This window comes from Bufo bufo, chromosome 6 (assembly GCF_905171765.1).
Source record: "Bufo bufo chromosome 6, aBufBuf1.1, whole genome shotgun sequence".
NCBI lineage: Eukaryota > Metazoa > Chordata > Amphibia > Anura > Bufonidae > Bufo > Bufo bufo.
Genome location: NC_053394.1, coordinates 61,949,861 through 62,021,949, shown reverse-complemented (window position 1 = coordinate 62,021,949; position 72,089 = coordinate 61,949,861). Strand labels below are relative to the sequence as shown.

Below are 72,089 nucleotides of genomic sequence, written 5' to 3'. Positions count from 1 at the left end.
GCACTGATCCTGAGCCACTGGAGTCTTCAGAACTGGAAGTATTTACAGTCATTCACTGTACTCTACCAGATGTGTGGATTTTTTGTGTGTGTGTTGTGGTGGAGGGCGTGATTGCCTGCTAAGGTGTGGGAAGGCGGGATCCAGGGGGCCCAAGTAAATTTTTGCCCAGGGTCCAATCAATATTAAAGACGGCCCTGCTTACTTCAGGTTTTGAGATCCTCTGCGGGATCTCAAAACTTGACAGCGCCCAAGACCTTCTATGGGGCTGTGTCGCCAAGTTAGCCTGCCCTAGAATAGATTACCTCCAATTTGGAGCCAAGCGGACTGTGAATGTTACTGTATATGTGCCTCCTTAGTTTTATGCAGAGCAGTGTGCACAGGTTTTATATGGCTCCTTAGTACCGAACCATACATCCTAATGCCTCTTGCACACGACAGTGTGCCCCCCGTGGCCATATTGCGGCCCGCTTACGGCGGGTCCGCAATACACAGGGCACCGGCCGTGTGCATTCCGCATCACGGATGCGGGCCCATTCACTTGAATGGGTTCGCAAATCCGGAGATGCGGAACGGAAGCACGGAACGGAACCTTACGGAAGCACGTTTACACCGCCAGATAATTGCTAATGAGCAATTATCTGGCAAATTCTGGGCCTGTGTAAAGGGGCCTTTACAAATGGAGTCTATACAAAATCGGTGGTATGTGAACCAGTATTCTACAGCAAATCACTGCACAATGGGGATCATTTATTAAGGAACTTGTGAGTATTTTAGTCTGCGGCCTATCAGAGGCCGGCTCAGGCGGTACGATGACATCATTATCATCGCGCCGCCTGATCCGGGCAGCACACAGCGGGGGACACAGGCCGGAAGAAGCCTGCATTGCATGGCTGCTGATGAAGGTAAGTATTAGTGTTTTTTTTGGTTTTTTTTTGGGTGGGTGGGCTGGCACTAACGGGGCATCTGGCATTTCTTACAGCCCCATTTTTTTGGGGGTGGCACTCTGGGGGCATTTATTTCTTGCCCATTTTGGGGGGGCACTATGGGGGCAATTTTTACTGGCACATTATGGGGGGCACCATGGGGGAGAGGAGCACTATGGGAGCATTTGGGGTCTCTAAAGGGGCTTTTTTTTATTGGCACATTATGGGGGGCACTATAGGGGAGAGCGGCACTATGGGGCATCTGGTGGCACTATAGGGGCATTATTTGGTGGCACTATGGGGAAGTAGAGGGCTCTAAAGGGCCTTTTATGTTGGCACATTATGGGGGGCATTATGGCATCTGATGGCACTAAGGGGGCATTTTTTACTGGCACATTATGGGAGGCACTATAGGGGAGAGCAGCACTATGGGGCATTATTTTGGGGCACTATGGGGGAGTGGAGCACTATTGGGGCATCTGGTGGCACTAAGAAGGGGCATTTTTTACTGGCACATTATGGGGGAGAGGAACACTATAGGGGCATCTTCTGGGGGCACTAAGAAGGGGCATTTTTTTTACTGGCATATTATGGAGACACTATGGGGAAGGGCGAGAGGAGTACTATGAGGGCATTTACTGGGGCACTATATAGGGGTATTTTATACTGGCATACAATATGGGGACATTAGCTTAACTGCGGGCACTAAGCGGGGGTATTTCATGTACTGTCATATTATAAGGAGAATTATTACTACTAGGGGGTATAATAGGGGGCTTTACTACTCCTGGGGACTATGAGGAACATGATTACTAGTATGGGCACTATAGGGGCATTATTACTACTAAGTGTGCTCTGGCAGAGAATTATTTCTATTGGTGGGATTTTGGGGAGCACTGTTACTTTGGGGGGGCACCCTGGCACAGTATCAGCTTAGCACAATTATTTGTGGCTGACATTATCGTTATACTATTAGTGTCTGGGCGCAGATATTTTTAAGAGCACTGTGTGCCAATAATTGTTGAAGGGGGCACTATCTGTGTGGTAGTAGTATTTCCAGGGGGACTGTTACTGCAGTATAGTATTGGGGGTGGCAGGAAAGGGTGTTCAGAAGATGTGAAGATGATGGAAATGTGGGAAACTAATGTCTGTTTGTTAATCTCTGCAGAGACGGGAGATGGCAGAAAAATCATCATGGTGGTCTGGTCTGAATGGAGAAGATGAGGAAAGAGAACGTCTACAACAAAGGTGACATCACTGGATGTAAGAGGTATGGGGCGCAATGTAGGAGAGGAGATGCTCCGGCTCCTCCCCCTGCCATTTTCAGAAGGAGGATTCAGAGCTGGGTGAGGACGGCAAAGGGGGACAGCAGGCCACGGGCGGGTGGCAGATGGTGGGGGGAACCACAGGCAATGAGCAGGATCTGGGGAGGGAGGAGAGCGGAGGAGCTTCCTGGCTGTAGTCTGCTGTTTATTGTATAATGTGAAGCAGGCAGTGCAGCCAGGACAGGTCCCCCCCTCTCCGTATGATGTGTAGAGACAGGCCGCAACTATAGAATGTCAGCTGTACAGTGTTTGTTGGGAGTGGCCTATTATATGTAGGAGGGGATTTTAATAATGGGCGGGGCTAAAAAAAAATCCTCTCCTACAGGGCTTTCAGAAATGGCAAGGCAAAAGAATCAGCGCTACACGCGCTGCATTTTTAAATATGAAGGGGGCTTTGAAAAATGGGCGGGCAAAAGAATTGGCACAGCGCACTACACGTGCCACATTTTTTGCCTTTCGGACCCCCCCCTAGACAAAATTACTGGGTGCTCCCCTGATTGTGATTGTCCATATTGCCTCCTTTGCTGTCTGGATTCATTTTTCAATCATATTATACACTGCAATCCATCAGTGGTGGTTGTACTTGCACACTATAGGAAAAAGCACTAGCCTATGTTCGCTACCACAGAGAGGCCAGCGCTGTATCCTATAATGTGCAAGCATGACCACCACTGATGGATTGCAGGGTGGTCGAGCGCTGTGTATACAGATCAGGAACCCGCCGTGGCCAGGAGTGTGCAGGAGCTGTCGGGTCTTCCATAGACCTCGATCAGCCCTGCACTGAGGCTGTACAGGGCTGTATTATGCTGTACAGCCTCTCTAGGGGTTGTATTTCCCCTGTAACTATGTCAGCCCCAGTTACAGGAGAAATCAATAGTGTTAAAAAAAAAGTGAAGTTAAATGGCCCCCAGAGGTCTTGTATGACCTTATGGGGGACGCAAAGTGTAAAAAAAAAAAAAAAATAGTGTTTAAAAAATAAATAAAAAAAAGGTTTCATATGTAAAAAAAAAAAATCCCCAATTAAAGGGAGTTTGTCACCACATTTGAGCATATTAGACTGATCAAATAGCGTTATATGTGCCACCCAGAACTTAAAAGTAAGTTACATTTTTTTTACAAATATTAAAAAATAAAATAAAATATACATATTTGGTATTGCCACGTCCGTAACAACCGGCTCTATAAATATATCACTGTCCGATAAACACCATAAAAAATAATAATAAAAACTGTGTCAAAAAAAGCCATTTTTGTCACCTTACATCACAAAAAGTGCAACACCAAGTGATCAAAAAGGTGTATGTCCCACGAAATGGTACCAATAAAACTGTCACCTTATCCCGCAAAAAAATTAGCCCCTACATAAGAAAATCTCTCAAAAATAAAAAAATATAGCTCTCAGAACATGGAGACATTAAAACATCATTTTTTGTTTCAAAAATGCTATTATTGTGTTAAAGTGAAATAAATAAAAAAAGAATACATGTTAGGCATCGCCGCATCTGTAACAACCAGCTCTATAAAAATATAACATGACCTAACACCTCAGGTGAACACCATAAAAAGAAATGAAATCAAAACAGTACCAAAAAAGCAATTTTTTGTCACCTAACATCAAATAAAGTGCAACACCAAGCGATCAAAAAGGCGTATGCCCCCCAATATAGTACCAATTAAATTGTCACCTCATACTGCAACAAATTAGACCATAACTAAGACAATCAGTCAAAAAATAGAAAAGCTATGCCTCACAGACTATTGAGACTATCAAAAATGCTATTATTGTGTAAAACTTGAATAAATAAGAAAAAGTGAACATATTAGGTATTGCCACGTCCGTAAGGATCTTCTCTATATAGATATCACATGACCTAACCCCTCAGGTGAACGCTGTAAAAATGAATAAATAAAAATAGTGCTAAAACAACCAATTTTTTGGTCACCTTGCCCCATAAAGTGTAATAATGAATGATCAAAAAATCATATGTACCCAAAAATGGTACCAATAAAAACGTCAACTCTTCCTGCAAAACAGGAGCCACTGCACAAGACGATCGTCAGAAAAATTTAAAAAAATATGGCGTTCAGAAAATGGAGACACAAAAACATAAATTTTTTTTCAAAAATGCTTTATTATGTAAAACTGAAACAAACAAACAAAGAAAGTAGACATATTTAATATCATTACGTCCGTAACAACCTGCTCTATAAAAATAGCACATGATCTACCCTGTCAGATGAATTTTGTAAAAAATATAAATAAACAGTGCCAAAACAGCCATTTTTTGTTAAAATTCATATGTACCCCAAAATAGTACCAATAAAACTGCCAACTATTCCCCTAGTTTCCAAACTGGGGTCACTTTTTGGGAGTTTCTACTGTAAGGGTGCATCAGGGGGGCTTCAAATGGGACATGGCATCTAAAAAACAGTACAGCGCTCCTTTTCTTTTGCGCCCTGCCGTGTGCCCTTACATCAGTTTAGGTCCACATGTGGGGTGTTTCTGTAAACCACAGAATTAGGGTAATACATTTTGAGTTTTGTTTGGCTGTTAACCCTCAATGTGTTAAATAAAAAAATTGAAAATCTGCCAAAAAAGTGAAATTTTGAAATTTCATCTCCATTTTCCTTTAATTCTTGTGGAACACCTAAAGGGTTAACAAAGTTTGTAAAATCAGTTTTGAGTAACTTGAGGGGTGTAGTTTCTACAATTAGGTCATTTATTGGGGGGGGGTTCCACTATGTAAGCCCCACAAAGTGACTTTAGACCTGAACTGGTCCTTAAAAAGTGGGTTTTGAAAATGTTCTTAAAAATTTTAAGAATTGCTTCTAAAATTCTAAGCCTTGTAACGTCCTAAAAAAATAATATTACATTTAAAAAATAATGGCAATATAAAGTAGACATATGGGGAATATCTAGTAATAAATATTTTATGAGGTATCACTTTCTGTTTTAAAAGCAGAGAAATTGAAATTTTTAACATTTCTAATTTTTTTACATTTTTGGTAAATTTTGTTTTATTTTATAAATAAACGTGAAATATATTGACTCAAATTTACCACTTTTCGCCCGTGTAAAAGGGGCCATATGATCGTGTGCATGCAGCCTTAGACTCAATTTGAAAAACACCTTTGAGCCAAAAAAAAAGCACCTCAAGATGGAAAAAAAAACTCCGCTACAAAGCAACACCTGTTTGTCTTGCGTTTAATATTTAGTACAAAGGTCCATGTAACACCCAGAACTGACATTATTTCCATAAAAAGTGGCGAGAAAAAAGGAAAAGACCAAAACCCCCCAAAAAACACTAGAAAAAAAAAACCTACACGTGACAACAGCCTTAGGGCTAATGTACACGACCTTATATATTCTGCGGTCCGCAAAAGAAAAACGGATGGCATCTATGTGACGTCTGTGTTTTTTTTGTGGATCCATTGTAACAATGCCTGTCCTTGTCCGCAAAACGAACAAGAATAGGACATGTTCTATTTTTTAGCGGAACAGACTTGCGGACAAACGGACAAGGAATGCACAATGCGTCATTTCCGTTTTTTTGCGGCCTTATTGAAATTAATGGTTCCGCACACGGGCTGCAAAAGAAACAGAATAGACACGGACAAAAAAATATGTATGTAGTTTCCGGTCTGCAAAAAATGGATCCGCAAAAAATACGGATAAGGTCCATGTGCATTCCGCATTTTGCGGAGTGGAACAGCTGGCCCCTAATAGAACAGTCCTATCCTTGTCCGTAATGCGGACAATAATAGGACATGTTCTATATTTTAGCGGAATGGAAATACGGACATACAAAAACGGAATGCACACGGAGTACCTTACGTTTTTTGCGGACCCCTTGAAATTAATGGTTCCGCATACGGTCCGCAAAAAAACCTCAACGGAAACGGAAATAAAGTACGTTCGTGTGCATGAGCCCTAGCTTCCGTTTTTTTTTTTTGCGGACCCATCAAAATTAATGGAAACGTGGAAAGGAAATACGTTCGTGTGAATGAGCCCTTAGGCTGAGGGACAGTCAGAGAGCGGCGAGTAGACAGTTTGCACTTCAGCCCCTTATTATTTGCCAACGTTTTATCAAATGAAGCATAAAATAACAACTTTTCAAAAAGATGACAAACACTTCCTAATTTAATAGCGTGCAATGCGCTCAAACATTTAGCAGTGCATTAAAACGGCATGAAGAGAGCGCTCATGAAGTTTCCATTTGTTAAAAGCTTCTAAATACCGACTAGATTTCACGCCCCAGCGGTCAGCCATAATGGACGCTCGTCCGGGAGATCAGTGTGTAACATGCCAAATGTATCAGCAAACAGAAGCAGACAACATAAAAACCCGCTGCAGTTTCCCTATCATCCATCTGCAGTAGGCGCTCATTTATTTCTTTTACAGCTGTGGCTGTTACCTGATAATTGCCCTCCCAGGGAAACGATAGGATCCGTGAAATTTTACGTAAACAGTCTGATTAGAGTCAAGAAGAGGTAATTACTTGTGCTAAGTGTAGTGAGTGTCTCCAATGATGAGGGTGATCATGAGATGGCTTTTATGGCTCGTGACATTATGAGGCTCAATAGACATCTGTTGTGTATTTTATGCAATTTTAGGAAATTTTAGCAAGACACAAAGGGGGGTGATCTTGTAGATTGTAAGCTCTTGTGGGCAGGGTTCCCTACCCTTCTGTACCAGTCTGTTAATGGTTTCTTGTTTATTGTATTTTTATATTTGTGTCGCCTCGTCTTGATGTACAGCGCCATTCATTTCAATTAAATAATAATAATTTACTAAGACGCACGTTTTACGTTGTGCTTTTACTTCCCTTTTGCACTTGTCTTTGCTGCCGAAGATGAGCGTAATTTATTACAGCTCACCTTTAGCGTTCCGTGTGCCTGGTGAAAAAACGACTCCAGCTACTGGCTAGGGTCGTTTTTCGCCAGCATGTATGCCTGTTTCCAAGCATAAGAGCTCATGCACACGAACGTATTTTATTTCCGTGTCCGTTCCGTTTTTTGCGAACCGCATGCGGAACCATTCACTTCAATGGGTCCTCCAAAAAAACGGAAGTTACTGCGTGTGTATTCCGTTTCCGTATGTCCGTATTTACGTTCCGCAAAAAAATAGAACATGTCCTATTATTGTCCGCATTACGGACAAGGATAGGACTGTTCTACATACATACGGTCGTGTGCATGAGCCCTAAATGTTTTTAAATTTGTCAGGACCGATGTCCCCCGGAAGGCCCCCGCCACTCCCTCGATACTCCTAAGTGTCAAACATGGTACAAAAGCTTGTCACAATAAAAGGGGTTGTGCAACATTTTTACACCAAAAATTGGCGTACAATGTTCATAAATGACCCCCAATATTGTTAGTAAGTAGTTATGTGTTTTACTCCGCCTTGATATAAAATGTTTCCTGGGGACTCAGGAAAAAGTTTGAGGACGCTACAGCACTCACTGGAGCTTCGCTGAGCTCCATGGCCTCCTTGCAGCTTACCAAACACAGCACCGTCCATAGCAGAGCAACTGAAGCAATGAGTGGGGAGATCTGTGGATGCATGTGAAGTACAGAAAGAGAAAGAGATTGGCATGTACTATATGATTTTTATTTTTTACATTAATCATAGGATAACATCTTTAAGGTGATATGCACATTAGTGGACCCCCGACAGCAGATTTCTGGGGAAAGAACAATTTGGCTGTTGGATTTCCACATGCCCGATCCTTGTTTCCTCCTGAGAGATAAATAACCAGAGGAGTATGGTGGTGGTTTATTTCTCTCTCCTCTCCCTATTGAGAAAACATGCACACTTGTCAAATGTACAGTACAGACCAAAAGTTTGGACACCTTCTCATTCAAAGAGTTTTCTTTATTTTCATGACTATGAAAATTGTAGATTCGCACTGAAGGCATCAAAACTAAGAATTAACACATGTGGAATTATATACATAACAAACAAGTGTGAAACAACTGAAAATATGTCATATTCTAGGTTCTTCAAAGTAGCCACCTTTTGCTTTGATTACTGCTTTGCACACTCTTGGCATTCTCTTGATGAGCTTCAAGAGGTAGTCCCCTGAAATGGTTTTCACTTCACAGGTGTGCCCTGTCAGGTTTAATAAGTGGGATTTCTTGCCTTATAAATGGGGTTGGGACCATAAGTGGCGTTGAGGAGAAGTCAGGTGGATACACAGCTGATAGTCCTACTGAAAAGACTGTTAGAATTTGTATTATGGCAAGAAAAAAGCAGCTAAGTAAAGAAAAACGAGTGGCCCATCATTACTTTAAGAAATGAAGGTCAGTCAGTCAGCTGAAAAATTGGGAAAACTTTGAAAGTAAGGGCTATTTGACCATGAAGGAGAGTGATTGGGTGCTGCACCAGATGACCTGGCCTCCACAGTCACCGGACCTGAACCCAATCGAGATGGTTTGGGGTGAGCTGGACCGCAGAGTGAAGGCAAAAGGGCCAACAAGTGCTAAGCATCTCTGGGAACTCCTTCAAGACTGTTGGAAGACCATTTCAGGGGACTACCTCTTAAAGCTCATGAAGAGAATGCCAAGAGTGTGCAAAGCAGTAATCAAAGCAAAAGGTGGCTACTTTAAAGAACCTAGAATATGACATATTTTCAGTTGTTTCACACTTGTTTGTTATGTATATAATTCCACATGTGTTAATTCATAGTTTTGATGCCTTCATAGTCATGAAAATAAAGAAAACTCTTTGAATGAGAAGGTGTGTCCAAACTTTTGGTCTGTACTGTATGTATATGGAGGGCTGTAAGGAATAGATGTCGGCAGAACGATTTTACCATCTGTGTATAAGATTAAACTAGGCAAAACATTAAATATCCTTGTAAAGACATTGAGGAAAATCCATTAAGACTGATGTTTCCGTCTAAATTGAGAAATCCGCTGCCTTAGGATGCACCAGAATTATTCATTGTGTAGTGACCCAGTGGTTCACTGCTAACGGGGTTTCATGTCACTGTAATGTATTGTAATTACCAAAGGCTATATACAGCCTAACTGACTAAACACAGCCCCCGGATAAGCATATACTGTATATGTTGATTTTCCAGTCCTAGATGTATTTGCTTGGTGTGGGCTGGCCCTACCCTGCTGATCTGGGGGCTGTGTGTGGTCAGTTAGGGTGCTGACACACAGTGTTGTTCTGACATGCATTCAGTTTTTTATTGTAGCTAGCTGAAATTAATTAAATAATTTCCACTATGCAGAACCAGGGTTTAATGAGGCTGCTAAACTGGCTAAATTGAAAACTGCATCCTGAATGCATGTCAGAACTGCACCGTGTGCCAGCACCCTTAGTTTGTAATACAGGTAGCTGGTTAAAACAGACAGAAGCAAGTGTCAGCCTCTGAGGGATAGAAATATTGAGTATAGTAGAACGTTTAGCATCCATTACAAGGAAGAGTGCTGGAAAATGAAAGCCAGTGAAGGTAACGCATGTATATCGGTTGTGGACTTCACTGAATTGTGGTTGGGGTTACAAGTTTCAGGCACCTTACCACACTATAGAGAAAGATTGGCAATCTACTAAAGGATTACACCCCGCAGCCGGGTATTGTAGAAATACAGACTGAAAAAGAGAGAGAGAGATTGCATCCCTGAGTCTGAATTGGGAAGATTTCAGTTTATCTGGAAAGGGACTCAGAGGGAATCACTATACTGTTTATCCCCTATATGCAGCCGTTGGAAAACTACCCGTTGCAACGTGAAAAGACTGTATCTACTTTTGCAAGTAAGTGTGTTCATCAGCTGCCATTTTTCTTCAGTAAAGTTTGATTCACAGGTTGCACCAAAACCGGCCTCATTATTGCTCTGAATCATCACCTGCACTGCCACAGTATTACTTTGTCTGGTACCCTGGCAAGGGATCCCTGCCTTGCACCTCCAGAACTTATTGACACCAAGGGCACCCCACCTACCACCAGGCAGGAGCCCTCTTATCAGGGTGTGCCCCGGAGGGGAAGAAAGGGTGCACCCCCCACTGTACTGCACGGCCCAGGGAGCATCAGAGTAAAGACCACCACCGTTAGTACTACTACTGCCATCATTGCCACTACCACCTTTAACATCCTCTACTTCTCCCCTCCCAGGCCTGCTGCACTTGAATTGTACACCAGCAAGAAGCTGGAGCAGATGTCAGGTGTAGTGTGTGGAAGACAGTGGGGTAGCGTGGAGACGCTAAAAAGGACCACAGAGAGGCGCCAAAACCCTAGTATTTGGGGTTATAATGTATATAACCGAAGAAAATTTGAGTTATTAAATACACATATATGTGGTGGCGATATTTTCACACTCACCGATTGTTGTGATTCTCACGGTAAAATCGTATATGGTATGCAGTTAAGCAGACATGGTATTAGGTAAATGTAAAATATTATACAAATATAAAATAAAGGTATAAAATCAAATGAAAAAATTTTCAGTGACTCACTTCACCCAGGAGGGTAATGTGGGATAAAGCACATAACACCCACATCACACCTCCTGCGCCTGGATCGCCAGTAGAGTCTCACGGATGAACAATGATCACTCAGGAAATCTTGTTCATTCTTTAAGTTCTTTTATTCCAAAGCCAGGGTAGGGGGGTGAGTAGCTCGACGCGTTTCGGGGCCTCTTAATGGGTCCCCTTCATCAGGAGCAGGTACATGCTCCTGATGAAGGGGACCCATTAAGAGGCCCCGAAACGCGTCGAGCTACTCACCCCCCTACCCTGGCTTTGGAATAAAAGAACTTAAAGAATGAACAAGATTTCCTGAGTGATCATTGTTCATCCGTGAGACTCTACTGGCGATCCAGGCACAGGAGGTGTGATGTGGGTGTTATGTGCTTTATCCCACATTACCCTCCTGGGTGAAGTGAGTCACTGAAAATTTTTTCATTTGATTTTATACCTTTATTTTATATTTGTATAATATTTTACATTTACCTAATACCATGTCTGCTTAACTGCATACCATATACGATTTTACCGTGAGAATCACAACAATCGGTGAGTGTGAAAATATCGCCACCACATATATGTGTATTTAATAACTCAAATTTTCTTCGGTTATATACATTATAACCCCAAATACTAGGGTTTTGGCGCCTCTCTGTGGTCCTTTTTAGCGTCTCCACGCTACCCCACTGTCTTCTTCCCGATCACCCACCTTGAGGGCATCAGGGTGGGTCGAGACCACTGGCAGCCTGCCTTTCTGTGCTCTACCATCATTCCCAATATATATATATTAGTTCCAAAAATTCAGGTATAAACATACCATACATATATATATATATATATATATATATATATATATATATATTATTATTATTATTATTATTATTATTATTATTATTATTATTTTTTTTTTTTTTTTTTTTTTTTTTTGTTTGTTTGTTTGTTTGTTTGTTGCCCTACCTTTGGCGCCCTGCAAAGTTATCCCTGGACCATCGCCTTGAAAGGCCCAGTGACTAACCCTCTTTTTTCTTCCCCTGTCTCTGACTTACTAGGTGTAGTGTGTGCCAGTTTTCTGTCTCACCTGCAACTCGTCCCCTGCCATCCACACCCCACTCACTTTTTGCAAAAGGAAAAGGATAAAAAAAAAGTTGTACATTTTGGTGCATGATCGGAGTATTCCACTTTTGCACACCAGAAAATTTTCGGAGATTTAAAAACTGATGACCTGTCCTATCCTTTTGATAGGTCATCAGTATCTAATTGGTGGTGGTCCAACACCCAGGACCCTCTCTGATCAGCTGTTTGAGAAGACACTGATGCTCTCAGTAGTGTGGCAGCCTTCTTCCAGCTTTTCCTAGGCCATGCGACATCACATTCATCGTCACATGGCCTAGGCGCACCTCAGCCCCATTAAAGTGAATGGGGCTGAGCTCTGATACCAAGAACAACCGCTATACAATGTCCGGCAGTGTGCTTGGTGAGCTGAGAGAAGGTGAGAGTGCCGCTGCCACAAACAGCTGATCGGCGGCGGTCCCGGGTGCCTGACCCCCACAGATCAGACACTGATGACCTATCCAGAGAATAGATCATCAGTTCAAAAATTCTGGAAAGTTTTTCGGTGGAAATCCTCTCTAATAAATGTCTCCTATTGCCTTAATTGGTCTTAATTCCCATTGTCCGCTCCCTCTCCCTCGCTGAAAAATAGCCTGTCTCTTAATATCCTGGATATTACATTAACTGCCATCATCTCTAATGCATTGGAGGTAGATTATACATAATGGAACTCAGAACAGGGAGCCAAATATTTGCAGTGACTATTCGTCCCATGAGCAAATCTATCTTGCCTAATACGTGACACAATCTCCTATTGATAGGGCTGCGCTGTTGTGAGAATGGTGGTTTATTGATTTGGAAGGACACGGGAGGATCAGGTAATTAGCCAACGGAGCTACAGAATTTACATTCAATTAAGCAATCAACAGCTTTGTGCCTGGGCTAGGAGCACCCCGGTGCTGGGCGATATCAGGTCATTAGCAGGCAGCAGTTGTCTGAGAAACCACTTCTCCGCTTCCAGTGCAGCACTAACAAGCCCGCTTTAAAAATGATTTAGTCAATTGCACGGGTGTGATTGGCAAATAAGGAAAGTATGTAGTAATGTACATTCCAGGAGCAGCTAGGGAACAGGGCCTTCTCTGCCAACCGCTTGCAAAAGCTCAATATTTGTAATCCAATTAGATTTATTAGCATGTGTTCAGAAAACCATTTCCACGATTTTTAGTTATCTTTCTGCCTCAACTGCCAATGAGAGATCGCTTGGCTGCACATAAGACAGCATTGTACCTGGGCTTTCCTAGAAAAGATTCAGTTCATTGCCCAGGTCGAGGCCGAGTCGCTGGCTGGTGCCCCGTACTTGGCACACCCGGCACTCTAGTCTCTGTCCATTTTGGGTTTCTGTTTCTTTGGACGATAAGGCTAGGTTCACTTGGCAAAATGTGCAGCAGAAAAACAGGTCAATTTTGGTTGTGGTTTTATAATTTGTTGGCCTTTTCACAAGCGTTTTTGAGTGAGGTTTTTCTGCTTCCCCATGGACTTCTATGGAAAACCACCATCAAATCTGCTTCAAAGAAGTTAACAAGTCACTTCTCAAGCGTTATTAAAATCAGCTGCTGAAAGAAACTCATGGCCAAGCACAAGGTGTGCCCGTGGTCGAGGTTATTCCAGTGAAGTCAATGGAAAACCGTTTCGAAGAAAACTAACCATAATGGCTCATGCACATGACCGTATGCCCTCCGAGACATATCATATAAGTGCGGGGCAATAGTCCCACGGCGGCCCGATGCGCACAGCATCATAGCAACCTCTGATGCTGTGTGCTCCCGTGCGCACTATGTATGCCGCTCCGGGACATATGGCCCACTCACAGACTGTATGTCTCGAAGGGCATACGGTCGTGTGCATGAGCCCTAACAGTCATCATTAAGATCATTAAAAGGGTTGTCTCATCTCAGACGCTAGGATATGCCACCAATGTTAGATAGGTGTGGGTCCCACTTCTGGGACCTGCTCCTATCTCCAGAACGGGACCCCTGAAAGAAAGAAGAGTGCACAACGCAAGCGGTGACACTCTCCATTCACTGATATGGGAGTCCCAGTGCTCAGCTATTACTGGCAGTGCCATAGCGGTGAATAGAGAAGTGGCTGTGCATGTGCGGGTGCTCACCTTCACTTCAGGGGTCCCGTTCTGGAGATGGGAGTGGGTCCCAGAGGTGGGACCTGCACCTATCTGACATTGGTGGCATATCCTAGTGACATGAAACTAATGTATGAGATGGGTATAACACATTAAAGGAGTTACCCCACAAAAATGATTTATTGCCTATCTATAGATAAATATTGGCTTGTGGAGGTTGACTATGACCCTTGGTCCCCTCTATTCACTTCCATGGGAAGGCAGAGCTCTGTCAGTGCCATAGACCACCATGCACAGCACCGCTCCATTTACAGAGAAGACTTGAGGACCTTTCATTCTCGGGGTCGCTATCTGGTTTAGTAACTGATAAATCATTTTCGTCCTTACACTAGATGTAATAATAGCCTAAAATGTATGATTTCAATCACAGCATGCTCCATCAGACTCTGTGTATCAAAATATTTTCCCTTTATGCCTGCATCTAAAGCTCTTAGGCAAACCAATGTGTCTCCATGGTAACAGACTACAAAAAAACACAGAGTAGTCTGATCTTGCAGTCGCACACTCTACTTTCTTTTTTCCTTCTTCTTGCTATAGTATCAAATGTAGGGGAAAGATCGAGGAGCGTTAGTAGCCTTTTACAATTCAGACCCATATATCTACATAGGGGAAAAAAAGCATTTTAATCTCAGACAGCATGGTTGCTTCATTTTTCTGTATTATATGCACTGCATTACGATCAAACATGGTTGCAAAAGTGAACACACCCTGGAGTTTTTAAAAATCCAGGGATTCAAAGAAAATCAAGAGCTGCCTTGAATACTTGAAAACATGTTAATTCCTCCACTTGGTAATGTTTTTGGATTATTTTCTCCCTATGTAATGGTAAGAAAGTTTACACATAACAATTCTTAATATAATCAATGCAATGGGAAAAACACTAGCATAACATCTTGAACTTGGTGTCACTTTGGGGACTGGTGAGATGCTGAGCTACCTCAACCACTGTCCCTACCTATTTGCACCTTCTGTCCTAGTTGACGGCCAACAACTGGTCGACAGTCCCTCCTTAATTAAGTGCTGGGCCCTCTATGGGAAAAGTATAATGGGGACAAAATAAATAAATAGTGACAGATCGGCCAAAGCCTAAACAGACTAGCCGGGGCAGACCAGAAAAGGCAACGTACCAAATCAGGAGACACAAACCAGTAAGGTCCCAAATCGTCAGGCAAAGGGTCAGCGTCTTTTAAAGATGCCTGAGGAAGAGGCCCATGGACTATCTCTGCATATGCAGCATCCATTGCTGCAAACTCCATGCTCTGTGTAAGGCTTCGTACAAAGGATCTGCATAAGCTGTAACACTCAGCTGGTCTTTGATTGAGAGAAACTAAACTACGGTTCTCTGTGATGGTACACACTATAACCACAGAAGTTTCACATTGTGGCAGTTGGCGAAAATTGTCAAATATGAACTTTACAGTTGCAGTACTGAAACTAGAAATGCACAAAAACACTCCTAGGAAGGTTCTTCGTCAGTTTGTTCTAATACTACTCTACGTAGTGCCTCATAGGAGTATCGGGAACGATGGAGTAGAGAACTTCATGACTATCACACCAATGAAAATAAGCCCCAAATCTAATGATTCTAATTCCTAATTTTGTTTCAATATTGCTAGGACTGTTTCCATTGACAACGCAAGTGCCGTACTGCACATTTATTATATAGGGGCTATTTGTTCCAGGTGTTTGTCCTATTGAGGCCAACAGAAGAAAAAGTCACTACAAAATCAGCCCCACCTTACGATAGCCTCTACTCTGAGACTTTCCAACCTGATGCCTGTCGGTGGTTGCTACAGCTGTAGATCCACGTGTTAGAGAAGACAACACTACAGCATTATATGGAAAAAAAGCAAATTAAAGTAATTTATGACTCAGATTAACTAGAAAACTGTGGCACATATAGAAGCAGAAGTGAGGAATAGCTGGGGGTAGGAGCGGAGGGTTAGGGGAGGAGGGTGAGGAATGGCAGTCTGTGAAGGACATATAGGTTAGCAGGAGAGATGATACTGGGGTAGCTTGGAGATATATACAGTATATATATATATATATATATATATATATATACCCCATGGACCAGATTTTCAGGAATTTTTTCATGCCTTTTTCATTCATGTGCTAGGGGTAACAATAAATGTGTGTGGTGATGTCTTTGGAGTTTGGATTCACCTATTAAAAGAGTTGTCTGGTTAAAAAAAAAAAAACTATTTGGGAATGGTCACACGTTCAAGCTTTTTGAAAACAAAATCAGGAATCAATTAAAAAAAGAGGAAAAGTAGAATCTGTCCTTTCATGATCTACACCTAATCCAAAAATGCATCTTAAAACCCGCACATGTGTCCCTTATGGTGCATTGTATGCATTTTTGCTGGGGACTGCCAAGTGCAGGATCTGTTCCCCCGGTATAGATGCACCAATGCATATGGGGTTGAGCACTTCCTGCTTTTCATTACCACGCCAATTTGTAGTTTATATATAGAATTGTTTGGAGGTGTATAAACTCCTAGTCTGAATGTGCCTTTATTTCCATCCACAGGCAGCATTCTGGTGCACATGTGAGGCCCGGGCTATATCAGCCAGTCTTGGTTGGGGCTCAGAGCTCTCTCTCTCCTCCCACTGTATGCATGGTCACATGCTGGAGGTAACTGGGAGTTTGCTGGGAGTCAGACCTTTGCTCCTGTAATTTGCCCACTGGCTCCTGGTATTGCCCATACGGCACAGGTAGGTTTGGCGTTAGGTTCCGCGGTGCTCGGGCTCAGACATGTCCTCCACAGTAGGATATGTTGGCTAATCTCTCAATTTTACATCAGTATGAGGGTTTAGTAAGACTGCAGAGTGCACCTGTCTTTGTTAAAGTTATTGTTATTTTGTTTGATTGTTTATCACATCCACACATTTGCATGATCTGCCCCCCCCGGTATACATGCGCCACTGCATATGGGGTTGAGCACTTCCTGCTTTTTATTACCACGCCAATTTGTAGTTTATGCATTTAGACAAGTGTATTATCATTTAGGCCAGGGATCTCAAACTCATGGCCCCTTCGGCTGTTGCAAAACTATAACTTCCATCATGCTGGGAGTAATAGTTTTGGAACAGCTGGAGGGCTACGAGTTTGACATTCCTGATTTAGGGATTTTTATGAGAAGTGTAGAAAGTTGTTCACATAAAATCGTTTACTCACCCATCGAGGCTCGTTCACTGTATTTAGACAGAAAGGATTTACTGAAAACATGTCTGTTTTCACATCCCAGAAAGATCATACCATTTACATTACCACAATTTAATATCGACAAATGCTAATTTATTCATTCACCTAAATGATTTTACAACAGATAAACGAGCGTTTTCAGTGCAATCATTCAATCACTACAGACATTTACACAACATGATCATCGCCCCACATAAATCTTTAGCATTTGGATTGTAACGATGACTTCCTCGTCTAAATGCCCCATCAGGAAATTCTTAATAGAAGGGTCCCACATTTGACTACTTGTACCTATAGACTCATAAAGATGGCCAGACCAAACAATTGAAAAAATTTGAGTATAAAAGAAGAACCAGACAAGCTATACAGTACCAAACGAGAGACAGAGTGGTCAGAAGACAAGCCTGGGTCAGAACCAAACGGATAACGCAGTACCAAACAAGAGACAGAGAGTGGTCAGAAGACAAGCCTGGGTCAGAACCAAACGGATAACGCAGTACCAAACAAGAGACAGAGAGTGGTCAGAAGACAAGCGGAAATCAAAACTAGATGGACAACGCAGTACCAAACAAGAGACAGAGTGGGCAGAAGACAAGCGGAAATCAAAACTAGATAGACAACGCAGTACCAAACGAGAGACAGAGAGTGGTCAAAATACAAGCCGGGGTCAGAGGAATGAGCAATCCTAAAAGCACAGGAACAAGGAACCAGGAATAAAACGAGTGATTCAGAGGCTATCACTGTCACTGGTATAAGGCCAGGAATGGGTTTACATAGAGCACAGAGTCCCAGGATCAGAACCTGATAGGTCCATGACTTGGCGCTCCATTAGTCAGAACACTAGCTCACAGGAATAGAGCAGCTGAGCAATCATCCTACTGCCAATCTCCTCCAGCACAATCTGGCTGTGAGGAGAAAGAGCATTGCATCCTGTTGCCAAGGATGCTGTCGTGTCACCAGGGGCCTGAGCTCAGCAGCATGTCTCTCCCGGCGTGGCCATGCCGCTGCTGGAGCCCGGACAGGTGAGTTATTCTCTTACCATTTCCAGGTAGGAGTGCCCGTAGTGACAGTATTCTCAGCAAAAAAGAAGGGACTGTAGACTTTGCGTCTGCTTATTGCACAGAACACCTTTACTTTAAGTGTGTCTCTTGTGTGCTCCATAAGGGCACCTGGGTTTTCTGAGCCCCAGATTCTAACACTGTGGCCATTGACCTTCCCACTGAGGTGAGAGGTCACCTCATCATTGAACACCAGCCTGTCAACTAATTCTTCCTCTTCCTACAATTCAGTGCAAAAGTCACGGCGTTTCGGTTTTTCGTCCAGTTTCAGCTCCTGAAGAATTTGTAATCTGTATGATTTACAGCGCAGACGTTTTCATACGATACCGTGGTCTGTGTCACTTGTAGTTCCATATTAGTCAGCCTGGTCGACTTTCTAGGACTATGTTCAAACCTTGTTCTCTGTCTCTTTCAAAGTTTTTGAGCGGCCCAGACTTTTCCCATGACATAAATGGACAGTGCTATGGAATTGCTTCACCCAATGCAAAACACAGTTTCTATGCGGAGCACAATTACCAAATTTAGGCTACTTTCACATTAGCAGGGCCTGGCAGGCTGTTTAGGCAGGATAACAGCCTGCCGGATCCGTACTAATGCTAGCCCATGTGTGATGCCGGAAGTCCGATCTATAATGGGGATGGAGGGGCCGGAGGTCTGACCGCAGCATGGCAAACATGCCAAGAGGCGGACGGACAAAAACTGCAACATGCTGCTAGCGGGCTAGCGTTAGTACGGATCCTGCAGGCTGTTCCCCAGCCTAAACAGCCTGCTAACGCTAATGTGAAAGTAGCCTTATTCTGAAAATTTCACTGCACAACAGAACCCGTTCTTGCAAATGCCAACATGTAAAAAGCTTTTTCTTGCTGCCAGGTCGCCATCTTGAATCTGCCCCTTGGTGTACATGTTTATAGTAACCTAAGATTCATGAAAACTATCTAAAATAAATCTTAATTTTTTTGCACATAGCAACCAATCACATCACAGCACAGCTGTCATAGGGAAAGCCTCTTCTGGAGTATAGAGGGTATTGGAGAATTATCAATGTGATGCGATAGCTTATACACTCACCTAAAGAATTATTAGGAACACCATACTAATACGGTGTTGGACCCCCTTTTGCCTTCAGAACTGCCTTAATTCTACGTGGCATTGATTCAACAAGGTGCTGATAGCATTCTTTAGAAATGTTGGCCCATATTGATAGGCAGGGGCGTAACTACCATAGCGGCAGACCATGCGACTGCTATGGGGCCCAGGGCAAGATGGGGCCAAGTCCTAGTTTAGATCAGGCATTCTCAAACTGCGGCCCTCCAGCTGTTGAAAAACGACAACTCCCACAATGCCCTGCTGTAGGCTGATACCTGTAGGCTGTTCGGGCATGCTGGGAGTTGTCGTTTTGCAACAGCTGGAGGGCCGCAGTTTGAGGATGCCTGGTTTAGATCATCTCCTCTTCTACTGGAGGTGAAAACTTGTTCAGGACTCTACCCTCTAAATGAACAACTTCTAGCAAATGAGGCAGTGAAAAATGGCCCAAGGGTCATTGAAAGAGGTTTACGCAGAAACCCTTCTGTCCTTTGAGGGGGGCCTGGTTTAATCCCTGCTATGGGGCCCTTACTTCTCTATGTACGCCACTGTTGATAGGATAGCATCTTGCAGTTGATGGAGATTTGAGGGATGCACATCCAGGGCACGAAGCTCCCGTTCCACCACATCCCAAAGATGCTCTATTGGGTTGAGATCTGGTGACTGTGGGGGCCATTTTAGTACAGTGAACTCATTGTCATGTTCAAGAAACCAATTTGAAATGATTCGAGCTTTGTGACATGGTGCATTATCCTGCTGGAAATAGCCATCAGAGGATGGATACATGTTCTCATTCTGTTTACGCCAAATTCGGACTCTACCATTTGAATGTCTCAACAGAAATCGAGACTCATCAGACAAGGCAACATTTTTCAAGTCTTCAACAGTCCAATTTTGGTGAGCTCGTGCAAATTGTAGCCTCTTTTTCCTATTTGCAGTGGAGATGAGTGGTGGGCTCTTCTGCTGTTGTAGCCCATCCACCTCAAGGTTGTGCGTGTTGTGGCTTCACAAATGCTTTGCTGCATACCTCGGTTGTAACGAGTGGTTATTTCAGTCAACGTTGCTCTTCTATCAGCTTGAATCAGTCGGCCCATTCTCCTCTGACCTCTAGCATCCAGAAGGCATTTTCGCCCACAGGACTGCCGCATACTGGATGTTTTTCCCTTTTCACACCATTCTTTGTAAACCCTAGAAATGGTTGTGCGTGAAAATCCTAGTAACTGAGCAGATTGTGAAATACTCAGACCGGCCCGTCTGGCACCAACAACCATGCCATGCTCAAAATTGCTTAAATCACCTTTCTTTCCCATTCTGACCTTCAGTTTGGAGTTCAGGAGATTGTCTTGACCAGGAGCACCCCCCTAAATGCATTGAAGCAACTGCCATGTGATTGGTTGACTAGATAATTGCATTAATGAGAAATAGAACAGGTGTTCCTAATAATTCTTTAGGTGAGTTTATATGGGAGCATTGTTCATCAAGCCAAAAGTTGTGGGTTGTCCCACAATAAATATTCTACATTTTTCAAACCTGCACCTGGATCTAAATACTTTTGTAATTGCATTTAATTAAAACTTTAGTATAGCCACTGAGTTAGTCAATAAAATCTATCTGTATAGCACCATCTGCTGTAATTTTCCTTATCTCTCTGTCCACCTCACTAAGGTGGTCGCACGTACTCAGTGCGATCCTTCCACCAACTGGATCTACCGTCCGTTAGAAACTGTAACAGTTATAGCGAGATAGCTGCCGCACAAAGGACGCAACCTTTGAGAAAAGACATGATCCAGCTTAAAACTTGATTTCCATTTTTTACAGTAATCATGGGATAAGTGGCAATGCACTTTAGATATCTGTCGGCAGATTATATCCTTGGGAAAAGAAGGATCAGGCAGCACCAGGTAGGGGCAAGAGGGGGCAGCAGAAGGGCCATAGGCAATGAGCGCTTTCTTTGTGGCAAAGCGGTTAGGTTAAGACTCCCCAAATAGAGGATTGGTCGGTCCCAAGGAAATCGGTAGGTTTGGCCAATATACTTCAGTTTTTTAACGTGATTTAGCTACTTTTGACCACAGGAAGGGTAAGTGCATCATGGAACAGTATATTAGAGAAATCGGGCCCCAATTGCAATATTTCAATAGGTTAGTCATTAAAGCAAACAAATACTAACCTTGAATCACGGGCTTGTTTTTTCCCCCACAGAACAATGTAATATGTGTATCATTGTTGGTATCTATTGCAAAACTGTTTAACTTGCAGATGTTAAAATGTTATTTTAAAAGTCAAAGTACATGGTGAAAAGGAGAAAATCAATGTGTTATTTTGTTGGACTTTTTCATTTCAAAGGCCAACGAACCCAATGACTAAAAATACAGGTACATAAAGCAGGAGATTGATCACCCAATGTCATGTCGAAATTGGTGCACTTCTTCAAATCATTAACAAAAAATGTGCGTTTCTGTTTGCCTTTCTGCTAAATGATAACCGTTTTCAAGTTTAATCCCCTGATGAATGAGCGAAAAAAACAAGACCCAGGTTGTTCTGAAAAAGGTTAAACACGTTGATTTGGCATGAAATATTCTGCCAGCAAACAAATAAAACAAAATAACAATAACTTTTACAAAGAGAGGTGCACTCGGCGGTCTTACTAAACCCTCATGTGATGTAAAATTGAAAGATTAGCCAAAATATCCTACTGTGGAGGACATGTCTGAGTCCAAGCACCATGCCAAGGTTTCTCAAGTAGCTCGGGACATAACGCTAAACCTACCTGGGCCGTATGGGCAATACCAGGAGCCAGTGGGCAAATTACAGGACCATGCATAAAGTGGGAGGAGGGAGAGAGCTCTGAGCCCCACCCAAGACTGACTGATATAGCCCGGGCCTCACATGTGCACCGGAATGTTGCCTGTAGATGGGAATAAAGGCACATTTTGCTGGGCATTGCCATTAGCAGCGGACCACAAGTGCAGGATCTGCCCCCCGGTATAGATGCGCCACTGCATGTGAGGTTGAGCACTTCCTGCTTTTCATTACCTCAACAATTTGTAGTTTATATATACAGTCAGGTCCATAAATATTGGGACATTGACACAATTCTAACATTTTTGGCTCTATACACCACCACAATGGATTTGAAATGAAGCGAACAAGATGTGCTTTAACTGAAGATTGTCAGCTTTAATTTGAGGGTATTTACATCCAAATCAGGTGAACGGTGTAGGAATTACAACAGTTTGCATATGTGCCTCCCACTTGTTAAGGGACCAAAAGTAATGGGACAATTGGCTTTTTAGCTGTTCCATGTCCAGGTGTGTGTTATTCCCTCATTATCCCAATTACAATGAGCAGATAAAAGGTCCAGAGTTCATTTCAAGTGTGCTATTTGCATTTGGAATCTGTTACTGTCAACTCTCAAGATGAGATCCAAAGAGCTGTCACTATCAGTAAAGCAAGCCATCATTAGGCTAAAAACAAAACAAACCCATCAGAGAGATAGCAAAAACATTAGACATGGCCAAAACAACTGTTTGGAACATTCTTAAAAAGAAGGAACACACCGGTGAGCTCAGCAACACCAAAAGACCCAGAAGACCTAGGAAAACAACTGTGGTGGATGACAGAAGAATTCTTTCCCTGGTCAAGAAAACACCCTTCACAACAGTTGGACAGATCAAGAACACTCTCCAGGAGGTAGGTGTATGTGTGTCAAAGTCAACAATCAAGGGAAGACTTCACCAGAGTGAATACAGAGGGTTCACCACAAGATGTAAACCATTGGTGAGCCTCAAAAACAGGAAGGCTAGATTAGAGTTTGCCAAACGACATCTAAAAAAGCCTTCACAGTTCTAGAACAACATCCTATGGACAGATGAGACCAAGATCAACTTGTACCAGAATGATGGGAAGAGAAGAGTATGTAGAAGGAAAGGAACTGCTCATGATCCTAAGCATACCACCTCATTAGTGAAGCATGGTGGTGGTAGTGTCATGGCGTGGGCATGTATGGCTGCCAATGGAACTGGTTCTCTTGTATTTATTGATGATGTGACTGCTGACAAAAGCAGCAGGATGAATTCTGAAGTGTTTCGGGCAATATTATCTGCTCATATTCAGCCAAAGGCTTTAGAACTCATTGGACGGTGCGTCACAGTGCAGATGGACAATGACCCAAAGCATACTGCAAAAGCAACCAAAGAAGTGGAATGTTATGTAATGGCCAAGTCAATCACCTGACCTGAATCCGATTGAGCATGCATTTGGACTTGCTGAAGACAAAACTGAAGGTAAAATGTCCCAAGAACAAGCAGGAACTGAAGACAGTTGCAGTAGAGGCCTGGCAGAGCATCACCAGGGATGAAACCCAGCGTCTGATGATGTCTATGTGTTCCAGACTTCAGGCTGTAATTGACTGCAAAGGATTTGCAACCAAGTATTAATAAGTGAAAGTTTGAGTTATAATTATTATTCTGTCCCATTACTTTTGGTCCCGTAAAAAGTGGGAGGCACATATGCAAACTGTTGTAATTCCTACACCGTTCACCTGATTTTGATGTAAATACCCTCAAATTAAAGCTGACAATCTGCAGTTAAAGCACATCTTGTTCGTTTCATTTCAAATCTATTGTGGTGGTGTATAGAGCCAAAAATGTTAGAATTGTGTTGATGTCCCAATATATATGGACCTGACTGTAGAATTGTTTGGAGGTGTAGAAACTCCTAGTCAGAATGTGCCTTTATTTCCATCCACAGGCAACATTCCGGTGCACATGTGAGGCCCGGGCTATATCAGCCAGTCTTGGGTGGGGCTCAGAGCTCTCTCCCTCCTCCCATTGTATGCATCACATGCTGGAGGTAACTGGGAGATTGCTGTTAGTCAGACCTTGCGCTCCTGTAATTTGCCCACTGGCTCCTGGTATTGCCCATACGGCACACGTAGGTTTAGCGTTAGGTCCCGAGCTATTTGGGAAACCTTGGCACGGTGCTCGGACTCAGACATGTCCTCCACCGTAGGATATGTTGGCTAATCTCTCAATTTTACATCAGTATGAGGGTTTAGTAAGACCGCAGAGTGCACCTGTCTTTGTAAAAGTTATTAGTATTTTGTTTTATTGTTTATCACATCCACACATTTGCTATCCTGTGTAGGATGTCTATTGTGGTACTTGTGGTCTGCTGCGGGCATCCTCCATTGTATGCATTTTTGCTGGGGATTGCCATTAGCAGCGGACCACAAGTGGAGGATGCCCCCCCCCCGGTATACATGCGCCACTGCATATGGGGTTGAGCACTTCCTGCTTTTCATTACCACGCCAATAAATAAATAAACATACAACGCTAAGCGCATCTGAGCTGTTTACTAATGTGCTGGTCACCTGACTGTATTAAAGGGGTTGCCAAGGATTAAAAAACGGGGTCTGATTTATTTCCAGAAAGGACTCCATGTCTGTCCATAGGTTGTGGTAATGCAGACCAGCTCCATTTACTTGAATGGGGCTCCGCTGCGATACAAAACATAGCCCATAGATATGAGTGGCATTTTTTGTAAAAATAAAAGCAGATCTGTTTTTCTTATTCCAGTTTCTACTTGGTGCCCACCACTATACCCAGTCCCCAGCCCTCTCAGCTGCAATATAATAAGTTATCCTCTCACGGTAAAGAAACGTTGTTTTAATTTCAAAGTGAGGGCCTATTTATTTATTTTAGTCACTTACATAGCGCTGACATGTTCCGCAGCGCTTTACAGACATTAGCATCACACTGTCCTCAATGGGGTCACAAGTTCCCTATCAGTATGTCTTTGGGAGAAAACCGGAGTACCTGGAGGAAACCCACAAACTCCATGCAGATGTCCTTGATCAGATTCGAACCTAAGAACCCAGCTATGTAAGGCACCAGTGCTAACCACTGAGCCACCGTGTTCAGGCTAGTGATGGGCTATCCTGAGAATAGTCCGTTAGATAAAAAAAAAAGCTGAACAACCCCTTTAATTATTTCTGAGCATATTTTTTATATGCACATACAGTATTATTGTATTACATTGATATGTATTATCTTCATAGGATTATATTATTATTTATTGGATATAGCTTTTAGAATTAATTTTATAATGAATATTTATTATGTTCATGAAACCCTAATAAACATCAAACACTATTTTATTTTCATTTGTAAAGAAATAAAATTGCCTAATGAAATGTTTCACATTTTGTAGATCAATTTGTTTACCATGCTCAGTTTTGTACTTTTAATTATATTATTAACTAAAAAAGAACTGAGAGTTAAGTTCTAATTGTGAAAGACACAAGGGGTATACTGTATATTGATCTTTTTTTTAATGATGAAAACAAAACAATTAAAAATGCTAATTCTAATTATATCATTTTTATATCAATTTTATATCATCTGCTTTATTGAATTTAGTTAAAAGGACCAAAAATACCCAGTGTTAAGGGAATTAAATTAATAATTAGTGGGATTTCTGTAGTCAATTTGATCAATGTGTACCTCATAATTATATATCCCTAGGATTCCTCTCAAGGCATTTTATGTATATTTAGTTAAAGGAACACAACAAAAATGTATTTTATGACATATTAAAGAGTTTGTTCCACATTTTGAAGTTATTGATTGATTGGTGGGGGTCCTAGCGATCCCAAGAATGGAGGTCCCATTACCTGAATCTGATAGAGTGGCAGTTCAGGCATGCACCCTGCTGTTCCAATCATTCTCTAAGGGACTGCTGATTGTTGTACTGGGCTATCTCCAGCTGTCCCATAGAAAATTAATTTTAAAGGGGTTGGTCCATCTGGGACATTGATGGCACATTGCAAGGACATGTCATTAATGTCAGATAGGTGTGGCTCCAACCTCTGGGACCCTATCTAAAGAGTGGGATCCCTGAAATGAAAGAGAGCACACAACGCATGTGCAACGTGCTCTCCCTTCATCGCTATTAGAGTTCAGAAAATCAGCCATTTTCATAAGTCCCATAGTGGTGAATGGAGAATGTACTGCAGAAGTACGCCCACCTACCATGTGCAGCCAGCTTTCCATTCATCTCTATGGTTGTTCATAAAATAGCTTGGAACTCCCATGGGTGGCTACACATGCGCGGCTGCTCTCTGTTCACTTTCAGGGTCCCATTCCGGAGATAGGAGGGGGTCCCAGACATGGGACCTCTATTTTACATTGATGGTATATCCTACAGATATCCTAGATGCTATCAAGAGCAATGTCCCAGATGGGAATACCCATTTAATGATGAATATGTTGCATCTACGTTTCCTCATTTATTGGAATTAGCCATACTCTAAGGATCTACAAGTAACTAGATGCATTATTATGTAAGAGCATTCAATGTAACCACCACCGACAACACAGGATTAGTGATGGACGAACATCGGCCGGGACGTTTCGCGAACACACGTTCGCGGCGGGCCCGATTGACTTTAATGGCAGGCGAACCTGAAAAACCTTCAGGTCATATTTTCAGCCACCAAATACTTACTAGAAGTGCACAAATAGTCCCACAACATGGACAGTGACATACCAGAGGGGGATCATTGGTAAAAATTCCCACAAAAAATATGTATTTTAATCAGGGGCCATTTTTATGCGTCTTAAAGGGAAACTCTCAAAAATGTGCCCTGCTGGAGCCTACAAAAAATTTATTTTACACCACGGGAGTACAGGCCCCAAAAATTAGGCATTCACCTGACAAAAAAGAAGTTGTGATCAGGGCCGGCCTTAGGTGTTCAGGCGCCCTGTGCGAGCTAACCTTGTGGCACCCCCCCCCCAAAAAAAACCCAAAAAAAACACTGCTTGTTGCTGGCATCATGGCATAGGCTGGCTGACTATCCAACCAAGTAGTTACCAGCCCGCACACCCCAAAGGCCGGTGTAATGTTATACTTCCCAACTTCGTGAGATTTCCCTACCCTCGTCACTTCCGGTCGCACCGGACATGACGTGAGGAGGTGTGCAGCGCCGCCCAGGCGCACAACGACGGGTTAGGGAAATTTCACATCAGAGTGCGCATGCGCCAGGAGCCTCACGGCGGTTAGTGTAGGGAAAAACTATGGGCCAGTGCGCAGGCGCAGTGATCGGATGGATGTTCTCAGCTGGGCACCGTCCGACACTGCGCATGCACCGGGAGCCTCACCAGCGGTTAGGGAAGGGAAAAATTACGTACGGGCCAGTGCTTTTTCCCTACCCTAACCGCTGGTGAGGCTCCCAGCGCATGCGCAGTGTCGGCCGGTGTCCAGCTGAGAACATCCATCCGATCACCGCACCTGTGCACTGGCCCATAATTTTTCCCTACCCTAACCGCCGACGAGGCTCCCAGCGCATGCGCACTCTGCTGTGAAATTTCCCTAACCCGTCGTTGTGCGCCTGCGCGGTGCTGAACACCTCCTCACGTCATGTCTGGTGCGACCGGAAGTGACGAGAGTAGGGAAATCTCACGAAGTAGGGCACAGTGCGCCCCCCAATATAATAAACATTGGCACAGTGCGCCCCCCCAGTATAATAAACATTGGTGGCGCAGTGCACCCCCCCAACACCCCAGTATAATAAACATTGGTGGGGCAGTGCACCCCCCCAATATAATAAACATTGGCACAGTGCGCCCCCCCAATATAATAAACATTGGCACAGTGCGCCCCCCCAGTATAATAAACATTGGTGGTGCAGTGCGCCCCCCCAACACCCCAGTATAATAAACATTGGTGGCGCAGTGCGCCCCCCCAATATAATAAACATTGGTGGTGCAGTGCGCCCCCCCCCCCAATATAACAAACATTGGTGGTGCAGTCCACCCCCCCCCAATATAATAAACATTGGTGGTGCAGTGCGCCCCCCCTCAATATAATAAACATTGGTGGTGCAGTGCGCCCCCCCAATATAATAAACATTGGTGGTGCAGTGCGCCCCCCCAATATAATAAACATTGGTGGTGCAGTGCGCCCCCCTCAATATAATAAACATTGGTGGTGCAGTGCGCCCCCCCCAATATAATAAACATTGGTGGTGCAGTGCGCCCCCCCTCAATATAATAAACATTGGTGGTGCAGTGCGCCCCCCCTTAATATAATAAACATTGGTGGCGCAGTGGGCAGTGCCAATGAGGGTTAAAAAATAAAAAAATAATTAACTCACCTCCTCTAATTGATCGTCTCCTGTTCTTTCTTCAGGACCTGTGGTGACATCACTGTGCTCATCACATGATACATCACATGATCCATCACCATGGTAATGGACCATGTGATGAGCTCAGTGACGTCACCACAGGTCCTGAAGAAAGAACAGGAGACCGGCAGCTACGCGATCAACTGGAGGAGGTGAGTTAATTTTTTAAATTATTTTTTAACCCTCATTGGCACTTCCTACTGAGCCACCAATGTTTCTTATACTAGGGAAGGGGGGGGGGGGGGGGCGCACTGTGCCACCAACGTTTCTTATACAAATACAGGAGTCGGGTGCCGGAATCAAATAGCCGGCACCCAACCTCTGTGACAGGGAGCTGCGATCAGCTGCAGTTGAGTTAACAATTCAGGTGCTGTACCTGAGTGTTTACCTGCCGCTGATCGCAGCTCCCTGTCACAGAGGTCGGGTGCCGGCTATTTGATTCCAGCACCCGCCTCCTGTATTTGTATTACAGGTCAGTTATCTTCATTGGTGGCGCAGTGGCCACAGCCCCTCCCCTCCTCCTCCCGTCTCTCTTCTTATTGGCAGCGGCGGGGGCAGCAGCACAGGGGGGAGGGAGAGACTCCTCCTCCACTGTGCTGCTGAATAGAACATCGGCGGCGGGGCAGAGAACTATCATCTCCAGCCCTGGCTCATCTCAGTGCCTGCCCCGCCCCGAGGGAGAACACAAGTGCCGCCTCGCCTGACGCATATTACATTGCGAGATGTCGGCCGCCCGGCGCCCCTGTTGCTATGGCGCCCTGTGCGGCCGCACAGCCCGCACACCCCAAAGGCCGGCCCTGGTTGTGATGATGTGGCTGGAGGTTACATTAGGCGGTCACTGGCTAAAAAATTTACTGTCGGCCAGTACAGGCCCCAAAAATTAGTCATTCACCTGACAGAAAATAACTTGTGATGATGGGGCTGAAGGTACATTAGGCGGTCACTGGATACAGATTTTACTGTCAGCCAGTACATGCCCCAAAAATTAGGCATTCACCTGACAGAAAAGGCCTTTTATGCCTCTGTATATACATAAGACAAGGACTTCTGTGTGGTGGCGGATATGTGTGGGCTGGCATGAGGAAATTCAATTACACGTGGTCGTCACAGGTGTTGAATTCCTCCGAGATCCATGCCTGATTCATTTTTAGAAATGTGAGGTAGTCCACACTGTCATGAGCTAGGCAAGTGCGCTTATCGGTCACGATCCCCCCTGCTGAACCTAACGTCCTTTCGGACAGGACACTCGACGAGGGGCAAGCCAAGAGTTCCATGACAAATTGTGCCAGCTCTGGCCACAGGTCAAGCCTGCACACCCAGTAGTCCAGGGGTTCCTCGCTTCTCAGAGCGTCCACATCGGCCAGCGCCCGCAACAGAAGAATGCAGCATCTCTCACAGCAAGGCCTGGAAATGCTGCATTCTGCCAGCCCTCTGTGATGCTGGTAACAGATGCTGGTAAGTACGTTGCCACCCTGTACTGGTTCTTGCCGTTTATGCTTTTTATACGGGGGTACCTCTTCAAACACTGGCGCATGAAGGCCCCCATTTGCACTAAACTGGAAGCGTGTAGCACCCTGGCACCTGCTCATAATCCAGGAGAATGTCGTCCTCTGTTTCCTCCGCCCAGCCAAGGACAACACCAGCGATCCCCAGCCACCATCCTCCTCTGACTCCTCTCCAGACTCCTGCTGACTTGTCTCAGATGGAGTAGCCCCCCAGGGAATTTATTCAGCATTGCGACTTTCTCATCTTCCAGCTCCTGCTCCTCGACGGCTTGATCAATGACACGACGCAATGCACACTCCAGAAAGAAGGCGTAAGGTACGATGTCACTGATGGCGCCCTGGCTGCGACTGACGAGTTTGGTGATCTCATCAAATGGCCGCAGAAGTCTGCATGCTTTGCGCATGAGCAGCCACTGGCGCGGTGAAAAGAAACCAAGCTCCCCAGAACCTGTCCTGCTGTAGAGTTCGTACAGGTAGTCGTTAACGGCACGTTTCTGCTGGAGCAGCCTATCAAGCATATACAAGGTGCGTCGTTCCAGCGCGTCGGGCTGTCACAAATCAGACGTCTGACGGGAAAGTGGTGTTGCCACTGAACGTCAGCAAGGCGAGCCATGGCCGTGTAAGATCTTCTAAAATGGCCAGAGATTTTCCTGGCCTGCCACAAGACGTCCTGGACCCCGGGGTATTTGGCAATGAATCGCTGCACGACTAAGTTCAGGACGTGTGCCAGCACGTGTGTCATTTTGCCCTGTTTCAGCTTGCTCAGCAGATTGGCACCCTTGTCGCACACCACTTTTCCAACTGTCAAATTGAGCGGGGTTAGCCACTGATCGGCCTGTGACCGCAGAGCTGAAAGCAGGACTGGTGTGGCTCTTGGTTTCCAGGCACAACAGCCGCAGCACAGCATGGCAACATCTCACCTGGGACGTCGAATAGGTTTTGGGGAGCTTGTGGGGCACAGCGGAAGAGGAGGTAGCAGTGGAAAAGGAGGAGTCGGCCGAGGAGGAGATGGAGGATGGAGTAGGAGGAGGAGAAGAAGAGGCAGGCAGGCCTGCCTGCAATCCTTGGCGGTAACACCAAATCCACACGGGAGCCACTGGTTACATGCTTGACAGCCATCAGAAGGTTCACCCAGTGGGCAGTAAAAGTTATGTACCTTCCCTGCCCGTGTTTGCTAGACCACGTGTCTGTGGTCAGATGTATCTTGGCACCGACACTGTGTGCCAGAGATATATTCACTTGCCGCTAAACGTGGCCATATAGCTCTGGGATGCCCTCCTGGGAGAAATATTTCCTTCCGGGGACCTTCAATTGTGGTGTGCCAATGACCATTAATTTTCTAAAGGCCTCAGAGTACACTAGTTTATATGGCAGTAGTTGGTTGGCTAGCAGTTCCGACAAGCCAGCAATCAGCCGTTGGGCAAGAGGGTTATCCGACGTCATCAACTTTTTACGCTCGAACATTTGGGCCACGGAAGCCTGCCTTCTGCCAAATGAACGTGACGACGGCACGGTGGAAGGTGGAGTGGAGGAAAAATTGGAGGAGAGAGGAGAAGGAGAAGAGGCAGGATGTGGAGCACCGGGAGTGTGGCTTTGTAGGTTGTGACGACATTGCTCCCACTAGGCTCGGTGATGAGAGGCCAGGTGCCTTCTCAAGGTGGTCGTCCCTAGGTGAGTGTTGGGCTTACCGCGACTTATGAGTTGACAGCACAGGCTGCAGATGGCAACACTATTATCAGCAACTGACACGTTAAAAAAAATCCCACACTGCGGAGCCATGTGTCGGCATCCTAGGAGAGCCAGAAGTGACCGTGCATGGTGGATGGCTCGGTCCAGAAACATTTGCAGTCTGCTTTTTGCCTCCTGTGCCCTGTTTGCTCTGCCTGCTTCTCCTCATTCTCCACCCTCTCTGCTGCTCCGTCTCTCTCTCTGAACTCCCCTCCTCTTCCTCTCTTGTGGGCACCCACGTGAAGTCTATTGACACGTCATCATCGTTACCTTCACCACCACTGACATTTGAGATCTCGGAGTAGGCAGCGACAGCGGGGACTTCCCTCCTTGGGCTGACCTGGGTACTGTCGTCAGACTGCTGGGTGGCGGCCGTTGCTACCTCCTCTTCCTCATCAAGAATGGCTGCGCATCGGTAAGGTCTGGGAATGGATGGGAAAATAATTCCTCTGACTCGAGTGGAGGGATTTTGGTAATGGTGGTGTCTTTGGGGGTGCACTCAGCAGAGAGTGAGGAGGGTGCAGAAGCGGAAGGCTGAATGAGCCACTCAACCAACTCTGGTGCGTCCTTTGAAGTAATTGCACGCACCTTCTCCAACTTTCCACTTAGGCTCCAGCCTGGTGCACCTGCTCGACCCCTAGCACCCCTACGGAACGTCCTGCCTCTTCCTCTGCATGTCATTTTCAAAATGACCCTGTGCCTAAGTCCCTAGAGAAGAGTAGTATTTGTGGAAGCAGGCCTCAATCAATATTTGGTGGAAACAGGTATATCGAACCCCTTAATTGGTATTTTGTGGAAGCAGGTGTATTGCAGGCCTAAATCAATATTTGGTGGAAGCAGGTATATCAAACCCCTTAATCAGTATTTTGTGGAAGCAGGTATATCGCAGGCCTCAATCAATATTTGTTGGAAACAGGTATATTGAACTCCTTAATCAGTATTTTGTGGAAGCAGGTATATCAAACCCCTTAATCAGTATTTTGTGGAAGCAGGTCTCTTGCAGGCCTCAATCAATATTTGGTGGAAACAGGTATATCTAACCCCTTAATCAGTATTTTGTGGAAGCAGGTATATCGCAGCCCTCAATCAGTATTTTGTGGAAGCAGGTATCTCGCAGGCCTCAATCAATATTTGGTGGAAGCAGGTATACCAATCCCGTTAATCAGTATTTTGTGGAAGCAGGTATATTGCAGCCCTCAATCAGTATTTTGTGGAAGCAGGTATAACAATCCCCTTAATCAGTATTTTGTGAAAGCAGGTATATTGCAGGCCTCAATCAATATTTGGTGGAAACAGGTATATCAAACCCCTTAATCAGTATTTTGTGGAAGCAGGTATATTGCAGGCCTCAATCAATATTTTGTGGAAGCAGGTATATCAAACCCCTTAATCAATATTTTGTGGAAGCAGGTATCTCGCAGGCCTCAATCAATATTTGGTGGAAGCAGGTATATAAATCCCCTTAATAAGTGAATAGGTCCGCATCCGTGATGTGGAATGCTCACGGAACGGTGTCCATTTATTGCGGATCCGCATATGTGGTCCGCAATATGGCAACGGAACCCATACATTTGTGTGAACAAGCCCTTAATCAGTATTTTGTGGAAGCAGGTATATCACAATCAAAATTTTGTGGAAGCCGGTATATCAAACCCATAATTAGTATTTTATGGAAGCAGGTATATCAAACCCCTTAATCAGTATTTTGTGGAAACAGATATATCACACCCCTCAATAATTTTTTTTGTCACAACAGTTATATCACACCACCCTGTTTATTTTTGGGCAACAGGTATATCGCAGCCCTCAATCAGTATTTTGTGGAAGAAGGTATATCACACCCCTCAATCCGTTTTTTGGGGGCAACAGGTATATCACACCCGTTGCAAATAGTTGTTCCAAAAGTGCCTGTCCCTCTATATAGCTGCGGTATCGCAGCAAAACCGCACACGACTGCTGCACAATACAAATGCACTATATACTTTCTATGTTAGAAAGTATATTATAGGTATATCACACCCCTCAATCATTTTTTGGGAGGTCAACAGGTATATAACACCAGTTGCAAATAGTTGTTCCAATAGCGCTTGTCCCTCTATATAGCTGCGGTATCGCAGCAGTACCGTACATAACTGATGCACAATACAAATGTACTATAATACACTTTTTATGTTAGAAAGTATATTATAAGTACAGTATATCACACCCCTCAGTATATCACACCTATCGATAGCACACCTATACCAAACTTTAAAAGGACTTTTGTGGCCCTATTAGCTAGCGTTTGGTGTCCCTAACAGCCTGTCCCTGCTCCACAAAGCAACCTTTTCCTACACTGGAAAAACACAGAATGTAAAATGGCTGCCAGATCGGGTTCTGTGATAAGGTGTGATAAGGGTTCTGTGATAAGGTGCTGAAACGTCTCAATTGGCTGTCCTGTCCCACCTAATGGATGTGTCATGAGTCAAAGTTTGGCGCAATGCAAAAGAATATGGCGCTGGCGGACATCGCCATATGTTTGCATGTTCGGTGAATCGTGAATGCGCAAAGTTCGCCGGGAAACGACTGCCGGGCGAACCGCAAGGCCTTCTCTACACAGGATTAATGAAGATAAATATTTGGAGGGTGTTTTTTTTTGCGTTCTGAATTTTACCTGGTTCCCAGAAGGCAAGTCATTTCAGAGAAATAAGATAACCTCTATCAACCACAGGTCAATGACTGAACATTTTGGATGTTAAATATACATCACATCATTCTCCCTCCATGACTTAGATTTCTACCTGCTGATTTTATTGTTACATTTTTTTTTGTCACATTATCAACTTATTCAATAATAACATAATGAATCATAATTATCTATTGTTTAGTAACATACATAGTAACATCGTTTATAAGGCCGAAAAAAGACATCTGTCCATCCAGTTCAGCCTGTTATCCTGCAAATTGATCCAGAGGAAGGCAAAAAAAAACTTAAGGGGAATAAAATTCCTTCCCGACTCCAATCAGGCACTCAGACTAACTCCCTGGATCAACGACCCCTCTCTAGTAGCTATAGCCTGTAATATTATTACGCTCCAGAAATACATCCAGGCCCCTCTTGAACTCTTTTAGTGAACTCAACCTCACCACCTTCTCAGGCAGAGAGTTCCATAGTCTCACTGCTCTTACCGTAAAGAATCCTCTTCTATGTTTGTGTACAAACCTTCTTTCCTCCAGACGCAGAGGATGTCCCCTTGTCACCATCACAGTCCTAGGGGTAAATAGATATTGGGAGAGATCTCTGTACTGACCCCTGATATATTTATACATAGTAATTAGATCTCCCCTCAGTCGTCTTTTTTCTAAAGTGAATAACCCTAATTTTGATAATCTTTCAGGGTACTGTAGTTGCCCCATTCCAGTTATTACTTTAGTTGCCCTCCTCTGGACCCTCTCCAGCTCTGCTATGTCTGCCTTGTTCACAGGAGCCCAGAACTGTACAAAGTACTCCATGTGGGGTCTGACTAGCGATTTGTAAAGTGGTAGGACTATGCCCCTTTTGATGCAACCCATTATTTTATTGGCCTTGGCAGCAGCTGCCTGACACTGGTTTCTACAGCTTAGTTTGCTGTTCACTAAAATTCCTAGGTCCTTTTCCATGTCAGTGTTACCCAGTGTTTTACCATTTAGTATGTACGGGTGACTTGCATTATTCCTTCCCATGTGCATAACTTTACATTTGTCAGTGTTAAACCTCATCTGCCACTTATCTGCCCAAGCCTCTAATGTACAGGGAGTGCAGAATTATTAGGCAAGTTGTATTTTTGAGGATTAATTTTATTATTGAACAACAACCATGTTCTCAATGAACCCAAAAAACTCATTAATATCAAAGCTGAATATTTTTGGAAGTAGTTTTTAGTTTGTTTTTAGTTTTAGCTATTTTAGGGGGATATCTGTGTGTGCAGGGGACTATTACTGTGCATAATTATTAGGCAACTTAACAAAAAACTAATATATACCCATTTCAATTATTTATTTTTACCAGTGAAACCAATATAACATCTCAACATTCACAAATATACATTTCTGACATTCAAAAACAAAACAAAAACAAATCAGTGACCAATATAGCCACCTTTCTTTGCAAGGACATTCAAAAGCCTGCCATCCATGGATTCTGTCAGTGTTTTGATCTGTTCACCATCAACATTGCGTGCAGCAGCAACCACAGCCTCCCAGACACTGTTCAGAGAGGTGTACCGTTTTCCCTCCTTGTAAATCTCACATTTGATGATGGACCACAGGTTCTCAATGGGGTTCAGATCAGGTGAACAAGGAGGCCATGTCATTAGATTTTCTTCTTTTATACCCTTTCTTGCCAGCCACGCTGTGGAGTACTTGGACGCGTGTGATGGAGCATTGTCCTGCATGAAAATCATGTTTTTCTTGAAGGATGCAGACTTCTTCCTGTACCACTGCTTGAAGAAGGTGTCTTCCAGAAACTGGCAGTAGGACTGGGAGTTGAGCTTGACTCCATCCTCAACCCGAAAAGGCCCCACAAGCTCATCTTTGATGATACCAGCCCAAACCAGTACTCCACCTCCACCTTGCTGGCGTCTGAGTCGGACTGGAGCTCTCTGCCCTTTACCAATCCAGCCACGGGCCCATCCATCTGGCCCATCAAGACTCACTCTCATTTCATCAGTCCATAAAACCTTAGAAAAATCAGTCTTGAGATATTTCTTGGCCCAGTCTTGACGTTTCAGCTTGTGTGTCTTGTTCAGTGGTGGTCGTCTTTCAGCCTTTCTTACCTTGGCCATGTCTCTGAGTATTGCACACCTTGTGCTTTTGGGCACTCCAGTGATGTTGCAGCTCTGAAATATGGCCAAACTGGTTGCAAGTGGCATCTTGGCAGCTGCACGCTTGACTTTTCTCAGTTCATGGGCAGTTATTTTGCGCCTTGGTTTTTCCACACGCTTCTTGCGACCCTGTTGACTATTTTGAATGAAACGCTTGATTGTTCGATGATCACGCTTCAGAAGCTTTGCAATTTTAAGAGTGCTGCATCCCTCTGCAAGATATCTCACTATTTTTGACTTTTCTGAGCCTGTGAAGTCCTTCTTTTGACCCATTTTGCCAAAGGAAAGGAAGTTGCCTACTAATTATGCACACCTAATATAGGGTGTTGATGTCATTAGACCACACCCCTTCTCATTACAGAGATGCACATCACCTAATATGCTTAATTGGTAGTAGGCTTTCGAGCCTATACAGCTTGGAGTAAGACAACATGCATAAAGAGGATGATGTGGTCAAAATACTCATTTGCCTAATAATTCTGCATGCAGTGTATATAGATCCATCTGTAGCAGTATACTGTCCTCTTCAGTGTAAATTACTTTACACAGTTTAGTGTCATCTGCAAAAATTTATATTTTACAGTGTAAGCCTTCTACAAGATCATTAATAAATATATTGAAGAGAATAGGGCCCAATACTGACCCCTGAGGTACCCCACTAGTGACAGTGACCCAATCTGAGTGTGTACCGTTAATAACCACCCTCTGTTTTCTATCATTGAGCCAGTTACTTACCCACATACAGACGTTTTCTCCCAGTCCGAGCATTCTCATTTTATATACTAACCTTTTATGTGGTACAGTGTCAAATGCTTTGGAGAAGTCCAGATACACGACATCCATTGATTCGCCGCTGTCAAGTCTAGAACTTACCTCCTCATAGAAACTGATTAAATTAGTTTGACATGACCGATCCCTCACGAAGCCATGCTGATATGGCGTTATTTGCTTATTTCCATTGATAGCATCTCTCAGAAAACCTTCAAACATTTTACCCACAACAGATGTTAAACTTACCGGCCTATAGTTTCCAGGCTCTGTTTTTGGACCCTTTTTTAATATTGGCACCACATTTGCCATGCGCCAATCCTGTGGGACATTCCCTGTCAGTATAGAGTCCGCAAATATCAGAAATAAGGGTCTGGCTATGACATTACATCATTCCCTTAGGATACGGGGGTGTATGCCATCTGTTTCCAGTATTTGATGCATATTGATCTTTTTTAGTCATTTACTTTATATGGCATATGATTTTTAGTGTTTCTTTTTTTCTTTTCTTTACATTTTCTTCAAAGCAGTTTGGATTTGTCTTTTTTTTTTTTACTATCTAATTATTTTGTTGTATTTTACCCTATTAATTGTAATAGACAAAAATAGCACAATAAAAAGATTAATTTACAAATTTGTACTTTCATTTAGTTAGGTGGTGTGAGCACGGCAGAGCAATAGGTACAGAGGCTGTAGAAAGGCAAGCAGCGTCCATGTGCTACCTTTTTATGCTTCTTCTGTATATAGCTGTATGGTGGTGAGATCCCACATGGGCATTGCTCCATAATACAGCATCTGATGGAAAGTGCTATATATATTTTTTTCTTTCAGTGAGATTCATATTGATTTTATACAGAGAGGTACAAAGGTCTCCACCAAGGTCCCTGGATTCTTTATCATGGTTCTGTGGAATTAGGAGGTTGTGTACAGTCGTGGCCAAAAGTTTTGAGAATGACACAAATATTAGTTTTCACAAAGTTTGCTGCTAAACTGCTTTTAGATCTTTGTTTCAGTTGTTTCTGTGATGTAGTGAAATATAATTACACGCACTTCATACGTTTCAAAGGCTTTTATCGACAATTACATGACATTTATGCAAAGAGTCAGTATTTGCAGTGTTGGCCCTTCTTTTTCAGGACCTCTGCAATTCGACTGGGCATGCTCTCAATCAACTTCTGGGCCAATTCCTGACTGATAGCAACCCATTCTTTCATAATCACTTCTTGGAGTTTGTCAGAATTAGTGGGTTTTTGTTTGTCCACCCGCCTCTTGAGGATTGACCACAAGTTCTCAATGGGATTAAGATCTGGGGAGTTTCCAGGCCATGGACCCAAAATGTCAACGTTTTGGTCCCCGAGCCACTTAGTTATCACTTTTGCCTTATGGCACGGTGCTCCATCGTGCTGGAAAATGCATTGTTCTTCACCAAACTGTTGTTGGATTGTTGGAAGAAGTTGCTGTTGGAGGGTGTTTTGGTGACATTTTTTATTCATGGCTGTGTTTTGGGGCAAAATTGCGAGTGAGCCCACTCCCTTGGATGAGAAGCAACCCCACACATGAATGGTCTCAGGATGCTTTACTGTTGGCATGACACAGGACTGATGGTAGCGCTCACCTTTTCTTCTCCGGACAAGCCTTTTTCCAGATGCCCCAAACAATCGGAAAGAGGCTTCATCGGAGAATATGACTTTGCCCCAGTCCTCAGCAGTCCATTCACCATACTTTCTGCAGAAGAAGTGGCTTCTTTGCTGGCCTTCTTGACACCAGGCCATCTTCCAAAAGTCTTCGCCTCACTGTGCGTGCAGATGCGCTCACACCTGCCTGCTGCCATTCCTGAGCAAGCTCTGCACTGGTGGCACTCTGATCCTGCAGCTGAATCCTCTTTAGGAGACGATCCTGGCGCTTGAATTGAACCTCTTTCCTTGAAGTTCTTGATGATCCTATAAATTGTTGATTGAGGTGCAATCTTAGTAGCCACAATATCCTTGCCTGTGAAGCCATTTTTATGCAACACAATGATGGCTGCACGCGTTTCTTTGCAGGCCACCATGGTTAACAATGGAAGAACAATGATTTCAAGCATCACCCTCCTATTAACATGTCAGGTCTGCCATTTTAACCCAATCAGCCTGACATAATGATCTCCAGCCTTGTGCTCGTCAACATTCTCACCTGAGTTAACAAGACGATTACTGAAATGATCTCAGCAGGTCCTTTAATGACAGCAATGAAATGCAGTGGAAAGTTTTTTTGGGGATTAAGTTAATTTTCATGGCAAAGAAGGACTATGCAATTCATCTGATCACTCTTCATAACATTCTGGAGTATATGCAAATTGCTATTATAAAAACTTAAGCAGCAACTTTTCCAATTTCCAATATTTATCTAATTCTCAAAACTTTTGGCCACGACTGTAGAGCCTTAATATCCTCCTGTGTACGAGCCTAACCACTTTCTTCCATAGATACAATTGTAGGCCTTTACACAGGGCTGTTTTGGTATAGCAGTTATATTTTTATTAACCAAAAGCATGTGTGGACCCTAAACTAAGGCTCATAGGTTTCAAGCACAGTTCACACTTACCACTGTGATGCAGAATTGACATGCAGTTTAAACCAGACCAGAAAGATCAGTCATATGCGCTGTATTCACCATAAAAGTGTAATGTATACGTCTCCACCCTGTAGACCCCAGCACAGAAAAATAAAAGGCTGCAAGGTTGGAGGAACCCTGACATTTCTGCTAACAGGTGTTTATTTTTTTATGTAATCACAAAATGCAGTTGGGGTGCTGTTTTTGGATATGGCTATGAGCTCATGCACGCGAACGTGTGCGGCCACTCCATGCATTGGGGACCACAATTTGCGGTACCCAATGCACGGGCACCATCCGTGCTGTCAACACAGACGGATCCAGACCCATTCAGCTTGAACGGGTCCGTGATCCATCCGCATCGCAAAAAAAATAGAACATGTAATAGATGTGTACGAGCTCATTCACACTAGTGTTTTTCAAAATCCGTAATTGAATGCACTTTGGCAGCCCCATTTCAGGTGCCTGCGCGCGTTGCGGATTACGTGTGGTTTTTCTACTCGGATTTTTCGTGCAAAAACTGCACCATAATTCAGTACCAGCAAAGTGTATGAGATTAGACAGATATCATGTACACTTTGCTTTTTTCTTAGGTGCAGAAATTGATCTGTCGTGCGGATTTTAAAATCTGGAGTGTGTCAATTGTTGTTGCGTTTTTCTTGTGTGGATCTGCAGAAAATGCGCACAAAAAAAAAACTAATGAAAGCCTGATTTTCTGCACATAACTCTGCACCGTGTGCAGCCACCTGTAAGTAAATAGGTAATGCAAACTGATCCATCATTTTTTTTTTTTAAACTGCTAAAATATTCTAGTGTGGACAAGCTCTTCTAGGAATATACAGATTTTTGTGCTATTTTGCCAAATATTTTTTTGCAAGGGTTAGGGGGGATTCACATCACATTTTTGCCATCCGTTTAATGTATATGTTGGGGGAAAAAAGTATACAAAATCTTAGCACACCACGCTTTTGTATCCTGTACAAAAAAAAATTATACGTTAATGTATACGTTTTTTTTTACAGTGGAACTCGATGGTGAACAGATACCACTGAATTGCATCAGTCTGAGGCATTCGTTTAACATAAAAGTTTTTTGTATACGTTAAACGAATGTCCAAAACGTGACGTGAATCCACCCGTATCTGTGTTGCAAAAACCAGGAGTAGATAACCAAACAGAGAAGTACATTGTAAAAAGAAAATTGCCTTCTATTTTAGGATCAATTTCTCAGGTTTTGAGTAAATAAAACGTATATATAAAAAAAATTCACCAAACATAAAGCAGGGGGTTTTTTTTGTTTTGGGGGGGGGGGACAAAATTTAATAGAAAGTCCCTTATTATATAAAATTTAAATAAAAATAATTTTAAAAATGTCTATAATAGCTCTGTAATTTTAGTGCCCTATATAAAAAAAATTGAGCAACTAATTCCCCACCCCCACCTTAAAAACTCTTACTGTACACAACAAAAAACAGTAGCATGTTTTACTATTCAATTTCACTTTCTTTTATTCCACAAATTCATCCACCCAAAAAATTAAATATAATCTTAATGTTTTAGAAAAAAAATATATGTACAAGTCATATAAACAATATGAGGTATGCAGTCTCTTAAAATTTACAAAACATATATATAAATTACATACATTATATACAATAGAAAACAGCAGTAAACGTCTTGGCTCCGTCCTTGGATTAGAATCACAACCGCCGTGACATCGATGGCTTTGTAAAACGTTTCATAAAAAGTTATACCAGTATATAAAACGTATCAGGGAAGGCTAGCGGTTGCCGCAGTGTCCATGGGGGCATGCTGGGCCGTGTAGTTTATCAGCACTTAGGAAGCCAGAGCATACCCCTTACCTTACTTCTATCAGTCAGTATATACCCGGCTACATGATTGTAGGTTTCTCACTAGAGATGAACCAGCGTCTATACTACATATATTTCTCTAAGGCCCCTGTGAGTCATAGGCACCATTTCTACCGCCACATGGTGCTTCCATGTAACATCTGAGACGTATAGAGGTGCTGTAGGATCTCAGACACTTCTATGGGTAGTTATAATGTGGCCACGTGCACAGGATCTATGTGTAGGCACTTGATAGATATTTACAGATCATATATAATACAAATATATAAAATTAAGTTAAAGGCACAATCTGTCAAGGAACAGTGTCCATAACATGGAAAATCAGTATATACACTGCAGCTAAGGCACTGTCTATGGCACCAACCCCTCGTTCTCACGCTATGGTAAGACTTGGGCCTACAGAGTCCAGCTTCTGTTAAAGTGCAAGCTGAATAAGGTCTTCCCATTGGGACATGTATCAATGGGGACACTTGTAGAACCCTTTGTCCCCTTCGATGTCCACCTCTTCATCAGAATCATCTGAGATGTCCGTGTCCATGTTCTCCTGGGAATTTGGGGAGGGTGAACACTGAGAACCATCCAGAGAAGAGTCTTTAGTTTTCTGCTCGAGGCTTAAACAGTTTTCCTGACCCTCCTCGCAGTCATTTTCTAGACTTTCGGTTTCTTCTTTCTTATTTCCCTGGGGGTTCTCCTAAAATAGAAATTTCAGTTAGCATTTTAATAAACGGCAACTTCTACAATCTGAAACCATGCAAGCCCTGTACCAGCGCTGTTGTGGTATTACAGGCAAGCAGCGCCCATATTTGTATCATAATCATTCATCACGTCGTAAAGATCAGAGCCATTGAGGCACCCGGGTAATTATAGGGGAAGCACAGGTTGCCGTCAGTCCTTAATGCTGAGGGCCACATGTGAGAGCAGCAACGCTATGTATGGGGAGATTGGTGGCACGCTGAGGCAATTATACTATACATGCTTTATTTTTGTATTATCTACAGATCCTCAATGTCCAGAGTGAAGACAAAAAATTCATAGATCACCTCCAATCAGCCGATGAATGAGCAAATGTTGACTGCTGGGCAACGTTCATCAGGATGAATGATGCCCAATCATCGACAGCACATCCCTATGTAATAGCACCCTATGCTTGGCCGATATACAGATTTAATACAGCAATGCTCCCCAACCAGTGGCTCAGGATCCACATATGACTCTTGGGCACCCTGCTTGTGACTAGGGATGAGCAAAATTCTGTTTTAGAAGTCTGCGTTCGGGTTCGGGTTACCACAGAATTGCGTTATAGATCTCCATACCATGGACCATAACACAACTCAAGGACGGATTGCATAACCTCATAATACAAGTCTATGGCCAGAATAACGGAAACCGGACGTATCCGTTATGCTGGCCATAGACTTGCATTATGACGGAATGCTTGGTCACGAGATCCATAACGCAATTCAACAGTAACCAGAACCCGAACGCGAACTTCTAAAACAGACGGTAACTCATCCCTACTTGTGACTTCCAAGCTTTTGACATTTCTGGAAACGACTGCACACTAGTGGCACCAGGGATGACATAGCGATACTAGATCTTAGTACTAGGGTCTAAACCACATCACCACCAGCAGTATAGGGTCACTAGATCATGTGCCTCTGGATTATTTATTCTAATATATTTCACTACATTTCTGCCAAATTTATTAATGTTGACGTGCATAGTTTATTGCTTGTTTTATATTTCATTAAGAAATAAGTGAAATAAATGAAAACTAATAATTTACAGGGACATTATCCTCGCTTGATCCGGGTCACTATATATTTAGTAAGACTCTTTACTATCCACCTACGCATACAAATGGTAAAACACTGAGTTACACTGACATGGAAAAGGACACAGGAAACGTAACTGTACCACTCAGTGTCAGGCAGCCTCCGCCAAGGCTAGTAAGATCATGGAGTGCCTCAAAAGGGGCATAGATGCCCGTGATGAGAACATAGTCCTGCCACTTTAAAAATCACTGGTCAGACCACACATGGAGTACTGTGTACAGTTATGGGCTCCTGTGAACAAGGCAGACATAGCAGAGCCGGAGAGGGTTCAGAGGAGGGCAACTAAAGTAATAACTGGAATGGATGGACTACGATACAACTGATATATGTGTACTGCACTTCAGTGCACAGGTCCAGCTTCTCTAGACTGAAAGCGCCGGACTGAAAAACGTAGCATGCAGCATTTTACTATCTACTACATAAGGATTGAGACACCGACGTACAGGTGAATGATCACATGCAATGGAGGTCATTCATGGTTTTGTACAGTGTTGCAACAAGTCATATCAGCCCATAACATTAACAATAAAATGACTTTCCAAGGAGTAAATAATGACAGTGACTACTACTTGGATTATACAACAGGTTTTAGACTTATTTGGTTTAAAATAAAATAAAATTTAACTTTTTTTTAGACTCAGATTGAAAGGATAATATGTGAACATTGTCAACTACACCTACTGGTGTCACCAGGACAGGCTTTGGCGGTTTTATATCTAATGCTATATTTTATGGACATTATTTTCATTTAATGCAAATCATTTTAGTGGTTGGTTGGATAGATAGATAGATAGATAGATAGATAGATAGATAGATAGATAGATAGATAGAATATTGAAATGACAGAAAATGTATAGATATGAGATAGATAGATAGATAGATAGATATGAGATAGATAGATAGATAGATACAGTAGATAGATAGATATTAGATAGATAGATATAATAGATATTAGATAGATAGATAGATAGATACAGTAGATAGATAGATATTAGATAGATAGATATAATAGATATTAGATAAATAAATAGATAGATAGATAGATAGATAGATAGATAGATATGAGATAGATAGATAAATAGAATAAAAAAAGAAATGACAGAAAATGTATAGATATTAGACAGATAGATAGATAGATAGATAGATAGATAGATAATAGATATGCTATTATCATAACCAAATGTGTGGTCATCCGGGCATGCTGGGGATTATTGTTCCTCCTCCCCAGGTCTAGACAGGCAGTTAGCACAGTCCACATACATTTCTATTCAGGGTTGCTAGTCAAAACAGTGTGTGAATGCAGCCCAGTAATTAACAGGATTAATCTGTGCTGAGTGGTAATGGGATGACGGTGGTTTACATAACAATTAGTGGCAGTGTAATAGCTGCAGCAGGGGCATCATACCCTGAGCTATCTCCCTGCTCCTAATTACAGGCTTTTAACATTATGACTGCCTGAGTGCCCCCTGTACCTACCTGCAGCAAGACAGCTATTTACCTTACTAATCAACCTGAAGAGTTTACACATCCACACAAATGACTTGGGCACACAACATCTAAATGGCCATGATCAAATTAGAAGATAGCTGCATTCAAATGATTCCCTCCTTAGAAACACTATTATTTACCTGCTTCAGACGCCTCCATTTGGCTCTTCTGTTCTGAAACCAAGTTTTCACCTGCAGAGGAGAAGATAACATTGTGTCACCACAGAGGAAGACGGCATGAAGCTTACTGTCACAGCTATAATACTATAGTATTAATGGGAGCAGTATAGTATAGCTGTGATGATGTCATAGTTATAGAAGAAATAATAGCAGCAGTATAGTATAGCTGTGACGATGTCATAGTTATAGAATTACTCATAGCATTATATCATAACTGTGATGATGATGTCATAGTTATAGAATTACTCATAGCATTATATCATAACTGTGATGATGATGTCATAGTTATAGAATTACTCATAGCATTATATCATAACTGTGATGATGTCATAGTTAAAAAAATATATTATTTCATACTTATCAGTACTATTGGTAGTAGTATATCATAGTAATATTTTAGTTAAAAGTAGTAGTGGCAGCAGTATAATTGTTTCCAGTTATTCCCAATTAGTTTTAGTAGTAGCAGTGGTAGACTAGTATTATTTCATATCTATTCTTCTTCTTATTATTATTTCATAGATGTTAGTTACATTTTCTTTAGGTCAAGGTGCCTAATATTAGAAACAGCAATGGTAATACGATGTCATAGTCCCCATTATTCTAGTTATTATTTATTTATTTCTTAGTTATCATTTATTAACATTATTTCATATTAGTATTTTCATGTCATAGTTTTTAGTAGAAATAGTATTATATCTTTATTAGCTCATGGATAGTAGAAGCGATGGTGGTATCATATTATAGTCTGTATTATCATTATTATTTATAAGTTATTGCTTATTAATGGGCAGCACGGTGGCTCAGTGGTTAGCACTGGTGCCTTGCAGCACTGGGGTCCTGGGTTTGAATCTGACCAAGGACAACATCTGTGTGGAGTTTGTATGTTCTTCCTTTTGTTTGTTGGGTTTCCTGCCACACTCCAAAGATATATTAATAGGAAACTTAGATTGTGAGCTCCATAATAATATATATAATATAATATCTGTAAAGTACTACCAAATATCTCAGCTCTTTGTGAGTAAAATAAAAAAAATTACCAATTATTACATAGTTATTAGTATTAAAAGTAGCAGTAAAATTATACCAATTAATATTATTATAGTTAGTAGTATAATTGTAAGTATTAGTGTTACATCATAGTCATTATTATTACTAGAATTTTGTTCTTATATATTATTTGTTACATGATATAATCTAATGGTAATTAGTATAAGTAGTGTTACAGTAATTATTTCATGATATTTATACTATTTTTAGAATCATAAATATTTCATTATTATATCATAGTTATTATTTCTTAGTATTATTACTATTATTATTATAATATCATAGTTATTATTTCTTAGTATTATTACTATTAATATTTTATCATAGTTATTAGTACTAATAGTAACATTTATACTATTGGATTATATCATCACTATTTCTTTAGCAGATTGACAAAAACTTATTAACAATTATCAATTATAACTGATATAAAAATTAACATAGTTTTATTATTTTAACAATAAATATGATAATCATGATAATATCATTTACTATTATAGGAAGATGATAATTATCAGTAGGTTTGCAGATATCACATGGATATTTTTTTGTATTTTATATCTTTTTATTTGTATCACTACTCAGTACCACAGATATTGTGCAGCATTCTATCTGACGAGGACTGTATATGGGATATAACAGGGAGCACTCACCTGTCTCTCACTGAGCTGCAGCATCTTGGCCAGTCTTTTCCTTTCTGGAGGAGACAAATATTTCTGTGTTTCAAACTTTTTCTCCAGCTCTATTGTCTGATCATTTGAGAACCGCACTTGCCCCCCTTTCCTTTTGTGAAGTGGTCTTTGTATAAATGGGCTCCAAAGAAGTGGCTTCCCTGCAAAATATATAAGAAGTAAGGGTTAATTACAGACAGAGGCAAGTATATTATAAATGGTGAGATAGATAGATAGATTATTATTATTATTTTGTATTAAAATGGAATTCATTTCATGGCGCTGTACATATGAGAGGATACATAATATAAAACTATTGCAATAAGCATGAACAAGACCATTACAAACTGGTACAGAAGGAGAGAAGACCTTGTCCTCTGAGGGATTACAATAGATAGACTAAGATAGATAGACAGATAGATATTAGATATATAGATAGATATAGGTAGATAGATAGATATTAGATAGACAGATAGATATTAGATATATAGATAGATATAGGTAGATAGATAGATATTAGATAGACAGATAGATATTAGACAGATAGATATATATTATAGACAGATATATAGGTAGATATGAGATAGATTGATGGATATTTTACAAATACGAAATGTCTATTTTTTACATATTGTTTCGTTTAATTGGAGGTGATACCAATCTTTGTGAAGAACACAATAACTAGTGTAGAGCGAATCAGGCTTCGGATCAGAGATCCCAAGTCAATTCGTTCAATCACTTTGGTTTTAATGCTGTCTCCGTACAGCATTAAAAGTTATTGCGTCCGTGTAGGCAAAATTCGTTTTGGCTGAAGTCGCACAAGACTTCGGAGAATGAATTCGGTAATCACTTCTGTGTCTTTAAAAACATTTTAATATATCAATCCAAACTTGGGTTTGGTACCGGCTGTTACCTTGTTACCAAACCCGACCGTGCATTGCTATAGTAAAATGTTTTTAAAGACGCAGACGTGATTACTGAATTCATTCTCCGAAGTCTTGCGCGACTTGCTAAACAAATTTTGCCTCTGCGGAGACAGTACATTTTAATGCTGTACGGAGACTCTGAAGCTCGATTCGCCCAACACTAATAATAAGACATAATATTGGTGTAGTGTCATACAAACAAATAGTTTGTAAATGAACCTAAAGATCAACAGTTCTTTAACCCCTTCCCGACATATAACGTAATAGTGCGTCATGGCGGCAAGTGACTTGCCGCATTTTGACGTACTATTACGTCTTGGTGATCACTGCAGGGGCCTGGCAGTCCCTCATAGCTGGGCCCCTGCTGTATCCGCCGGCATCGCTGTAAAAGATGATGCCGGCGGATTAACCCCTTCTATGCCATGGTCAGCGCTGACTGCGGCATTGAGAGTGCATGTGGCGGGTGAGGGAGCCCATCGGATCCCTGCGCTGCTGTGGAGGGGACCCTATGGGTGACAAGGCAGCCCGATGCCATGCAGAGGCTGCCCAATGCCTTGCACAGCATCAGCACCTGCCTTCTACGGGGATCGAGGAGATCCAGCCTCTGGCCCGTCTCCTAGGCAACCTGTTAGTGTATGACAGATGTATTGTAATGCATTGCAGAGGGGAGGATCAGACCCTCAAAATTTAAGTCCCAGAGTGGGACAGAAATAAAGTTTAAAAAAAAGCAAAAAATATGTGTTTTTAATAAAAAAAAATTAAGTCTCAAGTAAAAAAAGAAAAAAACACCCTTTTCCCCTGATTTTATAATAGGAAATAGAAAAAAAAAAGGAAAAAACACACATATTAGGTATCACCGTAACGACCGGATCTATAAATATATCACATGATCCAGCCCGTCCGATAAACAATATAAAAAATATATAAAACTATGTCAAAAAAAGCAATTTTTGTCACCTTACATCACAAAAAGTGCAAAACCAAGCAATCAAAAAGGCAGATGCCTTCCAAAATAGTACCAATAAAACCATCACCTCATCCCGCTAAAAATGAGATCCTACCTAAGACAATTGATAAAAAAAAAAAAATGTCTCTCAGACAATGGAGACACTAAAATATGTTTTTTTTTGCTTCAAAACTGCTATTATTGTGTTAAAGTGAAAGTTTACATATTAGGTATTGCCACGTCCATAACATCCTGCTCTCTAAATATATCACATTACCTAACTCCTCAGGTGAACACCGTAAAAAATAAAAATAAAAACAATGCCAAAAAAGCCATTTTTTGTCACCTAACATCACATAAAGTGCAACACCAAGCGATCAGAAAGGCATATGCCCCCCAAAATAGTACCAATGAAACCATCATCTCATCCCGCAAAAAAATTAAACCCTACCTAAGACAATTGGTCAAAAAATAAAAAAGCTATGGCTCTCAGACTATGGAGACACTAAAACATATTTTTTTTTGTTTAAAAAATGCTATTATTGTGTTAAACTTAAATAAATAAGAAAAAGTATACATATTAGGTATTGCCATGTCCGTAACGATCTGCTCTATAAAAATGTCACATGACCTAACCCCTCAGGTGAATGCTGTAAAATAATAAATAGAAACTGTGCCAAAACAACACATTTTTTGGTCACTTTGCCCCATAAAGTGTAATAATGAATGATCAAAAAATCATATGCACCCAAAAATGGTACCAATAAAAACTCAAACTCTTCCTGCAAAAAACGAGCCCCTGCACAAGATGATCAGCAGAAAAAGAAAAAAATAATCTCTCCGTGGTCTTCTAAATAACTGGTTGAAGCCCAACACACCTCAAGTTAAAGAGCTAATTTCTCAGATGTCTCAATTTATGTACATGGATAAATTAGACACGGAACACCAAAAAGAGAAGAAGACCAAAAATTTCTTTCACAAATGGCAAACATTTATTGAAAAACATATTCCGCGGGGAGATATTAATGAGCTGATGACTTCCTTCAGATATACAGAATGGTACTCGAATGCAGTGCTAACTGGGAGATTGTCAGCTTTGAGGGTAGATAATTGAGGGTTATAGCCTAAAAATAATGCTTGAAATTATGGAATGGGAGGGGATTGTAGGAATAGACATCCTGGAGAGTGGGGAGGGGGGGATAGGGAGGGAGGGGGGAGTTGTGTCATTTGATATTATTTTATTCATTTGTCTTCTGATATACTTATAAAAACAAAAAGTGATGTATCATATGCATACATATGTGACATGCTGAGATAATGACATGTAAAGATGATACATTTTGAATAAAAATATGTTTAAAAAAAAATAAAAAATAAGGCGTTCAGAAAATGGAGACACAAAAATATAATTTTTTTTTCAAAAATGCTTTATGGTGTAAAACTGAAACAAACAAAAAAAGTAGACATATTTGATATCATTGCGTCCGTAACAACCTGCTCTATAAAAATAGCATGTGATCTGTCAGATGATGGTTGTAAAAAATAAAAAACAGTGCCAAAACAGCCATTTTTTGGTTACCTTGCCTCACGACAAACGTAATATAGAGCGATTAAAAATCATATGTACCCCAAAATAGTACCAATAAAACTAGCACCTTATCCCCTAGTTTCCAAAATGGGGGCCATTTTTTGGGAGTTTCTACTGTAAGGCTCCATTCACACGTCCGTGGTGTGTTGCGGACCCGCAAATTGCGGATCCGCAACACACCCGCCCGGCACCCCTATAGAAATGCCTATTCTTGTCCGCAAGCTGCGGACAAGAATAGGACATGTTCTATCTTTTGCGGAGCTGCGGACCTGAAGATCGGGGCCGCGCTCCGCAAATGCGGATGCTGACAGCACACTGTGTGCTGTCCGCATCCTTTCCGTCCCCATAGAAAATGAATAGGTCCGCACCCGTTCCGCAAAATTGCTGAACGAATGCGGACCCATTTGCGGACGTGTGAATGGAGCCTAAGGGGCTTCAAATGGGACATGGTGTCTAAAAACCAGTCCAGCAAAATCTGCCTTCCAAAAACCATATTGCGCTCCTTTTCTTCTGTGCCTTGCCGTGTGCCCTTACATCAGTTTTTGACCACATGTGGGGTGTTTCTGTAAACCTCAGAATCAGAGTAATAAATATTGAGTTTTGTTTGGCTGTTAACCCTTGATGTGTTAAAGAAAAAAATTGATTAAAATGGAAAATGAAAAAAAAGTGAAATTTAGAAATGTAATATCCAGTTTCCTTTAATTCTTGTGGAACACCAAAAGGGTTAACAAAGTTTGTAAAATCTGTTTTTAGTAACTTGAGGGGTGTAGTTTCTACAATGGGGTCATTTATGGGGGGATTTGCACTACGTAAGCCCCACAAAGTGACTTCAGACCTGAACTGGTCCTCAAAAAGTGGGTTTTGGAAATTTTCTTAAAAATTTTAAGAATTGCTTCTAACATTCTAAGCCTTGTAACGTCCTAAAAAAATAAAATGACATTTACAAAATGATGCCAACATAAAGTAGACATATGGGGAATGTTAAGTAATGAATATTTTATGAGGTATCACTTTCTGTTTTAAAAGCAGAGAAATAGAAATTATGAAAATTGCTAATTTTTCAAAATGTTTGGTAAATTTGGGATTTTTTCATAAATAAAGGTGAAATATATTGACTCATATTTATGACTATCATGAAGTACAATGTGTCACGAGAAACCAATCTCTGAATGGCTTGGATAAATTAAAGTAATCCAAAGTTATTACCACATAAAGTGACACATGTCAGATTTGCGAAAAATGGCCTGGGCAGGAAGGTGAAATCTGGCCCGGGGTAGAATGGGTTAAATAACTGTTTAACACACATTTTCTCTGGATTTTGTTGGATAGCTCTGGTCAGGGTTGTCACCTTGCCTTGATACTGTTATTCATGGTCTTAAAGGGGTTGCTCATCAAACGGCATGTATCATGTTGGCCAAGGATGCCCAACCTGCGGCCCTCCAGCTGTTGCAAAACTACAACTCCCAAAATGCCTGGACAGCCTACAGCTATCAGCCTACAGCAGTGCATGATGGGAGTCGTAGTTTTACAACAGCTGGAGGGCCGCAGGTTGAGCTTCCCTGATGTAGACAAAGTTAATACACTTTCAATCACATTATACATGGGTCGTATCCAGAGGTTACGACCACCCTGTAATCCAGCAGCGGTGGTCGTGCTTGCACTTTATAGAAAAAAGCAACGGCCTCTCTGGTGGCCAGGACCATGGAAGCACACATGCGCAGCGGCTGCCATCACGGCCACCTTGTATCTGTGCTGTAGCGGTGGTCATCACCTCAGGAAACGAGCAGTGTATAATGTGATGGAAAATGGATCCAGCCAGCAAAGGAGGCAATATGGACAATCACAATACATTAGTAACTGCCTTGTATTAACTGCATCTACATGATAAATGCCATGTGCTGAAGTGAAACAACCTTTTTAACTAGACAACCCCTTCAATGTCCTTATCCTTGGTTTTCGTTGGCACAATGATGTTCTTATAGACGATTAACACGGACTAAGACTTATATCTTTGCTTCTACTACTTTGGTTTATTGGTAGTCGTGCCTCTCGGCTTCTTCCACAAGATTAACTATCTACTGAAGTAATGATACTGCACAAGTCCATCACCTCCGGCTTTATCTACCGGACTCATGAAAGAGATCGACATTATTTATTAGTTCCATCTCTTTGCCTATATAACCTTGGGTGAGATTTGAGGACCATTCATGGCTAATCTCCCATTCAGCCTTTAGATACTAGTCTCATGTCATCCAATACCAGCAATGGGGAAAACTGGACATCACAGGACAAACCAATTAGAAATTCAACACAGAATAATTTACAAAGATCAGATGTTATCATATGGTCAGCAAAATAGACCAGTGTGATAGATAGATAGATAGATAGATAGATAGATAGATAGATAGATAGATAGATAGATAGATAGATAGATATGAGATAGATATGAGATGGATAGATAGATAGATAGATAGATAGATAGATAGATATGAGATAGATATGAGATAGATAGATAGATAGATAGATAGATAGATAGATAGATACATAGATAGATAGATACATAGATACAGATAGATAGATAGATACATAGAGATAGATAGATAGATAGATAGATACATAGAGATAGATAGATAGATAGATAGATAGATAGATACATATAGATAGATAGATAGATAGATAGATAGATACATATAGATAGATAGATAGATAGATAGATAGATAGATAGATAGATAGATAGATAGATAGAAGAGAGACTCTCCATACTGCTGGGGGAAGAGGAGAACACAGCGGCCACAGCAGCACAATATATTACTGCCTGCCATAGACTGAGAGGAGCCTGATATACCATGGACTCCTTTATCCCCACCCTGGACATGTCCGCACCCCCCAACCCTACCCAATTATTTCCCACTTGCTTTGGCAATGCTAAAATGTATTAAGTTCTGCCAATAAAGCTTATTTGATTTGATAGACATGAGATAGATAGATAATGGGAGAGAGAGAGAGAGAGAGAGATAGAATATTGAAATGACAGAAAATGTATAGATATGAGATAGATAGATAGATAGATAGATAGATAGATAATCGAAAATATCCACCAGTAGCCATGTTTCGGTTCACATACTGGAACCTTTCTCAAGTATGTGAACCGAAACGTTGCTACTGGTGAATAAATCTAAAAAATTTTACTGAAGTTGGTGCCGTGGATATTTTCGATGTTGTGCAGTTTACATATTTGGGACTTAGATAGATAGATAGATAGATAGATAGATAGATAGATAGATATGAGATAGATAGATAGATAGATAGATAGATAGATAGATAGATATGAGATAGATAGATAGATAGATAGATAGATATGAGATAGATAGATAGATAGATAGATATCTGTCTCCTATCTATCTATCTATCTATCTATCTACAAAGTACAAAGAAGAGTATATTAGCGTCTGGAGGAACGACATACGAACATCCCAGAAGCTGACAGTATACCAGAGCCTGCAGAGGAAGGACAAACTGGCCCCATATCTGGAGAAACTCCCCAATCCAAGAGACTGACAGATCGTGAGACGGTACAGACTGAGCGCCCACAGCCTGCTCATTGAATCCGGGCGTCACCGACAGAGGTACAAGCCCAGGGAGAGCAGACTGTGCTAACAGTGCGACCAGGAGGCCGTGGAGGATGAGTCTCATTTCCTGCTGCGGTGCCCCAAATACTCAGCAGTGAGGGAGACTCACTTCAGGAGACTGTCTGATCTCTGCCCAGACTTCATCTCCATGGAGGAGGAGGAGAGACTCTCCATACTGCTGGGGGAAGAGGAGAACACAGCGGCCACAGCAACACAATATATTACTGCCATAGACTGAGAGGAGCCTGATAGACCATGGACTCCTTTATCCCCACCCTGGATGTGTCCCCATTCCCCAACCCTACCCAATTATTTCCCACTTGCTTTGGCAATGCTAAAATGTATTTAGTCCTGCCAATAAAACTGATTTGATTTGATATGAGATAGATAGATAGATAGATATGAGATAGATAGATACTAGATAGATATTAGATAGATAGATAGATAGATAGATAGATAGATAGATAGATAGATAGATAGATAGACAATCTTTGCTTTGCAATTAATGATGCTACTAGTACTGACGTGGCCCTGTATACACTATATAGTAAGATTAGAAGTCCTGCTTCTTTCACTAGGTAGGGGGCGCTCTGGTGGTTGTGGCTGTCTGCTTGCTGGGGGTCAGTTATTGTCAGGGGTCTGTCCACACTTCCTGCCTGTGTTTCCTCTCTGGTGGTCTGTATCTTTAGGCTCCTCAGTTCTGCAGTGACCAGACATTTCTTCACCTGACACGGAGTCTTCAGAACAGCCATAAATATGTGACATTGCTTTCATGTCACATAACAAACCGCAATTGTCTTAATCATTCCAGAATACATATTTACACCGACACCTAATGACTTATATACAGTGTTAGCCAACAGTATGTAGCATGGTTCAGTATTGTGGTGTAATACTCTGTCTATAGGATAACCCCTGCATGCACTATATGGCAGTGTACAGTATTGTGGTGTAATACTCTGTCTATAGGATAACCCCTGCATGCACTATATGGCAGTGTTCAGTACTGTGGTGTAATACTCTGTCTATAGGATAACCTCTGCATGCACTATATGGCAGTGTACAGTATTGTGGTGTAATACTCTGTCTATAGGATAACCTCTGCATGAACTATATGGCAGTGTACAGTATTGTGGTGTAATACTCTGTCTATAGGATAACCTCTGCATGCACTATATGGCAGTGTACAGTATTGTGGTGTAATACTCTGTCTATAGGATAACCCCTGCATGCACTATATGGCAGTGTTCAGTATTGTGGTGTAATACTCTGTCTATAGGATAACCTCTGCATGCACTATATGGCAGTGTACAGTATTGTGGTGTAATACTCTGTCTATAGGATAACCCCTGCATGAACTATATGGCAGTGTACAGTATTGTGGTGTAATACTCTGTCTATAGGATAACCTCTGCATGCACTATATGGCAGTGTACAGTATTGTGGTGTAATACTCTGTCTATAGGATAACCTCTGCATGGACTATATGGCAGTGTACAGTATTGTGGTGTAATACTCTGTCTATAGGATAACCCCTGCATGCACTATATGGCAGTGTACAATATTGTGGTGTAATACTCTGTCTATAGGATAACCTCTGCATGCACTATATGGCAGTGTACAGTATTGTGATGTAATACTCTGTCTATAGGATAACCCCTGCATGCACTATATGGCAGTGTTCAGTATTGTGGTGTAATACTCTGTCTATAGGATAACCTCTGCATGCACTATATGGCAGTGTACAGTATTGTGGTGTAATACTCTGTCTATAGGATAACCTCTGCATGCACTATATGGCAGTGTACAGTATTGTGGTGTAATACTCTGTCTATAGGATAACCCCTGCATGCACTATATGGCAGTGTACAGTATTGTGGTGTAATACTCTGTCTATAGGATAACCCCTGCATGCACTATATGGCAGTGTACAGTATTGTGGTGTAATACTCTGTCTATAGGATAACCCCTGCATGCACTATATGGCAGTGTACAGTATTGTGGTGTAATACTCTGTCTATAGGATAACCTCTGCATGCACTATATGGCAGTGTACAGTATTGTGGTGTAATACTCTGTCTATAGGATAACCTCTGCATGCACTATATGGCAGTGTTCAGTATATTGGTATTATACTCTGTCTAGGGGGTTACTCTTGCCTGCACTATGTGGCCCCTGGTCAGGTGCAGTCTACCCCTATGCTGCCCTCTGGCTTGTGCAATGCTCTGCAGTCTACCCCTGTGCTGCCCTCTGGCTTGTGCAATGCTCTGCATTCTACCCCTGTGCTGCCCTCTGGCTTGTGCAATGCTCTGCAGTCTACCCCTGTGCTGCCCTCTGGCTTGTGCAATGCTCTGCAGTCTACCCCTGTGCTGCCCTCTGGCTTGTGCAATGCTCTGCATTCTACCCCTGTGCTGCCCTCTGGCTTGTGCAATGCTCTGCAGTCTACCCCTGTGCTGCCCTCTGGCTTGTGCAATGCTCTGCAGTCTACCCCTGTGCTGCCCTCTGGCTTGTGCAATGCTCTGCCTTCGTCAGTTAATGTTCTGCTTAGAAAAATAGGAAGCGGCGGTTGTTTGGCCCCTGCAGAGTCTCATCCCACAGAGGAAATGAACAATATCAGAAAAACGGATCCTGGTTATCAGAGGCCGAGTGTTTCCTGAATGTGTCTGTATTGAGGATGTCGATAAAATAATCACCAGGGCGCACAATTCCGAGGAAGAGGCGGCAGGAAAGCACTTAACAGCTCCCCGGCCAGATTTACTGCTATCCAGGGCTCAAGGCTTCCTGCAGGGAGGAGGGGGCCACACTGCCCCCCACCCGGCCACACTGCCCCCCACCCGGGCCACACTGCCCCCTCCCGGCCACACTGCCCCCCACCCGGGCCACACTGCCCCCTCCCGACCACACTGCCCCCACCCGGCCACACTGCCCCCCACCCGGGCCACACTGCCCCCCACCCGGCCACACTGCCCCCCACCCGGGCCACACTGCCCCCTCCCGACCACACTGCCCCCACCCGGCCACACTGCCCCCTCCCGGGCCACACTGCCCCCTCCCGGCCACACTGCCCCCCACCCGGCCACACTGCCCCCTCCCGGGCCACACTGCCCCCCACACGGCCACACTGCCCCCCACCCGGCCACACTGCCCCCCACCCGGGCCACAGACGCCTGGAAACTGCCCGGCTCCTCTGACAATAAGAGGTCGAAAGCAAATCGGACGAGCGACATGATCTAAATCGTTACAACCAGGCAATACATGTGACATTCTCTCCTAAAGCTAAGATTAGTATGAGGACCAGCCCCAGAGGAACCGCATCAAATGGATGGTGAGAGATCCGACCAATCAGATCGGCAGGAGAATCATCTGTGGCAAGATAGACATGGATAGATAGATTTATAGACGGATAAATAGAAAGATAGATATGAGATAGATAGATAGATAGATAGATAGATAGATAATAGATAGATAGATAGATAATATTAGATAATAGATAGATATATATGAGATAGATAGATAGATAGATAATATTAGATAATAGATAGATAGATAATATTAGATAATAGATGAATATGGATATTAGAAGAGATCAGATTGTTAGATTAACGATAAAGAAATAATACATAGAATTTATACAAAGATAATATATTAATAACTTGATGGATAGATAATATATTAATAGACAAAAAAGAAAAATGAAACTGATGGATAATACATGAAAGATCGATGAATTGATGGACAGATAGATAAATGTTTGACAGACAGATAGATGGAAGATATTAGATGATAGATGAATATTAGAAGAGAACAGATCGTAGAATTAAACGATAAATAAACGACAGACAATGTTTACACAGATAATATATAAATAACTTGATGATAGATGAAAGATCGATACATAATACATTGTATATAGATAAATAATAGATAATAATTAATATAATAATATATAAATAGATTGACGACTAGATGAGTGATGGATAAATGATAGATCCTACATAGAAAGCTATAGAGGGGCCACAGATGCCACGATAATTATTGTAATGTAATAAAAAAGCATCCGATATTCAGACCCATTAACGACAATCAACATAGAACAGTTTTATCCCGACCCATACAATGAATTTTACCATAAACCCAACCATTATCGGTCACGATTGCTCGGCCGTCGGCTGTTCTTAGTGTATGGGGTCTTTCCTCCCTCACGGATCAGATCGGTTTTATTTGCCGCCTCTGATTGCCGTGAATCCTGCGGTTACTTTGACTTCAAAAGAACATCAAATCAGCCAGAACCAGAAATCAGAGCAGTGCACACAGTGCGATTATCACAGAGGAGACGGCGGCTGCCTGCGACATTGTATCCTATATCACTGGTGTGCGAGTCAGTGCGACATTGTATCCTATACCACTGGTGTGCGACATTGTATCACAAATCACCTGTGCGACATTGTATCCTATACCACTGGTGTGCAAGTCAGTGCGACATTGTATCCTATATCACTGGTGTGCGACATTGTATCACAAATCACCGGGGAAGATGGGCAGAGGTGACAGCCACTTGCCCCCACTAGTAACCAGTATAGCTAATACTTGTAACTGGTGTGGGAGAGAGAGAGAGAGAGAGCAATAGTTTACAGCAGCCACTTACATGCAGCTGGTACTTACCCAGAGAGTCGTGTCTGATGAGGGCATGGGTGTACTCGCTCATGGGTCTGGAGAATGGGTACAGATGGTTTGGGAAGGTGCCAGTTCCATAGGAGGCTGCCAGTGCTGCAGGGTGGGCAAAGGCTGGGTGGATGGGGGTGGGCTCGTAGACTGGGGTCCGGTATGTGGCCACCAGGCTGGTGAATGAAGAGTTAGGAGATGGCAGGGTCGGGGTGGGCAGAGCTGGGGTCCCAGTAGAAGCTCCATTCCTTCCCAGGATGTCATCGATGTAGAAGGGCGTTGGGTGCACAGGCTGCAGGGGGGTGGGCGCATACAGGGGCATACTCAGACCCATGCCAGCGGAGCTAGGGTGCTGCTGGTACTGCATGTCTGGGGTCCTCACTGTCCCCTCTCCTGGCACAGTCCCCGAGGTCAGGTGTAATCCACAGATATTCTGCCTTCCCTTCAGGCCAGACTGAATGTGACATGTACCAGCCCCACAGCAGCCTCCATGGCTTTCTATTGGCAGGGGGCGGCTCCTGGGCACTTCCTGCCCTGTCCCTGCCGCCTTCTCATTGGAGGAGGGAAGGAAGGACGCCCAGCCCTGGTAATACCCACCTTGTAAGTGAAGTCCATGGGGGTCCAATCACAGGCAGGAGGGAAGGCTGCACTGCTGTCGGCCCCAGAGCTGACACTCATCATCCAGGGAGATCCAGGCTACAGACTATAATCTACAGGACATACTGAGATGTATAATGTATATAACACCACTGAGATATATAATGTATATACTACCCCTGATATATAATGTATATGCTACCCCTGATATATAATATATATATACTACCCCTGATATATAATGTATATACTACCCCTGATATATAATATATATATACTACCCCTGATATATAATGTATATACTATCACTGAGATATATAATGTATATACTACCCCTGATATACAGTGTATATACTACCCCTGATATATAATGTATATACTACCACTGATATATAATATATATATATACTACCACTGATATATAATGTATATACTACCACTGATATATAATGTATATACTACCCCTGATATATAATATATATACTACCCCTGATATACAATGTATATACTACCCCTGATATACAGTGTATATACTACCCCAGATATATAATATATATATATACTACCCCTGATATATAATATATATACTATCACTGATATATAATGTATATACTACCACTGATATATAATGTATATACTACCCCTGATATATAATGTATATACTACCCCTGATATATAATGTATATACTATCACTGATATATAATGTATATACTACCACTGATATATAATGTATATACTACCCCAGATATATAATATATATATATACTACCACTGATATATAATGTATATACTATCACTGATATATAATGTATATACTACCCCTGATATACAGTGTATATACTACCCCTGAGATATAATGTACTGTATATACTATATCTTATATAGTATCACTGAGATACATTTTGTACACTACAACTGAGGCAAAGTACATTGTAGATGCTATATAACCACTGAGATACAGTAAATATATTATTATCGCCAGTGTAATAATGTATATACAATTATTCCCAGTGAGATACCCTGTAAATACTATTACTGCTACTGAGGGTCAGTGTATATATTGTAATTACTACTGACATACAAAGTACCGACTATTATTCCCACTGAGATACAATGTATATACAATTATTACTACAGAGATACCATGTATTTATTATCAGTGAGATATAATGTATATGTTATAATCTATATATTACCACAGATATATAATCTATATATTACCTCTGAGATACAATGTATAGACAATTATTACTACAGATACGATGTATATGCTATCACTACAGTAGATACAATGAGTACATGACACCATGCTCTGTATGTACAGTGAGATACAGTGTATATACTATCAGTACAGTAGATACAAATACCATCACTATGTGCATTGTCTGCAGATTTTAAAGCAATATTTGCTGTGAGCGCACAGAGCCATGGCTCAGCCCGGCAGGTATCACTCCCATCATGTAAGTTACAGAGCCCTCTACCCAAGTGATGGAACCAGTTACACGGACCTGATACAATAAACGGGAAATCGCCTAATGTACCAGAAACAAAATTTTTCGCTAATTTTTCATGGTTAAAAAAACATTCAGATGTGCCAATTATAACATTGCACTGTTTTAATGAATTCCATTTACAGCTTTAATATACTCTATTCACAGGGCATGCTTGGACTTGTAGTCCTGCAACCAACGAAAGCCTCACACAGATAAAACCCAATAGAAATAGTTTTCTGCATTTTATAGCTTTTCATTGGAAATTGTATTTACATTTATACCTCACACTGTAAACGTGATTATTATAACATTTGGGAATTTAAATATGTATGTGTGTGTGTATATATATATATATATATATGATTTATATGTATGTGTGTGTGTATATATAGATATATGATATACAGTAGATATAAAAAGTCTACACACCCCGGTTAAAATGTCAGGTTTCTGTGATGTAAAAAAATGAGACAAAGATAAATCATTTCAGAACTTTTCCCACCTTTAATGTGACCTATAAACTGTACAACTCAATTGAAAAACAAACTGAAATCTTTTAGGTTATGTGTGTGTGTCTTTGGACAGAACCAAAAAGTCAACCAGATCATCAGGGCCATTATTCAGGAATAAGGTATAGTAATTTATTTTATTGCTTATGATACATTGTTTATTCTATTATATTTCACTGTATGGATAGATATGAGATATAGAGATTGATATTAGATAGATTGATAGATAGATTTTGCATAGATAGATAATAGATAGGTAGATATTAGATAGGGAGGTAGGTTGATATTAGATAGATAGATAAATAAATAAATAAATAGATAGATATTAGGTAGATAGATTCATTAAGTTAAAGGGAACTTGTCATCAAAGTTATGCTGCCCATTCTAACGGCAGTATAAAGTAGAGACAGGAGAGTTGATTTCAGCGCTCTGTCATTTATAAGTTAAAAGTAAGTGGTTGCCGAGAACCAACATCACAATCCTTGCAGACTGGGCCTGGAAAAGAGTCACGGCCACCTGAGAAGAGTCCTGGTTATTCCTGAATTCCCGCTCTCCCGCCCACCTGCTGATGACTGACCGTCTTCTACCTAGTTTTCTCCCTTTCTCTCTAGGAGAGAACTGCCAATCATCAGCAGATGGACGGGAGAGCAGGAGATTAGGAATAACCAGGACTCTTCTCAGGTGGATTTGACTCTTTTCTAGGCCTGGGCTGCAATGATTAATGATCCTGGTTCTCAGCAACCACTTACTTTTAGCTGATGAGTGACACACCGCTGAGATCAGCATTTCTGTCACTATTTTATGATGTCCTCAGTGAGATCAGCATAAAGTTGATGACAGGTTCCCTTTAAATGCACTTGTTTGTGGATTAACCCCACATGAGGTTACATAATGGGCAGTTAGTGTTATCTAGTAACTCCTTGATATCACTGATTGATTCCAGGGCTGGATGTACAGGATACACATTTAACCCCCTGGTGTTGGTGACATTCATCCTCCCTAGTAGATGACAATGCAGTGGATGGCGGTCCCATCAGGCTCCTGTTAGCACATTGCTACAGACAGCCTTCTACCTGCAGACTACTCATGGTAATTAATTGTTAATGAATTATCTGAGTGTGCTAATGTCCTGTCATCATCTCTGCACCATGCTGAGTAATACACACCTTTCATCTTCTAGAATGTGTGAAGTCAGCAACACATTACCTCAGACACTGGACACTTGGAAGGGGGGGGGATGGGAATTTTTCATTTGTGGTTGCAGTTTTCTTTCCTCTTTGCTTTGTGAGGTTGCGCCAAATTTATGAAATGGCGCACAGCAATAATATATTTGGCAGAAGTGAAATGCGGCGTATGGCTGTGTCTGTAAGAGTGCACCAGGGGGTGGCCTGATGTGGAGATGCAACTTTTTAAATGTTGCACATCATAAATGAGACTTAAAGGTGTTCTAATAAGAAACCCTGACCTACTTTTCAATCCGCTTCTAAAAGTGGCGAGTTACAAAAATATCTACCAAATGTTGCAGACGGCTAATTTATACACTATAAAACTGGTGGCATCAAGACACCTATCAAAACGGAGGGCGTGCCACGTACATAAAGAGAATGCCGGGGCATGAAAAACGCAATCGCCTATATTCAAAAACAATGCCCACTGCCACAAACAAGTAAGACTGCTGTCACACTAGCGTTTAAGTTTTACAGTATTGAGATCCGGCAGAAGATCTTAATACCGCTAAAATTCAGCTTTGTCCCCATTTTGAACAGAATGCTCCAAAATGCATTCCGTTCCGTTTGGTTGCGTTCCGATATCGGAGAGCAAACCGCAGCTTTCTTTCCGTCTTGGGATGCGGAGCGAAACGGATCCAGCAAGACCCACAATGCAAGTCAATGGGGACGGATCCGTTTTCTTTGACACAATTTGACACAATAGAAAACGGATCCGTCCTCCATTGACTTTCAATAGAGTTCATGACGGATCCATCTTGGCTATGTTACAGATAATACAAACGGATCCGTTCACAGTGGATGCAGACGGTTGTATTATCAGTAACGGAAGCGTTTTTGATGATCCCTGTCGCATCCAGCAAAATCACTGGATTAATGTACAATCTATGTCAACAAAGAGTGACGTAGTGTGCTATCATGAAGTCACTAATTTATTTATTTGATTATTTATTCATTTATTTATTTAATTATTTATGCATTTGAGTGGGAAACCATCTCCCTTTTTATGTAACAAAAGGCTATTTCTGTCATTTATCCTGTTATTTATCCGTTTATTTATCTACCCTTCATTTAACCAATTATTTATTAAATCAATTAATTATCTACACAAATATTTAGCGGTCTTTTTATTATGATATACCGATCACTGGTTTTAATACATCACTTATACTTGTTATATATATATATATATATATATATATTACTGATATCTGTACCTTTTACTACTTATGTGTTTTGTACAGACTTAAAAAAGCGGTCCTTTGAGCCCCGAAACGCGTTGTCCTACAATAAATCTGATTGTACCTAAACATCCGGTTGTGATATGCGCCTTGTGTCCACACGCTCACTAGACCACTGAAGTCCAGAGGAGCCCTATTACTAGTTCCAGTGTCCACCTGAACGGCGGCTTGGCCCCCGCCTAAGGTGTTGTCTCGGACACAGTTGGCGGCACCAACCAGTTACTTGCTGTTGTCCCCAGTGTGCCTTCATTGTAGTTGCACCCTATCCGGCGCAAACCCAAACAGGTGAGCAGAATTTACTCACCTTAATTTAGAGGACACTGTCTTGCCTCTACATACTCACCCTATGAGCGCCTTCTCTTCCTCTGGCCATTTCTTACCTCCATGTGATTGACAGATCTCTCCCTACACACAGAGAGGAAAGCCTGAAGATCGTGATCTGGCGACGGGGGAGGGGAGGTGGCGGTTTGCTTGGTTTTCAGCCAATAGCAAGACGCTACTGGGACGAGCCTCCCTAGCGTCACCCATGATGCTAGGGAGGCTCGTCCCCGTCGCGGCCTGCTATTGGCTGTCCACCGCCCTTACCCCCCCAATCGTCAGATGTTTTGATCTACCCGACAGGGAAATGCGGCGGCGGCTGTGCGGGCATCAGAAGCGACACGGGTGCTGGGGACTGGGGTAAGTATAACCTGTGTGCGGTGCCCAGGCATTTTGGGGGGCATTATATGGGTTGGATAATCCCTTTAAAGGTGCAACTTCATGGAAGGAAGAAAGGTATACATATATTTTTTTGGGGAATTTATATAATTCCAGGATACTTATGATACAATTTCATAATAGAAAGAATAGAAGGAAAGGAGAGAAAATGAAATGTAGGAAAGGAAGAAGCAAGGAAGGAATAAATGTATATTTTTGGGAATTTATATAATTCTAGGATACTAGGAAAGAAAGGAAGGAAGGAAGAAAAGAAAAAGAAAGAAAGAAGACACAGGAACAAGAATATATAAATATTTATTTGTACATCTTTTCCTAAGCGGACACAATACTGCCTGTGAATGATTATGTGTATTGTGCAGACTGATAGAATTAGTCTCCTCCATGTTGGAGCCCCGGCTCTCCTCCAGTACGCAGAGCCATGTGATGAACTTGCACGGCTTTCTGAGGTTGTAATGGTTTTAATAGCGCAGTTGTTACATTCCAGCTCTGCTGCATAATCCGTTCAACAAGCAGAATGAAGCGTTTAATTTTGCAGTCCTGGGTAACACCTGCTTTCTAGGGGCTTGTGAGACCCCAGCGCTCACTTCTCTCTATCTGGAATCCCATAAACTGCCATGTCACAGTTATTCCACGGAATATTGTTTTAATATTGCTGGGGCCGGTTTTATAGTTAATTGTATTATGTTTACAGCCAGGCTGGGCCTTGGATTTCTCCACGTTCCTCGGTATGATTTTTTGGTGTGTTCAGAGAGTCACATCTAATAAAGTGCAGCAGTTGTGCCCTTTTTATATAGAGGGCCAGGGAGTTCCAATATTTTCACTCTGCTGGATACTGGAGCCAGTAAAATTCATGAAATTTTAATTATTTTTGGGGAATTAAATGGAGTTTTTTTTGTAGGACAAAAACTGATTTGCACTTCCTATTGTAAAGAAGTGCAACAAAGGAAATTGTTAAAAGGTCTTGTTTTTTTCTCCCCTCTGTGACATTTTTTATAGAGTGAATTAGATGCATTTTATGGCTATTCGAAATTATTTTTTATCCTGCCGACATGGTGGATTGAAAGTGGGGATCCATTAAAGAGGTGTGAGCGTTTTATTGTCCGCCTTTTTACACAACAATAAACATCCATTCATTTCATGCTTCAAGGAACTCGTTTCATTGGGGGCTGGGGGGCGGGGGGGTCACGTGTGCTCACAGTCATCCAGGCGAAGTAAGCCCCTTCATGTCCCTAAAAGCTGGTCAAGTACAACCTCATGTTTATGAAGCTTAGCGAGTAAACCCAGCCATAGACACAACTGGTCTTGTTAAAAGCAAGAAAGGGTCGGATATTGTGTGATCATCTAAGGCCCCTTTCACACGAGCGAGTTTTCCGCGCGGGCGCAATGCGTGACGTGAACGCATAGCACCCGCACTGAATCCGGACCCATTCATTTCAATGGGTCTGTGTACACGTGCTTTTTTTTTTAACGCATCACTTCTGCATTGTGTGAACAACATATTCTATATTCTGTGTTTTTCACGCAGCCCTGGCCCCATAGAAGTGAATGGGGCTTCAGTGAAAAACGCATTGCATCCGCAAGCAATACGTTTTTCACTGATGGTTGCTAAGAGATGTTGTTTGTAAAACTTCAGTTTTTTATCACGCGCGTGAACGCAATCGCAGACAAAACTGACTGAACTTGCTTGCGAAATGGTGCGAGTTTCACTGAACGCATCCGGAGCCAATCCATCACGCTCATGTGAAAGAGGCCTAAGGCCCCTTTCACACGGGCGAGTTTTCCGTGCGGGTGCAATGCGTGAAGTAAACGAATTGCACCCGCACTGAATCCGGACTCATTCATTTCTATGGGCTGTGCACACAAGCGGTGATTTTCACGCATCACTTGTGCGTTGCGTGAAAATCGCAGCAAGCTCTATTTTGTGCGTTTTTCACGCAACGCAGGCCCCATAGAAGTGAATGGGGCTGCGGGAAAATCGCAAGCATCTGCAAGCAAGTGCGGATGCAGTGCGATTTTCACGCACGGTTGCTAGGAGACGATCGGGATGGGGACACGATCATTATTATTTTCCCTTATAACATGGTTATAAGGGAAAATAATAGCATTCTGAATACATAGTACAATAGGGCTGGAGGGGTTAAAAAAAATAAAAAATAATTTAACTCACCTTAATCCACTTGTTCGCGCAGCCGGCATCTCTTCTGTCTTCATCTGTGAGGAAAAGGACCTTTGATGAGGTCACTGCGATCATCACATGGTCCGTCACATGATCGATCACCATGGTAAAAGATCATGTGATTGGGTTTGCCGCAACGCATCCGGACCTTATCCAGACACGTTTGTGTGAAAGAGGCTTAAGGCCTCTTTCACACAGGCGTCGCGTGTGAGGGCCGGATAGAATGCGGATGCGTCGCAGGAAAATCGTGAAATTTTGCCTGCGAGTTGGGTGAGTTTTGTATGTGATTGCGTTGCGTTCTTTAGTTTTTTCCACGTGAGTGCAATGCATTTTGCACGCACGTGAGAAAAAACTGAAAGTGGTACCCAGACCCAAACCCAAACCTGGACTTCTTCACTGAAGTTCTGGTTTGGGTTAGGTATTCTGTAGATTTTATTTTCCCTTATAACATTCTTAATACAGAATGCTAAGTAAATTAGGTATGGAGGGGTTAAAAATAAAAAATGTAACTCACCTGATCCACTTGTTCGCGCAGCCCGGCTTGTCTTCTTTATTCTTCTTTGATGACCTGGGAGGTCATGTCACTGCGCTCATCACATGGTCCGTCACATGGTCCATCACATGGTCCATCTCCATCGTGATGGACCATGTGATGAGCGCAGTGACGTCACAAAAGGTCCTTCTCCTCCAAGGTCATTAAAGAAGAAGAAAGAAGACGAGCCGGGCAGCGCGAACAAGTGGATGAGGTAAGTTTAATTATTTTTTTTGTTTTTTTTAACCCATCCCTAATTTACTTAGCATTCTGTATTAAGAATGCTATTATTTTCCCTTATAACCATGTTATAAGGGAAAATAATAATGATCGGGTCCCCTGCCCGATCGTCACCTAGAAACCATGCGTGAAAATCTGGATGCTTGCGATTTTCACGCAGCCCCATTCACTTCCAAGGGGCCTGTGTTGCGTGAAAAACGCACAATATAGAGCATGCTGCGATTTTCACGCAACGCACAAGTGATGCGTGAAAATCACCGCTCATGTGCACAGCCCCATAGAAATTAATGGGTCCGGATTCAGTGCGGGTGCAATGCGTTCACCTCACGCATTGCACCCGCGCGGAAAACTCGCTCATGTGAAAGAGGCCTAAGTGTCACAAAGACAAAACATGATAGTAATATACTAAATCATCCAATGGAAACCTATGCGTCTACAAGCAGATGGCCGCACTTGTTTAAAGGGGTTGTTTGGGTGTTTAAAACTGATCAGTGATCAACAATATCTGATTGATGGGGATCCTACTCCCGCCAGCCCCGACGATCAGATGTTTGAAGAGACCAAGGCCAGTCTCGTCATGTTCATCGGTAACTTGGCCTAGGTAAAGCTCCATCACATTAAAATGTGGCTGAGCTGCAATACCAAGCACTGCCACTATACAATGGGCGGCGCTGTGCTTGGAAATCACTGGAGCACTGCAGCGTCTACAAACAGCTGATGGGCAGAGGTTCCAGGTGTTGGACCCCCATCAATCAGATACTGATGACCTATCTTGAGGATAGGTCATCAATATTAAACGCCTGGAAAACCCCTTTAAGTCCACTTTCAGATGGCTGTAATATGGTTGCAGTTTAGCATCTGTGTCATGGCTGCATTACTCAGACATCCCGTGGGTCTACCGAACCGGACCTAGATCACAATAGGATCTGGTTACCCATCTTTTAAAAACTTTTGGCAGCGATCCCTATAGCTGGAGCTGTGGAGGGAAGCTTGGTGGTCGACTCCTTCAGGCCACCGAGCACCGGAATGGAAGGAAGGTAACATTTACTGCTGCAGCCAATGAGTGGCCACAATGGTGACATGTCCCCCAAGTGACACATGACCCAGTGATGTGTCACTTAGGGGACACATCTCTGCTGTGGCCAGTCATTGACTCATTCATTCTTGAAGTTGACAAGCGGAGATTGGAGCACAGTGGTTGAACCAAAGGAGCCCCAACCGAGCGTCAGGGAGCAGATAAGTAGGCCTCCTTCCCCAAGTCCTGTGGGCAGTGGGGCTTCCCAAAAGTGGACAACCCCTTTAAACACAAACAACAAAATCCTCTGGCCCATAACACACACAGATCTTTTGTTATACACGCCAACTATTGGTCTGATTGGACAGAAATTGGTCAGATAATCTCTTGGTGTAATACAGCCCCAAGCTATTGTCAGACATCTGTCATGGCGGCTTTTTTCCTTGGAGAACAAAAGGATTGACTGTTAAAATTCAAATTGCCCAGTCCTTTTGTTCTCCAACATCATCTGTCAGGGAAGAGTCAGGAGTCTCCCATACACGTTAGGGCGGGTTCACGTCCGCGTTACCAATTCTGTTATTGCCTTCTGTTATAACATGGAATTTAACGGAATTGTAAGACGGAGATCAAAACGGAAACCTTTAGGCCTCTTTCACACGGGCGTCACTTTTTGGCTCAGGATGCGTCCCAGGTGCAATGCGGCAAACCTGCGAGAGTAGATACGCAATTTCAGTCAGTTTTGACTGCGATTGCGTTCCGTTGTTCAGTTTTTTTTATCGTGCGGGTGTAATGTGTTTTGCACGCGCGTGATAAAAAACTAAATGTGGTACCCAGACCCGAACTTCTTCACTGAAGTTCAGGTTTGGGTTCAAGGTTGTGTAGATGTAATTATTTTCCCTTATAACATGGTTATAAGGGAAAATAATAGCATTCTGAATACAGAATGCTTAGTAAAATAGGGCTGGAGGGGTTAAAAAAATAAAATAAAAATTTTACTCACCTTAATCCACTTGTTCGCGCAGCCCGGCTTCTCTTCTGTCTTCTTCTTTGCTGTGCAGGAGGAAAAGGACCTGTGGTGACGTCACTGCGCTCACCACATGGTCCGTCACATGATCCATCACCATGGCGATGGATCATGTGATGGACCATGTGATAAGCGCAGTGACGTCACCACAGGTCCTTTACCCAGGTCCTGAAGAAAGAAGAGATGCCGGCTGCGTGAACAAGTGGATTAAGGTGAGTTAAATTATTTTTTATTTATTTTTAACCCCTCCAGCCCTATTTTACTAAGCATTCTGTATTAATACAATCTACACAACCTTGAACCCAAACCTGAACTTCAGTGAAGAAGTTCGGGTCTGGGTACCACATTCAGTTTTTTATCACTCGCGTGCAAAATGCATTGCACCCGCACGATAAAAACTGAACGGAATGCAATCGCAGTCAAAACTGACTGAAATTGCGTACCTACTCGCGCGGGTTTGCCGCAATGCACCCGGGATGCATCCTGAGCCAAAATGTGACGCCAGTGTGAAAGAGGCCTTAGAGGCATTTCGTTTTAATTTGTCATAATGGAGGTCTATGGGCAAACATAACGGAAGCGAAAGTCCTGTACAGGTCCAAAAGGACAGACCCCCCCCCCTGCACCCCTCTATTAGCCAATTTTAAAATGGAGTCTCTAAACCAGACCGCCCCTTTAAGTAACTGAGTCGCGCAGCCGTCTGATTTCCATGTTGTCACACGTGGAGCCAAACTTCATGTAACGAGAAAGTGCGAATGAGACCTTACATGTAGCATTCTTCTGTATGAAGTCATGTTCCTCTGGATGTTGACTCCAAATTTTATTCGGAAACCTGGCGTCTACTTTTTTTTTAGCAGATCCTAATACGACTGTGTCTTCTCAGAACTTTTACCGGACACACTATTAAATTCAAGTTTTTTTGACGTCGTGCATGACACTGCGCAGACTAATTACCTGGCTGAGGAACGCTAAATTAGTGGGATGGATATTAGAGACTATACAAATGCAAGCGGCCACAAGCCAAGTGCTTTCATGTGGATCCCGTAAATCATTGGTCACTTTTAAGATCTTTGGGTCTCACATTGAGAGGCTGAATTGTTCTTCATGTGTCTCTCCTGTTTTTGAAAAGCTCCAATAGCCATTTATCAGGGTAGTCAGATAGGTTGTCAGAGCAGATCGTCTAAGTGGCCTTTTACATGGGCAGACGATCGCCATTTCAACCGCTGGCTCTGGATCTGGCCAAACAGGGTGGCATTGACGTGGCCGCAATATGGTCAAAAACTGCAGCGGCCATTGAATGTTAAGTGGATGCTTCAGTGGCTGTTGCGGTCGTGTCAGTGCCACTCTGCTTGGCCGTACCCCAAATTGCCCAGTGATCAACCACGTACTGCACAGTAAGACATGCTGCCAATAATATGCACAAAATTTCAAAATCTGCACCGCAGGTCAATTTCCGTGCTGAAAATTTCTGCATCGTGTACATGAGAATTTCAAAATCTCCTCTATTTATCTGGTACTGAGTTACGCTGCTGATTTTCTGCGCAAAAATCTGCATGGAAAATCCACACATAATACACACTGTGGCCATATAGGGTACGACCACACGGCCAGGTTATGGGGCATTCGGATGCAGCGTTGTGTACCCCACGGCCAATTAGGCTGCAGCTGCCTCTAGTTCTACATTGGTAATGGGCGCGCAGCCATTAACAATACAGACCCACTGAACAGCTGCGGCCCGTTAGACTGCAGCGGTACTCGCCCACGCACAGCCCCGTCCCGAACACCCCATGACTGTACTGTGTGGTTGTACCCTTATTGTGCTTGATGGTGCCCAATATCCCCTGGGTAAAGATGGCCATACACATTAGATGTGTATTACTGGACCCACCAATTTCAGAGGGACTCCAACTCCATTCTATTCTGGTGTGCCCCCTACTGGCTGAACCCATCAGTACCCGCAGCCTGTCTATCAGCCCAGCACTCCGCTCATACATCCAAGCAACCTTCTCCATCTTCTCACTTCAGCCTAATGACATCTGACCCGTCCTCTGTCTGCATGGCGCCCAGCTTAGTGTATGACTTTACTCTTTAGGCCTCTTTCACACTTGCGTTGTCCGGATCCGGCGTGTACTCCACTTGCCGGAATTACACTCCGGATCCGGAAAAACGCAAGTGTACTGAAAGCATTTGAAGACGGAACCGTCTTCCAAATGCGTTCAGTGTTACTATGGCACCCAGGACGCTATTAAAGTCCTGGTTGCCATAGTAGTAGTGGGGAGCGGGGGAGCAGTATACTTACAGTCCGTGCGGTCCCCGGGCGCTCCAGAATGACGTCAGAGCGCCCCATGCGCATGGATGACGTGTCCATGTGATCACATGATCCATGAGCTTGGGGCGCCCTGACGTCACTCTGGAGCGCCCGGGGAGCCGCACGGACGGTAAGTACACTGCTCCCCGCTCCCCACTACACTTTACCATGGCTGCCAGGACTTTAGCGTCCCGGCAGCCATGGTAACCACTCTGAAAAAGCTAAATGTCGGATG

At 42.5% G+C, this 72,089-nt stretch overlaps 1 protein-coding gene and 1 long non-coding RNA gene across 2 annotated transcripts; one reads left to right on the top strand and one right to left on the bottom strand.

Moving 5' to 3' along the window:
* Positions 1 to 41,417: 41,417 nt before the first annotated feature.
* HHEX (hematopoietically expressed homeobox) lies at positions 41,418 to 59,268 on the bottom strand. Its single transcript, XM_040436537.1, has 4 exons — positions 58,779 to 59,268; positions 47,009 to 47,187; positions 45,270 to 45,320; positions 41,418 to 42,497 (listed from the first exon to the last, which is right to left on the bottom strand). Exons 1-4 carry the CDS (start codon positions 59,143 to 59,145, stop codon positions 42,264 to 42,266), a joined length of 831 nt encoding a protein of 276 aa, XP_040292471.1. The 5' UTR covers positions 59,146 to 59,268; the 3' UTR covers positions 41,418 to 42,263.
* On the top strand, positions 52,387 to 67,074 carry LOC121004352. The gene is made up of 2 exons (XR_005779695.1): positions 52,387 to 52,425; positions 66,922 to 67,074. It is a non-coding gene; the product is annotated as an uncharacterized LOC121004352 (long non-coding RNA).
* The last annotated feature ends 5,015 nt before the right edge of the window (positions 67,075 to 72,089 follow it).

Bases quoted from the DNA above. Each gene is read 5' to 3' on its own strand.
- HHEX (XM_040436537.1), bottom strand. From the start codon at position 59,145: ATGCAGTACCAGCAGCACCCTAGCTCCGCTGGCATGGGTCTGAGTATG. The intron at 47,188-58,778 runs GTAAGTACCAGC...TATATTTTGCAG, and splicing joins CATCAGACACGACTCTCTGG to GGAAGCCACTTCTTTGGAGC. The intron at 42,498-45,269 runs GTAAATAATAGT...TTTCTATTTTAG, and splicing joins AATGGAGGCGTCTGAAGCAG to GAGAACCCCCAGGGAAATAA.